Below are 72,089 nucleotides of genomic sequence, written 5' to 3' on the forward strand. Positions count from 1 at the left end.
GAGAGAGAGAGAGAGAGAGAGAGAGAGAATATTTTAATTTTTTTTTTCATTTTTCGGTGGACACAACATCTTTATTTTTTATGTTATGTGGTGCTGAGGATTGAACCCAGCGCCCTGTGCATGCCAGGGGAGCACATTACCACTTGAGCCACATCCCCAGCTCCAACACATATAATTTTTAAATCAAGAAATTCATTATGAAAGTGATAGAATTCTTCCAATGAAGAACAATCTCTAGTCTTAGATAATTATGGTGTAGCATGATACAACTTTTTACCCACCATCTTCCTGTTATCGTAAAAGTTGGATCACATAGGTATAATTATTTGTATTTATTTTGGTAAGAGACACCAATCAACATTTGTAAAGACTTATAGAGAAAGAATGAAAGAACAAAAAATTAAAAGAAAGAAAAGAAGAAACATTCTCAATTGACAAGTCACTGGTGAGGATATTTATCCATGAGTACAATTTAAAAACATTGAAACAAAATGCTTGGCATACAGGTTCTGTATTCGTTGGCTACTTCTCCACTTCTCTTTACTTCCAATGTCCTTTTTGCATTTACAAAAGATTTTTCACTTGCACCTTAAAAAATAGAGCAGTGGGGTGGGGCAGGTGTGGCAGGGATGGAGACATTCTGGTAAAGACATTTGCTCTGAAGAAAAGATTTATCATCAAATTCTGTTCAGTTAATCTCTCTGAACCCCAATAATATTTATTTCACAAAGGCAATATAAGTTTGGTACATTAAATATAGTATTTATCAGTTAGCCTTGGACTGAGCTATTTTGTAAGGCAGACAGCATTAAACTCTTAGGAGCTTAGAGAAATGGTATTCAGGGATCCGAATAGTCTTGGCTGACCTCAGGTAGAATAGGCTGGACTCTAGGGTTTAGGTCAATTCAGACACAAACAATCTAAAAGAGCCATAGCTACCTGGAAATGTGCTTCTCACGACAAAAAGAAATTCCAAGTACACAAATGGAAACTTCCCTGTCCCCAAAGGAATTAGTTTGATAGACAATCCATCCCTTCTTCCCACATTCTATAATGCAAAGCAAGTTACAAGGCTGAGCCCTGCCCCTTGCGAAGTCAATGGCAAGATAAAGAAGATTTGTAGGCAAATAATTCAATCTATGAATTATTTCATTAATGCTTTAAAGCTACTTCCTTAAAAAACATATTTTACCCATAAATTCTAGCAAGTACATGTTACACCTAATTGTGCTTATTATGTGTTTAGATTGCTAAAATATTTATTCTAGGGCTGGGATATAGCTCAGTTGGTAGAGTGCTTGCCTTGCATGCACAAAGCCCTGGGTTCAATCCCCTGTATCACCAATAAATAAATAAATAAATAAATATTTATTTATTTTCAATAAAATAATTTCTATTTTTAAAATTCCTAATATCTGGATCCACTGTATAATATAAAATTCCAATGAAAGCCTGGATTTTCTTAGGTCTAAAAAACATTGTTTTAATCTCTAGCAATTAGAGAAATGCGTATTGCAACTATACTGAGGTTCCATCTCACTCCAGTCAGAATGATAATTATTAAGAATACAAGTAACTATAAATATTGGCAAAAATGTGTCGAAAAGAGTACACTCATATATACTGGTGGGACTTCAAATTGGTGCAACCACTCTGGAAAGCAGTATGGAGATTCCTCAGAAAACTTTGAATGGATACACCATTTGACACACTTATCCCACTCTTTGGCATATACCCAAAAGACTTTTAAAATCAGTGTAATATAGTAATGGGCTACGTCAATGTTCATAGCAGCTCAAGGAACAATAGCTAAGCTATGGAACCAACCTAGGTGCCCTTCAACAGATGAATGGATAACGAAAATGTATTATCTATACACAATGGAATACTCATAAAAAGAATTACTTTTTTACTCAACCATAAAAAGAATGACTTTTGTTGGTAAATGGATGGAACTGGAGACTATCATGATGGTTAAAATAAGCCAGTTCCACAAAATCAAAGGATAAATATTTTCTCTGATATGTGGATGCTAACACACAATAAAAGATGGGGGAGGGAAGGGGAATAAAAAGAAAGGAAGGGGGATAGGATTAGGAAAGAAAATAGAATGAATGAGACATAACTTTCCTATCTTTATATATGAATACACAACCATTGAAACTCCGCATCATGTACAACCACAAGAATGAAATCCTAATTAGAATAAGTTATACTCCATGTATGTATACTATGCCAAAATACACTCTACTGCCAAGTATATCTGAAAAGAACAAATAAAAATAAATAAATAAATAAATACAAAATTTAAAAAGTGAATAAAAACCCATAGTTTTACAGTTAACTTAGGCTTTCATTGAGTGTTTTCAGGTTTATATAGATTTTAGAGTATAGGTAGAATACTTCTAAATAGTTAGGTTTCTTGGGAGAAATCAGATTGTAGATGCAAAGAAAAGGAAAAGAAAGAGAGATACGTGCAGCAATTAAGAGAGATGTTATAATTTGGGGAAGAATTTGGGCAAACAGCACAAAGTTAGGAATATTTAAGAGGCAGAGAAATAGTGAGAATGGGTATCCAAATAAAGGGTACAACATGAAGTAAGATGAAAGCAGAAGTAAAGGGCACGTTCTGCAAACTACACAGCTGCAGAGCATTGAGTTAAAAACCATTTCAGATTCATGTGTGAAAGCGTGTTTAAGCATATTTTCTATTTATTCATGTGCTTATTACCAGTTTATAAAATCATTAGTTACCAAAGCTTTTATTTTGTAGTTATTTCATTCTTTTAGAACCAAAGAATTTCTAAAGTCTGTGTTAATTCTTGGGCTTTTCCTCAGGAGGATAGTTAGAGGTAACATTGCAAATATAAAGTTGTCCATTTTCTTCCACATTTTCCGTGTTTTCCCTGCAACCTATCTAGTTAAAATTAAATTTTCTTAATCTCTCCCCTGCTATCTATTAAAGAATGAGTTTAAGGTTCAAGTACCACATGAACATGCACACATACAATTTTTAATTGGAGAGGATATATATTTGCTAGACACTAGGAATTCTCTTTCACTTTTGTTAAATATCATTCTTTAAAATCATCACTAAAAGTGAGCTGCAGGGGTTTTCTTCCAACTATTTCTTCATAGGCTAACTAATGACAGTTGAGAAAGCTTTCATCTTCCTTATATTGGGATTAAAAGCCCGTCTGACATTAATTCTGCACATGAAAGGGTGAGTACTTTTCCTTTTACAATGTCTGCCTTTCAGCTGCCCTTCTTGGTAAACCTGACAGGCAACCTCTAACCCAAGCACATTGTCAAGTCCTTCTGTGGGTCCAGAAAGAAAAGTGATCATCAAAAGATAGAGCCGCTGCTAGATTTCTCTTGCCACCTTGATCCTATTTTAGAAACACTCCTTAAATTTTAAAAGGTTTTATTATTACCAATTGTTTATGGTATTTGGATTGGGAGAAATTAAAATATAGTTCTTTTACTTTTTTTTAAAAAAGTTTTTAGTTGTAGATGGACACATGTATTTATTTTTATCTAGTGCTGAGGATTCAACCCAGAGCCTCACACATGCCAGGCAAGTGCTCTACCACTGAGCTACAACCATGGCCCCTAAACATACAGTTCTTTAACCTGGACGGAGAATTTCTTATCATTGAATAGCTCTTTTCAGTTTTCTATCTATGGCTTTTGTTATGACTTAAAATCTGCAGAAATTAACACTAAGCAAATGGCAGATCTTCATATCAGCCATGAAGAGATGTGTGGCAATACTAGCTATCAGCTGATAAAAGATACATTAAAAAAATCAATGAAATAGAGCATCATTCTGAAATATAATTTGATTCTTCTGTCAATAGGAAACATTTTCTTATGAATGGTTAGGAAGAACATATAGAAAAAAAGATTTAGGAAAAAAAGACTATTCCTTTCTCTCTCTCTTTTTAGAGAAGTATGTATATTTTTTATTTTTTATTGATTTTTTAAAAAATAAATGACAGTGAAATGCATCACAATTCATATTACACATAATATAAGCACAATTTTTTCATATATCTGGTTGTATATAAAGTATGTTCACACCAAAATTCCTGTCTTTATACATGTAATTTGGTTAATGATGTTCATCACATTCTACCATCATTGCTAACCCTCTGCCCCCTCCCTTTCCCTTTCACCCCTCTGCCTTATCTAGAGTTCATCTATTCCTCCCTGCTCCCCCTCCCTACCCCACTATGAGTCAGTCACCTTATATCAGAGGAAGCATTTGGCATTTGTTTTTTTTGGGGGGAGGGGGGATTGGCTAACTTCACTTAGCATTATCTTCTCCAATTCCATCTATTTACCTGAAAATGCCATGATTTTATTCTTGTTTATTGCTAAGTAATATTCCATTGCGTATATATGCCATGTTTTTTTAATCCATTCATCAACTGAAAGGCATTTAGGTTGGTTCAACTCAAAGTGGACCAAGGACCTAGGAATTAAACCAGAGATTCTGCATCTAATAGAAGATAAAGTAGGCCCTAATCTTCATTACATCAGATTAGGCCCCAACTTCCTTAATAAGAGTCCTATAGCACAAGAATTAAAATCAAGAATCAATAAATGGGATGAATTCAAACTAAAACACTTCTTCTCAGCAAAAGAAACAATCTGTGAGGTAAATATAGAGCCTACATCTTGGGAGCAATTTTTTACTCCTCACATGTCAGATAGAGCACTAATCTCTAAGATATATAAAGAACTCAAAAAGCTAAACACCCAAAAAAAAAAAAAAACAAAAAACAAAAAAAAAACAATCAATATATGGGCCAAGGACCTGAACAGACGCTTCACGGAACAGGATATACAATCAATCAACAAATATATGAAAAATGTTCATCATCTCTAGCAATTAGAAAAATGCAAATCAAAACTACTCTAAGGACTTCACCTCACTCTAGTCAGAATGGTAGCTATTATGAAGACAAACAACAATAAGTGATGCCGAGGATGTGGGGAAATGATAGACTCATACACTGCTGGTGGAATGGCAAATTGGTGCAGCCAATATGGAAAGCAGTAAGGAGATTCCTTGGAAAATTGGGAATGGAACCACCATTTGACCCAGCTTTCTCTCTCCTCGGTCTATACCCAAAGGACTTAAAAACATATATTTTAACCCAAATAAATGGCTTAGGCCAGTACTCCTTAAATTGCTTAACTACTGAAAAGGGGCTAATGGTAGTGGATCTGGAGACATTGTAGACAGTATTTATTTTGCACGTAGGTTTTACTTTTTAAAATAAACTGAATTGCCTGTCTTCACTAGTGCACATTTATGATATTAATATGTACTTCAGCATGGGATGTTTTCTTCAAATGAAATAGCTCTAGGTGACCACCATCTCCAGCCAGTGTGCTTTGTTCATTTTGTAGATTCTAGTTCTCCTGCCCATCCAGACATACATGCACTTTTCTGATAAATATGCAGTATTCAAAAAATCCAGATTTGTGCATTTAACATACATTGTAAGCAATACAAAGGTCATATGAACATGATATCTTCTTTCAAGGAGCTTTTAGCATTGTTGGAGGAATACAAACGTGAAGATCTGTCATTCACAATACAAAATGTGATCAGATTTAGAGAAAAATGAAATAACAGAAAAAGATTGGCTGCAACAGTAAAATCTTTGAGGAGGAGGATGCTTTGAATGTGGGTAAGTCAGGAAAGCATGAATCAAAAAGACTTTCAGCACTGGAAACAGTATCAAGAAAAGGCTCAGAAAAACATAGAAAATACTGATTTTTATTTTCTATTTCCAGTGCATAGAGGGGTGCATGACTGGTAGAAGATAACTTCAATAATATTTAACACAATATTTATATTTATTTAATATTTAAAATAATATTTAACATAATCTCTGCATTTCATGATTGAAAACCAGCCAAACTGCAAAAAAGATAATAAAATATTTTTTTGAAATCTAAAAATAAGTTCTTCTCTACACACTAAGAAATAGGTTGAGTTTCCAGCTTGTAGCATCAATGTAGGTCTCAGCACTCATATTTTTTTTAAAATAATTCAATTGATGAAGCATCATTATATCTCTAATTGCAAATACTAATGATTTTTTTCTATCTTTGAATTCTCAAATTTGACTTTAAGCAGAAAAATAATTCATGAAGAGTTTTACAATGATGATGGCAAGTAATGTAGACTTTTTAATGTAATCATTGTAATCTTAAATATTCTTTGGTTACATTATAACACAAAAAAATCATTACAAATGGATTAAAGACTTGACTTATAATGTAAAATAATAGAATTAGAAGATAAAAATGTGTACTTTTTTTCATTACTTTTGGATAGGCAAATGCTTCTCTGACAGATCTGACACAGCACTAACTATAAAGAGAAAGCTTAATAAATTGAAGTTTCCTGAAATTTGGATAGATATTCTATTAAGAGACAGAGTAAAAGGCAAAAAATGGAGAGGAATAATAATAAAGTACATGTACCCAACACTTGCAAAAATTTCCTACAAGTCAATAAGAAAAAGCTATACAACTCACTTTATTTACTCAAGTTCTAAATAAGCCTATTTTAGCATCCAGCTGTTTTCTTCCTAACTATATAGCCAATATTAAAAAGCATAAATGTGTGTGCCAAAAGACACAATATAACAATGGTCGTAGAAACATTGTGTTTAATTATGTTTAACAACCTTAATATTCAACAACATAATGAATAAATAACTTGTGGTACGGTCATCAAACAAAAATAATAAATTACTGTTATATAAGACAAAATGGATATATCTTACAAATATATTGAATGAAAAACTCTAAACACAAAAGTTATACAATGGAATCATCTGCTCTATTGTGTGTGTGTGTGTGTGTGTGTGTGTGTGTGTGTGTGTGTGTATGTGGGTGTACACATAATACTGGGGATTGAACCTAGGATCTTGTACATTCCAGACAGGTACTCTATTAACTGAGCTACATCCCTGGTCACAGAATTACTTGCTCTGTGATTTCACTTATATAAAGATTTAAAGTAAGCAAAACTGGTTTTCAAAAATAAGATTATAAGTTATCTTTGGAGAGGAAGGAGGCATGAAGGAGGGTTCTGGAGAGATGGTTATGTTCTCTACCTGTAACTGAGTGGTCTTTATACAGGTGTGTTAAATTTGGAAAATTTCATTAACTGCATACTTAAGATTTTTTTCACTTTACTGCATGTGTGCAACATTTCAATAATGAGCTTTTAATAATCAATCATGCATTTGCAATTAAAATAGAAAGCCTTTGTGTGTTAAAATTTTGTCATGTAATATAAATAGAACATTCTAAAATATTGCATATTATATACATTCATATATCTTAAAATGACTGCTTTTAATAGGAATTAAAACTGTGTCCTACAATATGCAGAATTGAAAACTGTTTTGGTTGTGAGAATAAATTCATTACACATGACCAAAAATTTTAAAGATTTGTTAAGAATCATGTGTATAGCCAGTTACTTCTATTCAAAAGTTTAATTCTTAAAACTACACAACACTTTGATTAAAGCCCATTGACTTTATAAAATAGCAAATACAAAGTCTCTCTTTAGTTTTGATTGTAGTAATACTTTTTCATTATTGAGTACTTTCTACTTATGTTATTGTTTTAAGTGCTTCCACGTATTAACTCATCCTAATTCACAAAGTGACAATGTGAGATGGCTATTTCCCTTTAAAAGTGAAGAATCTAAGGCTTACAGAGGTCAAGTATCATACTCAAGACCCCATGAATTTAAGTAGCTTAGTTTACATTCTATGTCTTAATATATTGTGCTACACTGCTACCTCCTCCCAAACTAACTACCATGAGGATTTTATTCTCCCTGTAGAGATGGACTTACCAACTATGTAGTGAGAGAAAAGTCTTGATGTTATAAAACTATATACAATGAATGAAATGTTTAAAAATGATTATATGCTCATTTTTGTAAGTGCAGAAATTAGAAAACACACATAGGAAAAAACACATATTTAAAAATAACATCTAACTGTGCACATAACAGCATGAAGAAAATATGACGTTGATAGAGGAAGAAATCATCTCTGTAGAAATGTATTCTGCTAGAATGCTTTATGCTGCAAGTAACTGAATTCTGAAATCAACATGCTTCAGATGTTCATTAGCTCTTACAGCAAGAACATGGAGGGAAGGTATACCGATGATGGATTAATGTCATAGAGATTCAGGCTACATCTGCTTTCATGTTTGAGTGGGGTGATATGTCTCTGCCTTCAGGTTATCTCTCTTCTTGGTATACTGCATCTTTAAATTTCACAAACTTATATATAAGCATCTAAAGAGATACTTTCTCTTTTTGCATTTCTTTTTATTTATTTATTTATTTGTTTATTTATTATTTATTTTTTAGTTAGGTACATATGACAGCAGAATGCATTTTGACTCATTGTATACACACAATTGCAGGACAACTTTTCATTTCTCTAATTGTACATGATGTAGCACCTACGGTACTAATGAACATCTCATTCCACCATCTTTCCTGCCCCTATACTTCCTCCCCTCCCCTTCCTCCCCTTTGCCCAAAGTTCCTCCGTTTTTCCCATGCCCCACCCCACTCCCTGCCATTATGGATCAGTATCTACTTATGAGAGAGAACATTCAGCCTTTGGTTTGGGGGGATTAGTTTACTTCACTTAGCATGATATTTTTCAACTTCAACCATCTACCTGCATATGCCATAATTTTATTCTCTTTTAATGCTGAGTAATATTCCATTGTATGTATATGTGTGATATATATATATATATATATATATATATATATATATATATATATATATATATATCACAGTTTCTTTAGCCATTCATCTATTTGACCCAGTTATCCTACTCCTACTCCTAGGTCTATACCCAAAGGACTTAGAATCAGCATACTATAGTAATGCAGCCACATCAATGTTTATAGCAGCTCAATTCACAATAGCTAAACTGTGGAAGCAACCTAGATGCGCTTCAATAGATGAATGGATAAAGAAACTCCATTTCTTTTTATCAGAAAAGAAAACTCTTGCCAACACTTCTCCTTACTTCCAAATAGATGTCTTCCTTCCTTTCAGTAACCAGGGTTGTATGATCTGTTCATGGAGAATTAGTTGCTAGTAGCCAGGATAGATGCCTGGCTTTGGCTAATCAACATGCACCTGAGGATGTCAGCTTGATGGTGTATAAAAATGTGGACACCCTGAGTATATTTGAGGCTGTGGGCTTGGCAGGAATAAAGGGATAGAAAGCTGGTTATTGATCAGACAACCAACAATATTTACCGCAAAAAAAGAAGTAATGCTAAAAGTAGCTGGTCTTTACATGTAGTAGTTTAGCCACAGACCAGACAGCCATTTTGACATGAATTGGGTGTGGAGAAGAGACTTTATTCTGTCTACACAGATTCCTCAACAATGAGTAAAATGTGCACAGTGTTCCCTTTGAGTACTTGACAACATTGTATTTGACTTTTCTTTCTTTTTTCTTTTTCTTTTTTGGTAAGTTTACTACAAAATAATACATAACAGTTTGATTGTCCATATGACAATTGTCCATATGACAATTCTACATCATATATTTATGTAAAAAGGAAATGACAGAATTGCAGACAAATATAAATTGAATTTCTGAAATAGAAAATATTAATTTGTGTTTTACTCAGTTTACTATGTCCTAAAAATATCCACCATTTAAGCATTCTTATAAACTGTGTAAAATAACCCAAAATTATTAAACACATAAATTATGTGTTTATCAAAACAAAAATTTGAAACTATGTCAAATAACTATATAATTGGGAGCACATTTATTTTCCTTAAGGAATTAATTTTGTACTAAGGCAAACCACTGTTATGCATCAACTGTCATAGAAAATTTATCATAGCTAAGTTAATTTTTTTAAAAAAAATATTTAATTGATGATTTTTCTTTTCAAAATAACGTCAAGAAAAACAAGATTTATCACTGAAATGTTAATGTTTAACATGGGAATTATATAAAATCATTCTTTTATATTAAAATATGACCTGTATTACCCCAATTGAAAGCCAATGAAAACATTGAGTTAAAAGTGTCTTTTTTTTTCTCTTGCCTGGAGAAAGTTTGGAATTAAAATCTTAAACCTAAATTTTATTTTCTTTAATGTAAGCATTTTTTGAGTCAGATTTGTCCATTGTGTGGAAAGGTTTAAAACTGAAATTTTCAAGGATTATGCTGCATTTAACTTAATTTCCGTATTATCTTAATTTCCTTTTTCCCAATTTGAGTTTTCTTTGAAAGTACTTCAAGTAATATTATTACATTTAATGCTTTTTACTCAATACTTGTTTTATTTCAATGCCATGTAAAAGTTGCAGTATAGAAACAGGTTCTTTTACTGCTGTAACAAATGATTGCTTTTACAAATGATTTTTTTTTTAAACCATGGACTTTGGGGATCTTCCATCAGTTTGTAGGAGGATATCAAGTTTTCTGAACCTAGTGCATGAGAACTAAAAATAATCATTTGAAAAGTATGCATTTAACAGTCCTTTTGTCCTTAAGTTGCTATAAAATTGTGAAATTATACCTATGGAAGATCTATGTGCACCAGAACCTGACACCTTTCTCACCCTTCAGATAAATGATGCTTCCTCTTTCTTCCTGTGAGAAGAAGCAAAGTCTCATGAGGCTTAAAGCTGAGCTTTTCAAATTTAATTTAAAAAGAAGTGTAGTTGGATGGTGAAGACAGGCAGCCATTGAGGTATGAGTTACTAGAATGTTTTACTTTAATCATATGCTGGATACTCCAGTATTTAGACATTGAGATTATAACTCAATACAAAACGGAAGCAACCGTAAGTGAATTAGAGCTAGAGAGGCAGTTCACTAATAGAGTGCTTGCCTAGTATATGCAAGGCTCTAGATTTTATCTGCAGTACCACCCCTCTTTCCAAAAGTAATGGGATGGTGTATTAAGAATTGTAATGCAAAAATAAATAAATAAATAAATTTAAAAGAATAAAAGTTACAAACTGTTTTTGCACTTAAAAACAAACAAACAAACAAACAAACAAAAATCGTGCCTGTAGAAATCACTGTATTCAGCAGGGTGAGCCTCTAACATTATGGATTGTAACCTATTAATGTTCTTACTCTAAATTACAACATAGACAACAGGGAGACTCTCTTTCATTTTCTATTCTAGGACTGGAGTTTGAATTTGTGTCAACCTAGTACTGTTTAAATTAACTGCTGGTACCCTTTATATTAACTCCATAATTATATACATTAATAGGAAGAAAAAAAAATTCTGCGGTCACCTTGGGAAGACAGTGCTGCATATATGATGGGTGAATTGTGGCTCTCAGTTGTCAGGCAACCTTCACCACCCATAACTCCATCATTTTATGAAACCCATTCTCCATCTGGACCTCATAAAGACTTAATGGAGCCAAAAAGAATAACTTCTCTATTCTAGATACTAGCTCCTGAAACAGATGCTGACCCCTGCAGAAAATGGAAAAAAAAAAAAAAAAAAAAAAGTCTTCCTTTCCCCATCCCTCCCCCAGTTCTCCTTTGTGTCTCCATTTAAGGTGTGGATTACCCCCCACGTCTACCCGCTGTTCTCAGGCAGGGCAGCTACGTTTCTGTAAAGGCTATGGAAGCATTTTAGAATCTCATCAGAAAGGAACTAAGAAGAAGATCTTTGAAAGTGAGGAGTCCAAAAGGGCGAGAGGAATTGGGGGACCTCCTCTCACACACACCTCCCAGGATTCAGTCCGTTCCCCTCCTTGGTCTCTGAGGTCCAAAGCTCGCCCACAAAGGCTGGGCGCCCTGGCTTCTCCGCGCCAGGAGAAGCGGGGCGGGCCGCTGCAGCGCTGTAGCGGGCTTTGGGCCAGGGCCGGGTGAGGTGGAGGTGGGGTGGGCGAGGAGGAGCGCCCACGTCACGTGCGCGCGCAGGGACCGCAATAAATGCCCGCGAGCTCGAGGGAGCGGCGGAAGCGCTTGGCGCCTGGCTCTGCGCGCCCAGACTGCACCCGGCAGGAGCGCGAGGTCGCTGTGAGCCCTGCTGGTGTCCCCGCCCCTTGCTCCTGCAGATAACGCTTAGAGACGCTTGGGCGCCCACCGTGGCAAGCTAAAGAAGCAGCTCTCTTTCCGCCCCAAAGCTCTTGCTGTAACTTGGAGCGCTTTGCCTGCTACTTCTTCCAGGTTTGAAAGGAACCGAGGAGTCAGAGGCTCGCGTCCCCCTGTAGTCAGCGCCCTCCTTGCTCAGGGACTCGCTGTGTCCGGGTCTCTCCCGAACAGGGTTGTGTGTTTGCAGTGGAGTGTGAAGACTGGAGGCGGCTGCAGAGGCCGGCCGTCCTGCTGGGCTCAGCTCCTGTAGGAAACTTCACACTGGAGAGGTAAGGGCGTTTCTAAAACGCATCATTCACTGGGTCACACTGCTACCTTTTCCTAGCTCCCCTTTTCTTTTTAACTCTAAGTAAGAATAATAAAAAGCCAACTTGTTAAGAATGGTCTAGCATGGAGGATAGGTGGGCTACTGAGAAAGCAGTGGCTGTGGAGATGAGCGGGATCTTGTTTTTTGTAAGTGACTTTGTTGGTTTCACCACCTCCCCAGGCGCGTGCTCTCCATTGGGTTAAGTGTGCGCCTTTAGTATAAGGGAGGACAATCTCTGAAGTTGCTGGCTTTCTTGGATGAGGTACAGGTTAGGCACATACCTTCCAAGAAAGAGTGATCGAGTTCTTGACCTGTGTGTGGATAAGAGACTTTCCCCAGTGACCCTAACCATTCATTGGGTCCTCTCTGTGTGCCCACGGATACAAGTATGAATTGCATTTTATACTTCTTTAAAACATTCACCCTCAATTTCAGAAATGTAATGGACATTATGAATGCCTCTTAACAAGAAATGAGACACTGGAATCAAATAATGCCTTAATTTAAAAACAAAAAATACCTTACAAGTCACCAAAGAGGAACACGGAACCTCCAGATGGAAATAAACATTCTAGATAGATAACACCTTTTTCAGGGGCTATGTAATGTGTAGAAGTTTAAAGTCTTGTATTTAAGAAAAAAATTTTTTTTCAAGCTTAGACTCTCCTGAACTACTTTTCTCATTCGTTTTTGACCTCGTGGTTATCTTGGAAAATATAATTCTCTATTTTATGGAAATGGTGCACTGTTTAAAATAAATGGATTGGAGATAATTAAGAAAGTAAATAACTCATTTCAGAAAATGCAAGTTTTATATATTCAAACTGGCACATACCCTTTGTAACTACTGTTTTGCTTTTGTTATTAGAGTATTAATAATATCTACTGGTACGTTCATCTTAATCACGGTGACATGTCGTTATAGCCAAAAGGAGTGGAAGAGCCTGTCTTGGAGATTTTCCCGGGGAAATCCTGAGGTCATTCATTATGAAGTGTACCGTGCAAGAGTGGCTGAGAGTAACCACAGTGCTATTCATGGCTAGAGCAATTCCAGCCATGGTGGTTCCTAACGCCACTTTATTGGAGAAACTGTTGGAAAAATACATGGATGAGGATGGTGAGTGGTGGACGGCCAAGCAAAGAGGCAAAAGGGCCATCACAGACAATGACATGCAAAGTATCTTGGACCTTCATAATAAATTACGAAGTCAGGTGTACCCAACAGCTTCAAATATGGAGTATATGGTAAGGATGTTTTTCAAGTGGTAAATACAAAAGAAATGTTTATTGATGCTTTCAGCCATCATGGTTAGATTTCTTCATACTTTTCTTTAATCTTTTACCATTGTCCTGTATGAAATAAAAAAAAGCTTTTGTTCAAGGATATCTTCCTCTGCACATTCTTTATTAGTGTTCCTCTTATTTCTAAGAGCTCTTTGAATTTCAGAGAATTAAGTACCTTCAAATGCAACTACAGTGCTCCAAATTCTACTCTTACCTGAAAGTCTCTATACTGCTGGACAGCAGGGGCACTGTCTTTTAAGTGACTTAATAGAGTAATGACATTATAATATCTGATAGAACCTTATGAATGGTGGTTGTGGAAAGTTCCAAGATAATGAATCTGAAGAAGCTTTCTGGATTCCATATATATATATATTTTTTTTTCTAGTGGGCCTTTGACATTGTAAAGGGCATATTTCTGTGGTTGCTTTATATGTTACAGTGCTTCAGCAATGACTTTCCCCTTCCCTGGATTCATTTTTTGTGAACATTCAAGTATGAAAATAAGGCTGGGCAAAGTATTAAATAAAAATATCCACCTTATCCTTGATAACCTTATATTTACTCAGCATCAATTAACAAGTTTGGGAAACTAAATTACTTCTGTATGAGTATACTCTCCATATTTAGAAAACATCAAATATTCATGATATTACTTCCATGAATTAGCTATGCACTAGCAAAGCCTGATAGTAAATAGCAGTTGGTGACACCAAAGATTCTTTAAGGAACATTAGAAATAATGTTTCTCCTTTCCATACATTGCAGGGTGTGGTTATTTTTAATGCATTCTGGTTTTTCCTTTTTTCTACATTTACATTAGTTGTCTTGGGTATTCTTCATTTAGATAACTTTCAAGAAATATAGAAGTCTAAGTTTCCATTACCCATTAGAAAATATTGCATTATATTGTTTTGATTTTTACTGGGCAAAATATTTTACCCCAAAGAAGGTAGGTAGTACTCAAGAGAAATTGAGAATTGGGGACCAGGCTGTGTGGATTTAAATTTTGGCACTGACCCCCAATAGTTGTGTGATGTGGGGCAGTTTCTCTCTACTTCATTTCCTTATGTATAATGCATGTACTAATTTTAGACGGTTGTTGTGAGGATTAAATGAGATAGATAACCTGTGCAATGTTTAGCTCATTAGCTAGTGAAAGACAGCATGACTTCTTCATCTACCAACCTTCAAACAGGCTCCCAATTAGGGAGCCTTTCCAAGTAGGCCACTGTATGCTTATTCCATGTGGCTAGGTATTCAGTAGCTTTTTCTTTAAAATAAAAGAAGACCTTGGGAGTTCAAACCCACAAAAGGAAATCTGAAAATATTTGTGTGTGATTTAAGAAATTTATGGAAATCATGAAAGAACAGTTCTGTGATTCCCTTTCATGTCTGACTTCCAAAAAAAATAACTGTCTATTGTATGATGTCTGGTCTGGGATGTTTATATGAGTTTCTTTTTAGTTTCATTGGTTTCATTCTGTCCTTGAAATGTAGATTCAGAAACCAGCCAGGGTTTATGTTGTGTTGCCCTTAGATACTATTAGCACTGGAACTGTGTCTTGGCCTTTAACCAGGCTTCAGAGGAGTTCAGTGCTTCACTGTAATACTGGAATACAGGATTTTTAGAATACACATTCAAGGGGAAGTTTAAAAAATATTACTTGTTGGAAATACTGTTGGTTTATGTATTTTATGATAGTGTAAGTACAGATATAGATCAATCTTGTAAAATACAATTGATTCAAATTGTTATTTTCTGAGAAAATACTATTAAAAATTGTCCAAAGAGCTGTTTTGATAAAATCTGCCATGTCCTATGATAGATGCCACCACTTTTGGCCATGTATACCATGTATGTCATTTCTTATTCCATGTTTGAATAACCAGTTACCTTATTTACAATTAGTGCTTATTTTAGTGCCAGGGTAGCCAAGCCACATCCACACTTATTAGCATCACATCCCCACCCTACTCTTATCCTCATTTAACTTGGAGGGTTAAACATTGACTCTGGAAAGCTGCATCTTCCCTTGCAAAACTTACAGGTTGATCGAGAAGAAGGAATAGAAATACCTGAAACTTTTCTAGTAAGTCAGAATACAACATCCTTTGTTTATGGACAATACCAGGGCAGCACAGAGTGGTGGAATGTTCTAACTGTGAGTTAGAATGATGAGCTGTTTGGTGTTTCATGAAGGTGGTCAGCATCATGAATTCTATAAGAGATTGGAGGGCATATGTCAATGAGAAGAAGAGGATCAGACACATGCAGGTGGCAAGGATTGTCAGGCTGATTATTAGGAACTAGAAGCACATTGAGCTGATGAAATCACACACATGTGGCAGAGTCAGGAAGGGGAGAAGTGAGTTATTGATGACAGGAACCAGTAATCCTGAAGAGAGATTTTCTATATTTAATGTAGGGCACATTGAGAAATGGAATCCTTTTAGTCATCAAAGGAAACTCTTGCTGAAGACGCAATGGGTTTTAAAGGAAAAAATACTGGCTTTGGAACTAAATAGGGTCATATTTTTTCTCTGCTGATTGCTGGTATTAACTCTGATGGTTGGCAGCCATTATGGATATTGTTTCTTTCATTAGTAAAATCCGTGAAAAAATATAAAGCCCACAGATTGCCGTGAGAGGACACATTGGAGTCTCTTGAACAGGTTTGCTTTCTTCAAGCTTTTCTGTCCATGAGCTGTGTGACCGCATCGTTTGGCTTGTACATTCCTATGTCCTTGTTTCCTGCTCATCCTTAAAATTTGTTTCCCAGGATTTTGCTTTTTGTCCTTCTTCCTTCTACGGTGACTTTTCTCCCTGACTTTAAATACCCTCTGATATTCATGGCTTCGTGTTCCATCTCTCCATCTGAGTTCTCTCTTTGTGCACATCTTTCTCATACTTCTTCCTGTCCCTTGCATGATCTCTGTGTGATATTCTTCCACAGAGATTTCAAGCTAAGGATGTCTGAAAAGGAAATTAACTACCTTTTCCTTCACTCTCATTTGCCCACCTGCATTCCTTCCTGACATCTTTCTCAGTGAATGTCACTGATGTCTGTCTGCTCAGTCCCAAGAAATAAATGAACCAGCAAGTAATTGGACCCCTCCTCAAGTCCTGCCACCCCTTTCCACACACAAACATGAATACCAACTACTTGCCTAGTTCAGTAGAGTTTGTCTCAGGAATATTTCTGAATTTGTCTCAGAATCTCTTCTATTTTATCCTCTTGTATTTCATTTGCTCATTGCCTCACATCTACATGGGTAGTAGAGTTTTCCACCTGCCTAGCATACCAATCTGTTCTTAATTTACTTCTGACTTAATCCACCCTCCTCCCTTTTAGGAAAACTGACATTTTCCTTAAACAAATATGTGCTTGTCACTCACCTATACTCTTGTCTCCTCCTAGCAAACTCCTATTTATCCCTAAAGACTAAGTTGAAACATTCTTTCCTATGATGTTTTCTTTGGTGTATTGATTTCCTTACCCTGCTCCTAAAGCACTTCATTGTAGCCTGTTAATAGTATTTAAGTTTCATTGCAATAAAATATTTGCCTCTCTGTTTTCCTTTCCTAGAACATTAGGGATCATACCTTATTTATCTTTAGCATCCAATGCTTGGTGCATAGAAGAGGTATTCAGTAAGTGTTAATTGAATACTCAGTAAATACGTGTTGAATGAAGGGATGGATAAAAGAACAAGTAAGATTATATGTGGGATAGCTAAGGAGGTCAGGTAATAAGAATTAAAATTATTATTAAATAATTAAAGTTCTGGAAGAAAGAATATTAACAACACCAGAGACACTGAATGGAAAATAGAAACAACTTGAGAAGAAGGCATAAATACTTCAGATAATTCAGAACCCCTCAAAATTTGTTTTTTTCAGATACTCAGGGGATGCTAAAAATTATCAAGTGTCCTGGAACTTAAATAGCAAAAAGTAGTAATGGGTATTTGCATCTTGTTAACACATTTTTTAACATGTGTTCTCTTAAAACATTATATAGATCAACTAAAATCTAAAATCATTTACTATTGTACAAAGTGCAGCTATGTCTAGAATGTGCCTTAGCAATCAAGCGCTTGACCTAAAAACGACACACTGCCCAATTATATAAACCATTTCCCGCTATTACTACTGTTTCCATGTCTTCCTGAGACCTGTTGGCAGCCATCTGGGAGAGTTGATGGCTGGATGTGTTTACTCTCATCTCAAATGTGGGTGAGGATATGGGCAGAAGCTTGGCAGGACTGTATTCCAAATGTGAACAAAATACCACTGAAGGCCTCTCCTTTTGCTAAGCAACCGGAGGCTGTGAACCCAGTGGTACTTTCAATGTGCAGTGTGTGATGAGGCAAACAGTGGCTTGGTTCCAGTGTGTCCCTTGCATTCTTTCTAAGGCCATGCTTAAAATTGGAAATTGGGTTTTTTCCTTATGTGTTTCATAGCACATAATTCCAGAAACTTAACATGGGGCAGCCTTGTGTTTTGAACAGGGTAATGCTAATCTGGGATGTACAAATTATGTGCAAAAATCTCTAGCTGTGGGTTGCTGTTTGCTATCATAAATCTCTTATTTGCCCTCAGCAACATATATCTAAAATAAATGCAGATGAACACGTGATGGCTTTAGACTCATTGACCCATAACTCAGTGTTTACACATTTCTTACTCTAAAATAGTATCCTCAGTTTATCACAATGAAAGTTTCATTGTAATTCTTGATTCCTAATGCAATAGTTTTCTGTGAATAGTGCTTCTCCGGATATTTTCAAAATTTAAATATTTTTAACTTTATGCAGTACCTACATGCACTTAAAGGTACATGAAATCTCCTTTATGTTTCATAGAATATTATTATTTAAAGTAACTAAAATTTCTTTATTCTAAATTTAAAATAGCTTTTTTTTTTTTTTAATACCGGGGATTGAACTCAGAGGCACTTGATCACTGAGCCACATTCCCAGACCTATTTTGTATTTTATTTAGAGATGGGTCTGAGTTGCTCAGTACCTTGCTTTTTTGCTGAGGCTGGCTTTGAACTCACCATCCTCCTGTCTCAGCCTCCTAAGCCACGGGATTACAGACATGCACCACCATATCCAGATGAAATAGCTTCTTTGATTTTCCCAAAGTGTTATTTCACTTCAGTAATGCTTAAAATAATAATAATAATTAAAATAATCATAATAATAATTATGTCTAAAGCAAATAATATTTTGATTTAAGTATCTTCATTTACAAGATTTTAAAGTTTATGAAAATTGTATTTAAAAAAATGCATTGACACCTTAAAATTTTTTTCTTTTGGAAATTGCTATTGCTTGTAGAAATAAAGTGACCTTATAGCCCAGTTCTACTGAACTTTATAATAACTGTAGAGGAACTCCCTGGAGTTCTGGGAGTTACTAAATGTAAGCAACTGAAGTAGGGCTTTAGACAGGCAAGACATGGCATGGAGTTACAATGAAATAATCAGAGTTAGAAGAATACCACAAAATTCTGCAATTTTAATAATTTAATTCTTTTGTTCAATATATGTTGGTGTTTACCATGCACTGTTTGAGGCCCAGCACTGAACTCAGCAAGCGTTCTTCCTAGCAAGGAATAGATGTGAAGCCCCTGAGTGTCCAGACCTGGCAATGTGGCTGATAAAGCTGGGGAAGTGTAGAAAATGAGGTTGAAGAACTAGTTAGCAAGGAAAAATACAGGTCATTATAGAGATTCTCCCTTTTAGTGATTAAAAAAAAATTTTTTTGAGATTTGAATAGAGGAGGAGCTTATCTTATACTTACTCAGGACTGTTTGGATTTGTTGAAAATCATATTTAAGTGGTGAACAGAGGGGCAATGATGGGAAGAGAGACACAGTGACTGCAGTAATCACAGTGACGGTGGCTAGGAATGTGGTGGCAGCTGTGAAGGTGTTGAAAAGCAGCAAGAGTGTGAATGTAAACCTTTTTGTAATCATAACATTGATCCTGAAAAATTCAAGGAAGCCTTGTTGCCAGATTATACAATTGACTTTGCTGCTAGTAGGCTGGGATTTTCTGCATCTAGTACAAGATCTAAATCTCTGTATGCCTAGGCTTCAGGCTTTTGAAAACTGAGGGCATTATCCATTCTGGTTTAAATATTAATGGAGAAGTTTCTGGATCTGTCAACTTGCAGGGTCTTCCAGAGTGGTTACAGAGATTCCATATCACCAGTTACTTGATACTCATGTTATCACCACAATCCTAAAAGTTTAAGGTGGTAGAACTTACCTTGCCTTTTAACTTCCTTGAAAAAAGAAGTCTGCTGTTTTCCTAATTTATCTCCTCCCCAATCCCTAAACCCGGCCATTTACCCTGTTCCCTGCATAATAGAAGATGAGAACATTAGCATGAGATTCAGAACAGGACAGTGTATTGCTAATGCTCTGCTAACTGTAATTTTTCAACTTAGTTTTAAAAAGGAAATTCAAGAGGGAACAGATCTCAAATTTACAGGCAGTCATATGAAAATGCAATTTCCTTGCATTTTTTGTTATCTTTACTGAAGTCCTTTATGAAAGATTGAAAATATTTATTTGTAGCTATATATAATCACGGTTAAGAGTGATAGTTCAGGATCATTCATTCTTTGTTATCATTCAGGTTGTATTCTCTTAGATATTCCTTTTAGGAATTCATACAACCAAATAATTGGACATGATTTAAGCATCTGTTGACTAGTTCTGTTGAATAGTAGGGGAGGGTTTCTCTGAGTTGCTGGCTTTTGAAATGAGAACTGAATTACAAGGAGTCAGCTAAGCAGAGATACACAGACTATTATTCTAGGCAGAAGAAACATACCGAACACAAAGTCTTTAAGTAATCTTTTGGAGCTTCATAAAGAAGGTCAATGTGACTGAATATTCTTCAGTAACAGGGGAAGTGAAGATGAACTAGATACACAAGCATGGGCCAGAGAACTTTTGGGTCTGGTTGGATTGTATTCCTAGTATGGTAAGCCACTGGACAGTTTCTTTTAAGGAACTGATGTAGCCTTATTGCCAGTGTCAATCTCTGTCAGCCTTTCACTGAGTTAGGAATCCATCACTATATTCTAGGGAAAAGATAGTGGTGACTTGGGCCAGGATGAGACTGATAAAGATGGAGAGAGGTATGTGCTTTCAGTGAATGTTTGGTAATAATATTGTTGACTAGTTTTGTAAACAGGTATAAGAAAGAATACAGAATGTTCTGAGTTTTTTTTTGTGTGTGTGTGTGTGTGTGTGTGCGCGCGCGCGCTAAGGATTGAACCCAGGGCCTTATGTATACAAGGCAAGCATTTTGCCAATTGAGTTATACCCCCAGCTCCTGTTCTGAGGTTTTAAAAGCCCCTTGGTGAATAGTTGAAGCATTTGATGAGACAGGAGGAGAAACAGCAGGAGAAGGTGAAGGTGAAATCAGGAGTTTCATTTTGGCTAAGTTTAGTTTGAGGTTCTGAGCCATCCTCAGTTGCATTTTAAGGTCAGTGAAGAGATGAAAATAATTTAGATAAGAGTGTGGGGATCATATAGATATTGCTAGGAGCTATCCGAACTCAACTTGCTGAGTAACATCATTTTAGCAGAAGACTTATTTATAGGGGTCGACACCTTAGATTGAGCCCAGAGGCATGGTACTATGAAAAGATCCAGCAGAAAGGAGAAGCCAACAAAGAAATTGAGAACAAGTGGCTGGCAAGCTTGGAGGGAAAGACAGAATAAGTTGGTGTCACAAAGCCAGGAGAGGAAAGATTGACAAAGGAGAGGTCACTTTTTTCAGTATTGGTGAAAAAGCTGTAAGTTATGAAGATAAGTTAATTTTGTCAATATGGAGGCTGTTGGTAACCTTCTTACGGGATTTCAGGGGTGAAGTGTGCCCAAAAGCCCTGGTGAGAAGTAAGAAGAGATTAGAGGATATGCAAATGAAGTAACTTACCTACTCAAGATACCATTGCTGTGAAGGAAATTGGAGAAATGGGAGACTATAGCTATAGAGGCATATGAAAAGCTTTGTTTTGATTTTTTGTGAACGTATTTATAGGTCAGTGGAAACAAACAAGTTGAGAAAGGCCTTGGTGTGGGAGAGAGAAAATAGAACTACAAGTCAGTTCATTTATTCAAACAGCAAAGGCTGAGGCTGTTGACACAGAAGTAGGTCATTTGGTGTGTTTGATAAAGAAAAGGAAATTTTTATATGAATGCTTTTATTACTTCCAGTGAACTATGAAGCAAAATCATCAGCTGGGATTGAGTGGGAGGGAAAGAAGGGGGTTTAAAGATAGGACTATTATCACTATTATGAAATAGTGATTCTGGAGATTCTGAGTAAGGGAACTTATGGAGTCAGACGTATGGGAGGTGTTGAGATACTTCAAGTTCACTTTTCTCTCATTACTTTTAAGTTCAGAAGTCTATTAGGTATGGGAGAAGTTTACTAGTATGTCATGATGTTACTAAAAAAAAAATCAGAGATGGTAAATAATGGTGCCTTCTCTATTTTGCCATTGTTCAGATCACTCTGTCCAGCCACTGCCCGTAGTGTCACGGCTTGACTAGGCAAGAAAGAGATAATTTAAGTCATCATAGGAGGGGATCCATTTTAAAATATCTGGATATCAGACAATAAAGATCAGGATACACAGACCAGATAGTATATTTGAGGTTTACATTGAAAGCTGAATGCTAAATATAGATATTTGTATAGGAACTCTAAAAAATACAATTAGGTACCATTGACCCAACTACGTAACTTGCATTCATGGGTTACTAACTGGCCAAAGATAGGAATCTAACACTGTGATCTTGTGAATCTTACTGGTTTTCTTTAGTCTATACTGATTAATAGAATCAATAAGGTATTACTATGTCAACTACCTACATGTAGCTTATTGGGGGAAAGACAACAGATAGCCTCTATTAGTGGCTCATCAACTTCAAAGGCAAAATATGAAAACCAACACAGTCTCTTTTGCATAAAGCAGTTCATGCTTTATATTTTACACATTTAACCAACACATATTTTGAAATCAGTTACCAGGATATTAAGGGTAGAAAGTATTTTTCATTAAAAAACCAATGAGATATGGTTTGTGGGGTAGAAATAGGGGTACTTTATTCCATTTCCCTCAAATTTTAATGTGCATAGACTTCCCTGGGTTCTTGTTAAAATGCAGATATTGACCTAGTAGATCTAGGGGTGGATCTAATATCCTACATTCCTAACAAGGTTCCAGGTGATTATGGTAACTGCTGGGATCCCCATATGAAGTAGAAGGAAAGCTTGAAGCAAGGTTTAAAAGCAGACATGAATAGCTGACTCCAGAATTCAGTTTCTTTAATTTTCCCTCTCAATGATTTCTTTCTCCTTCTCTCTTTTTATAAGATAGCAAGTGTAACAACTGATGCAGGAGAAGAGAAGCCCCTTTCCACCCTCCTAAGTATTTAGACTTCAGAAATGTAGAGGCTTGGACAGCATGTCCAATATGTCGGCCTACTGTTGAGCTCCATTTGAGGAGTAGGAAATGCAACATCAAAATTAGGCAATGACCCTGCTCTACTGGATAGTGAAAGTGCTGCCAGTGACAGGAGACATTTCAAAGGCATATGAGTGAGAAGGAAGGAAGGCGAATTTCAGAGAGGGAAGGTCTCACTACTAGGTGAGACCTGCCATGAACATGGAGTTATTATTATGAGCTCTCCCTTTTATGTTGATGGTGTTGCAAATCCAGCATTAAAGAGCAGTCACCCAAAGACTGACATGATAATGCATTGGGGTGGCTCTTGAATGAAGATGGAGTAAGGACATCAGATCTTGTCTGTGAAGAAAAGACCAAGAGGTCTCTTATGCTGAGATTTTTATGAACAAAGTGAGTAAAACCAAAACAATAAAAAGCAGTGCTATTACATGGGAACACCTCTGTACTGATTCTGTTTGCCTTGGGGTTTTTATGCTGATCAAGCTCATTCATCCCACCAGATTCTTTCTCTTTAAGGGATTTCTACTTTTCCTCATAATCAGCTTTTGAATAAACCTTCCCTCCAGAGTCAGATGTTGCCTCCACCCCAGTTCTGGTTTCCATAACCTCCTAGACATGCCTCTGCCTCTTCTCTATATGTCCCCCCTCCCCCCTGTCCTTGCATTCCTTTGTGGTTAGAGACTGTGCTGTAGTAATCTTTGTAATCCCCAGCTGAGCAGCTCACAGGTGCTCTAAACTCAGTATTATGCTAGTTGGAAGGAGAAACACTGTGATGAATGAATACAAAGATGACTAGATTTTTCAACAATTTAAAGTGGACTGAATGCAAAGGATTAGATTCTGTTTTGACAAGTTAGTTCCGTTAGAAAATTGCAAAGGCATTCTTCCCAGCGAAGTAGAGAGCTTATGTTTTACTTAATTTTCCATTTTTAAGTGCAGCAGTTTTTTGATTAGAGGGAAAAACTTCTTTAGTAAGCATACGGGTTTTTAAATTCTCATGGATTTTGTGATTTTTCAGAGCTGCAATGGGTCACTGATATCTCTGTCATGTGATGTGGGGTGGTCAGAACCTCTCTGAAGGCAGGGAGGGGAACCTTCCTGAAGATAGAATGATCACAATGCCAGGGCTTTCCACTGAGAACTGTCTTCAAAATATAAATCACCATGTGGTAAGAAGAAAACATTAGTATCTTTTAAACTGCATAAGCATAACAAATTCAGAACGAAGGAGTGGCCAGGGGAGGTATATTAGAAGAGGTATATTTTGAAATGGTATTTGAAAGAGGTTATAGTGATCATGTAGCAGGGTCTGTAGTAGAGAGCATTTGGATGGTGAGAACTTTATCTGTAGTTACTGGTAGGGAAATCTGAGTGTAGCTTTGAAGGGGAGAGTGTGAGAGATGTGATCTGTGTGAACTGATCTGGGCCTCTATTTTGTAGATATTCAAAGGGATATTTTCCCAAATAATGGAGAACCTTGTTCTATTGAGTGATACTCATGGCAGACTTGAGCAACAGCATATCACTATTAATTTTTTCTCTGCTTACCTGTAAAGAAAGATTTCATTGGGAGTAGTTTAGCAGCATTTAGTTTGGTTTCTGTAAATCAATACAAATTATTTCAAAACTTTGGGTTTCTTCATATTTTAAAAATATTTGTCTTAGCATATATAGATACATATGCATGTATATATACAAACATGTATTTCTGTGTATGTGTGTGTATAGATAGATAGATAGATAGATAGTATTGGTATCACCTAAACTCTTTTATTTAGTTTTTCTGTAGAGCACATGTTGTTGTATCATTTATTTCCTGAAGTTAGAAGCTTTAGAAGAAATGTAATCTTGGGAATTTAATGTTAGCAAGGTCTCCAATTATTTGACTATTAAGAGATTCAAAGCAATGCTAGGAATAACTTACTCTAAATTTTAATTCATATTCTGTGATTATTCTTTCATTTGAACTTTAGATGGTAGTGATTATCCTGTGTTTAGATCATTTAAAACTTTGGATTTAGGGAGCTGAAGGCATAGCTTACAGCAGAGTACTTGCCTGGCATGCAAGAGGCCCCGAGTTTGATCCCCAACACTGATGAAAAAAAATGGGTTTGAAATTCATCATTGGTCATGTGAATATCAACAAGGTTCCAAATGGAAATTAAAAGTTTATATTAATTAAAGCAGATTCTTAGAGTCTTGTGATTCTTAGAGTAATAGGAAGAAGAAAACATTTATTAAGATCTGGTATGTGTCAAATAATATGTTAGACAGTTTGCTGATAAAATTTTGAGATCCTTTTATACTCAGATATTTCTTTCTCAGGAAACAAATGATACATTAATATGCGCTCTACAGAAAAAGAATAATAAAGAGAGGTCTATAGGCAGAGTGTGGTCTGGGTTAAGGTGAGAGATGTACAGGAGATGGTTGGATGTCCAGCCTTGAATGGTGGAGCCACAACCTAGTGGGACTGAAACCTGGAACTGGACTGTGTGAGAGAACACCATCACCATGGACAGGCAGAGCGGAGAGGACTCAGAAGGCATAATCAGTACTTAAATTGCCCTGATTTGTCATCCGTGTCTTCCATTGGCCAAAACCAACCAGAAGCCAGAGAGCCTGAGGGGACTCTAGGTAGTTGAGCCTTTTGAAACATAGTACATGACATCGGGGGCTGAGATGGCTGTATGGGGACAAATGAAGAATAACATAAAGTTTATTTCTCAGGTTTTCAGAAAAAGACTTTGGAAAGCTGTATGTGCATATTTACCATCATGATAGTCATTGTTTTAAATGTCAGGAAGAGGATGCTGTAGGCATATTCCCCAGTAAAGTGAAGAATCTGATAGAAATGCTATTGTTATTAAAATAACTTTCAGCTTGGCAGTCAAGAAAACAGAAGACCATAGAGTTTGCATGGCTTTCTCTGGAAGCATAGCAACCTATCATTCCTGAGGCAAGAATCATTGATAATAACACAGAATTCTCAATACAGTGAGAGAGGTAAAATGAATAGTGTTATACTGGAGTTTCAAAATATGTAACATGCATTTAATGTTTCTTATATTAGTCATTGATTTAAGTGGGAAATTTGATGTTAAATTGTAGTGTCTGTTTCTATCTGTCCACCAACTTTTTATTTTGCAAAATTTTCATGTTAATGTTTGTTTTTAAAGTAGGCATCTCTAAGTGCAGTAAATTAAAGCAAGTTTTAATTAGTTTCAAACCCTGTTACTATTATTTTGATATTAAAATATAAAATATATGAAATATTAAAAACTAAATACTGAGGTCTCCTCAGATCTTGAGAGCTTAGTCCTGAAGAGTAAACGACTCTTCTCTTTGCGTGATAATGAACAGAGTAATGGCATTACTGTAGCCTTTATCAGAAAGTCTGTAAAAAGTTATGACATTTACAGAAAAATTCAACTTCAACTGATAGGGACTTACCCTTATGTAACTGACGTCCTTCCACCTAAATTTAAATCATCGTGTATGTCTGAGGCTGGGAACTTAGGTTCTTGTATATCTGACCTAAGTTATTGCCCAGTCTCAGGCATAGGTGCCAGGGAAAAAAGTATAAGGCACAAATTTTGAGTGAAAATTCTGGTTTGGTAAGACTCAAAGCAATAGAGAGAATTAGGAGAATATGTAGTGTGGTAGACAGCTTTTCCTTCATGTGATAAATATTTGAGAAAATCAACTGACAGGAGGAAAATTTTATATTGGCTCATGGTTTCAGAGGATTCAGGCCATTGTGTGCTGACTCCAGTGCAAAAACATCATGGTGGAAGGAAAACTGTTCAGCTAGCTCATGGTGGCCATGAAGCAGAGAGCAAGAGAGTGAAAGAGACAGATAGACAGTGATAGGAGAAAAAGAGAGTGTGTGAGAGGGCGTGGGAAAAGGGGACATGAGACATGATATACCCTTCCAGGACATGGCCACACTGACCTACTTCCTCCTACTAGGCTTCACTTTCTATACAGTTTTCACCACCTCCCAATAAAACCCTCAAATTATGCATCTGTCAATGAATTAACCCACTGGTGAGATGAGAGCCTTCACAATCCTGTCCTATTTCCAGACATCCACTTTTGAATGTTGCTTCATGGGGACCATGCCTATAAAACATGAGCCTTGGGGGACACTCGAGATCTAAACCACAGCACATACAAGCCATAACATATAGTAATAGGTAACTTATATGTTTCAAAAAGATTCAAAGGAGGGTGAGATAAAGGGAGTTTTGTGGTTGCAGTTGGTTCCAAGAGAAGGGACTTTCCAAGAGGAGAAAGGATAAGGCTTAAGTAGTTAAGGAAGAGAGGATAGAGAGAACAGTCCTGTTGAAGATAACCTGTGGTTATCTCTGGTGTGACCAAGAAATATGAATGGACAGGTGTTAGAACCTTACTACTGAAAGCATGGCTTCTCAGCACGGTCCTGGCACCAGGTTAGACTTAGTATTTCTCTCCTGACCAACTGAGTCAGAATCTATATTTTGATAGAATTCCCTAGTGGTTTCTAAGCATGGTTATCTAAGGCTGGGAACTCAGGTTCTTGTACATCTGACCTAAGCTATTGCTCAGTCCCAGGCCAAATGTGAGACTAGAAATAATCAATAAGTGTTTATTTGTGATCTATTCTAAGCCAAATTTTATATTAGAAGCCATAGTAAAAGTTTATTAGAGCAGCTGTAAAGGGCCCATGTTGAGAATGGTTGGGTCACAAGGGCCTCAATGGTGCAATGAGATGAGGTGAATTAATAGAGATTCTGGAAAAAATGTAATGTAAGTGTTGTTTCAAATTAATGGCTCTATTGCACCATGAGGACAGTCTGCCCTATATTATTCATCTGTTATAATATTAAATATAGTACCTGTGGACCCAGTGGTGTGTGCCTATAATCCAAGTGGCTCAGGATGCTGAGGCAGGATGGTGAGTTCAAAGCCAGCCTCAGCAAAAGCGAGGCACTAAGCAACTCAGTGAGACGCTGTCTCTAAATAAAATACAAAATAGGGCTGGGGATGTGGCTCAGTGGTTGAGGCCCCTGAGTTCAATCCCCTGTAAACTCTCTCCTCCCCCCAGAAAAAAAAATATGTATATGTATATTACTAGTATAATATTAAAACAAGGGTGTTTAATTGGAATTCAGATTTCCATATCAGAAATTAATTAATTTTAGGCATCTCTCTCATGGGTTACATACTTTTCTTTTAGTGATGTGGCTTTGTTTTAGAGTCAATTTTAAAGGAACCTTGCCTGGCCTGCCTCACAGTCTCTGTAGTTTCCTGGAGACCTCAGTGTGTGCATGGCCTTGAGGTGATCCTGCTCTCTTAGAAGCTGGCAGTGCCTCTGTGCTGGTGACTTAAGTGCTTCCTTTGAAACCTGAGCCTTGTGCATTTTCCCCACAACTATAAAGTCTTTTCAGGACAGGTGAAACAGAGCAGTTGAATACCTGCAGTAACCTCAAATGGCCAGGGGCACATTGCGGCTCTTTTCCATAGTGCTTTTTAATACCAGGTGACTTGCTAACTAAAATATCAGATGCCTTTTCAGCACAGAATTATTTATTTATTTATTTCACTGATGTCTGTTTGGAAGAAAAGAAAGTTGCTTTGAAGACTTAGAATGAAGAGTTGTATTTGGAATTTGAATTCGATGACTTTTAAACTGTCTGATGTTGCTTCCATAGAATAATGAATTGTTGGGATATCTGGGTGATCCAGTTAAAGAAAGGATCACATGGATAACACATTTCATCACATTATTTTTATTGAAGTTTCTGATTTAAATAAGAAAAAACAAGTGATTTGAGGAGGTATTTAATTTTTGAAGTAAGATGATTAAATTAAGAACCTGTCTTTTAGAAGTGGTGAGATAGCAAGTATAATCTTGTAAGGGTGTTATTATAAAAGATAACATATATTAGATAATATATAAAACATATTAAACATATAACATATAAAAGATAATAATATATTATATATATATATATATATATATTTAAATTACTTTGATTTTCATAAGTTGAAACAAAAATCACTGTGTTCCTGTTAACTTTCAGAAAAATTACACAAAGAGGACTGTGTCTTATTTCCAATATATTACCATTGTGTTTTCAGAACAAGGCTAAAGAGAGGCCTGGTTTTAACTTCTTGATTAAAATATCTTCTTATTCCCTTAATTGGAAATTCGTACCTTTTGTTACATATATCTATTTTGAACAGTGTTAATACAAGTGGCTCAGAAACAATTGAGCTCTGCTTTAATAATTACTCATAATTAGAACATCTGAAGCCTACTTGGTTATGTGATCTTGGAAGTCACAAAACTGCTTTTGCCCCTTAGTTAAGAGAATCTCTTTATTGTCAGCAGAAGTATTATTTCACTGTTATTATGTTCTTATGGGTGCTGCAAAGTACTATAGGGCATCTCCAAGGGAACGTAAGTCCAAATAATAGCATTTAAAGCTAAAAGGAAGGAAAAAGATATTTTCCATTTCTCTGATGTTACAGATAAGAAAAACAGAAACCAAACTTGACATAATCAAAGGATAGAGATGAAAAGGTACAATTTTAATAGTATTTAATTTATGGGGTATTTAATTACCTATGGTTGAGTAGTTTTTACCTTGGTCTCAACCTACACAAGAAAATGGGAGGAAAGTGTGTTACTCATGCCCTTGAGGTATTTGTCCAGAACACACAGCCCTCAGGAAGGGACATTTTAGCCTCACAGAAAGCTGCTCTTATTGGTTCTGACCGTATGCTCAGAAACGGGGTGGGTAGTATTGGAGATACAGGAGTGGTTTTCCAAATTAAGCATGTCATGGGTCCCCAAAGCAGGATGTTTGCGAAATTAATTAGTTTTCCTCAAATTGAAGTATTTCCACGCCTTCCATAATCATTTTTTGATTTTTATTATTTGTTAATTTTTCCTATATTGTATTGGTGTATTATAATTATACATATGTGCCAGTGTTAGAACCATGTAATCTGGTCAATATCACTCTACTATATTGAGTATATATCATTCTGCTATATTGAATATATCCCTGTTTTCCTCCCTTTCTTTCCCTACTTGGCCTCTTTTTCTATTCTACTAGTCTCCTTTCTACTTTTATGAGATCAAAGACTTATCTTTTCCCCCTTTTCCTTTCTAGCTTTCACATATGAGAGAAAAACACATCACCCTTGACGTGGAATTCATTTTTCAGAGTTTAGTCCAAATGCTCAAACAGCTTTAGAAAATAGTTTTATCATGTTACTTGAAATTTTCAGTGGTGGGAAGGCAAGGCCAGAGCATCCAACATAGATCCAGACGTCCAGCATTACTGCTTTTTTAATGCCACTGTGCTTATGTTCGATTATTATTTTGCTAGAAAGCAATGCATATTTTAAAAGTCCACATTAAGTTGTAAATTATGTCATGGGCTTGTGTTTGTCATTTAATTAGGTTACCTAATAGGATGATACTTAAGAACCAATTATGATTTTTTTTCACATTTATCTTGGAATTACATTAATGATATATCACTTTTGTGAAAACATAACAAATTTAATCTTATATATTTTTATGCTATTTACAGTTTTTCAATTATCAATTATAACATATTCTGTATGAAGTGGATGTTTAACTTTTATGTGGAATATGCTCTGTCTTCCACTTTAGTTTTAATACTGTGTTAGCTTTACTTTACTGAAACAAAATACTTGAGGCAATTAATAAAGGCAAACGGTTTATTTAGCTCACAGTTTTTGAGGCTCAAATTTAGGATTAGGTTACCCCATTGCTTTGGGCCTTTGGCGAGGGCAGCCCATAGCAATGGTGGGAGCACATCATGAAACAGGCAGTCACATATCAAGCAGAGAAGAAAAGAAGATGAGTAGAGCCCACAGTCCTATGAGGGTATGACCCCCAATGACTTAAGAACCTCTCACAAGGCCCTATCTCCTAAAAGTTTCACAGCCCCTCTTAACAGAGCTGCTCTGGGCACCAAGTCGTCATATATGTATTTTTGGAGGACAACTACTCATATTCAAATCATAGCAACTACCAATTGCAAAGACTTAGTCCTGAGATAATGCTCATCTCCAAACAGTTCCTAGTGACTAATCAACATTCATCTTAAACTCTTGTATGACATAGTGCAATAAAAAAATTGAAGCTATGAAGAGTGAATTCCCAAAACATCAATTTCCAAATTATATAAATCTGAAAATAGCTATAAATTTACTATGCTCAAGAAGATATAATTGAAAATACTTAAAACTGTTAAAGAGAAAACTTCTCCATACTTAAGAGAGAGAAAACACTAAATTTCTAAGGAGTCTTTTTGCCTAATATACAGTGATATAACTTACTGGTAAGCTTGTAGTATTACCTCTACTAAAGCCATCTTCTTGAATGATTTCCAACTACTATTGAATACTCTATTTGAGCAAGATAGCAGATATTCTGGTGGGAATATGAACTGCTCATATTCATTCATATTTCACAAAGGATAGTGGTCACAGTTTAATGTTAGTCCAGATAACTATGAATTTCTACTTTCTACAAATATAATATTTTAATACAAAAGTCATTATGTATTCAAAGTCTTTTGTTAAGATTTAAATTTATGCACACACATACTTGGAATAAGTAAGCCACCATATTGGACTGGCTTAAAAATGTTGAGCTGGGAGTGTAGCTCAGTGGTAGAGCACTTGCCTAGAGTATGTAAACTCTAGGTTCAATCCCCAATACTACAGAAACAAAAACCAGGAAAAAATACTAATGAAATGAAGAATATCAATAGTATTCTCAATGTTTATTTATTTTTTCTTTTTTTTTAAGAATCTTTTTTTTATTGACTATTTAAAGCATTGGGGGATAGTAGGGAATGTTTATTTTATTAATAAAATTTCATTGAAGACATTACTATGTTCTAAGAAGGAACAACATATAAATGTTGCTGGAAAACAAAGGTGTTTTCATTTCTATATACCTCGGGATCTATTCTATTAAATGGTAATTTTAGTGTAGTTTAACTTGAATGCTGGGTGAATAGTTCAGAGAGGGAAAGAAACAAAACCAAAGCCCCTTATGCCATCTTGATTTAATTTTCAAACCTGAATTTAAATAGCAATTCTTAGAGACCAACCTTCATTTTAAACAGAATGGGTACAATGAATTATTGATAGTCTTAAAACCTGAAATAACATGTTGTAGAATGAAAATATACACATACCATACTGTCACCATGTCATGACAGTATTTCTTCCAGAAGTGTTATATTTCCAGTACCTTGTGTTCTAATAATCTTTTTGATTTGTATTATTGAATCTGACATAAATACCTATTTTTGATTACATTCTTTAATTAATTTCTTTTAAATTGTCACTAATTAATATTTATTAAATATTGATAAAGGACTGAATTTTGCTGTATGCCCTCTCTGCCTCAGCCCTTATGTTAAAATAATAATGACCTTATTGGTGATATTATAGTTTATTCAATGTATTTTCCTCCTATTTTCAGTGGGCTAACCAAAAATTGAAGTTGCAACTTAGAAGCAACTTACACATTGTGTATACACAATAAATGAATTTAGTCCTCAAAGTTGTCTTTCTGAGTAACCAAATTTCAGCTGACATATTTTACAAATAAAAAAAATTAGCCTAAAGCATGTGAATGAAATATTTTAGATTTGATTTTAAATTCTATATAGTATATATAAACAAACTATCAAAATTTACAAATTTATTAATTTGAAGCTAGTTGTATATCTTCTCTAAAAAGGGTCTATCTTCAATTTTATCCAAAAAAAAAAATGACATCTAAGATTCTAGAACCATGTGAAACAAGAGCAAAATGACCTCAAATGACGGTCTTAAGGACTCTAATGCAGGTTATCTGGTGGTGCTCCTTTGGGGTCCTACATGTTTCCATGATCTGGATCACCATCACCTGAGGGCTTGGATAGAGCTCACAAAGCTGGATGAAATTCATATGGAAAAATAAAAGACCCAGAATAGCAAAAGCAAGTCTAAGTAGGAAGTGGGAATCAGGCGGTATAGCAATACCAGATTTCAAACTATACTACAGAGCAATAGTAACAAAAACAGCATGGTAATGGTACCAAAACAGGCGGGTGGACCAATGGTACAGAATAGAGGACACAGAGACCAACCACAAAATTACAACTTTCTTATATTTGATAAAGGGGCTAAAGGCATGCAATGGAGGAAGGATAGCATCTTCAACAAATGGTGCTGGGAAAACTGGAAATCCATATACAACAAAATGAAACTGAATCCCTTTTTCTCGCCATGCACAAAAGTTAACTCAAAATGGATCAAAGAGCTTGATATGAAATCAGAGACTCTGCATCTGATAGAAGAAAAAGTTGGCTCCGATCTACATATTGCGGGGTCGGGCTCCAAATTCCTTAATGGAGCAAGCTGTTCTTGATCTCCATCTCTGTGTTGTCTCTCCACATTGTCTTTCCAGCTATCTCTTTGCTGTGGCCCAACTTTTAAATTATTGGCTCAGGTATTCAAGATGTTTCTTAAAATTGAAAATAAATATAAACCAAAAGCAGATCGAAGCTCTGTTTCCTAACCTAGCCTTAGAAGTCTTACAACCTCATTCTGTTTATTAGAAGTCACTATGCAGCTCAGACTGAAGGAGAGAGGGGTGAATTCATCTATACCTTGTGTGGGGAGAGCATTTTAAAACATCACTAGGCATTTTTTCCCTAGCCATCTGTATCTGTGTGTGATCTTCCTCCAATTCCTGTCTGTTCCTGACAGGCGGTTGCTGGACTGGACACCTTAGGATAATTGTAGTTTTGTAGTATGACTTAACAAGATGCAAGTCCCTGATTTCCAGCATTATGGACAATTTGTCCCTTAAGGACAAGCTATTTCTTAGTTCTACTTGGAAACATGAGAGGTGATTATTTCTTCAACATTCTAGAAACAAAAGGAAAATCAGCATTTTGCCCATTTTCTGGGACTTTAGCTGAATTCCTTAGTTTTAACCTAAATTTTGTTTAGACAGATAACTATAGCAACTTGCATTATATTTTCATATAATAGATAAAATATGTAATTATAAAGTTAAGTCAAACAAATTAATTAGTAGTTACAAGTTAATGAATAGTATGCCCATATTAGCAAAGAGTACATGTCTGATAGATATTTATTTGCAGCATGCATTTCTCATATTTGTCATAAAACTGGTTATCTTGAATATTTGACATTAATTAACAGTAAAATTTAAGTTTTTATGAAAGTCTTATAGCTCCTAAGATTTTAGTTGCATGTAAACATGAGTACATGTCCCTGTGTATTTTTCTAGTTAATAGAAGTGTGCAATGATAGGAATATACTTATTCTAACTTTGATTATATTTTACTTTGTAACTTTGAAAACATGATTTTCTTTATGTTTTCATAACATAAAGAGAGGAATTATTATCTAGGGGAAATTATATGAATGAATTATGAGACTGTTCCTCACACTGGTGTGTGTGTGTGTGTGTGTGTGTGTGTGTGTGTGTGTCTGTCTGTCTGTCTGTCTCCATGGTTTCTTTCATTTTTTAAAATCAAAGTAACAAATTCTCCCCACACCCTGACATCCTCCCTTCTTCAACTTCTACCTCACCTCTCTTCCTTCTGTGCAAAGCATTAATTCACCCATACTTGCTTTTCTCCACTTTCTTTCCACTTAACTTATTAAGATTTCTCCCCATCACTGATCTGAAATTGCTCTTAATCCTGAATGGGTACTTAGAAAACCTCATATTTCTCAACCTTTATATGTCACTGGGCCTCATTGCCCATTCTTGATTCCTTAAATCTCTTGTTCTGTCATTCCTGTAATCTAGTCCTTTTTAGATTCTCTCAATTTTCTGATCATTTTTCTGACACAATGTACAATCTTAATTGTTCTTCCTCCCTTTTGATTTTGGTAACCCTATAATTTTTTTAAATTATGCTTATCATTCTACATCTTTTTTCCTGAATAAATTAATCTTTGGGTGAATAACTGCATAATTCTTCACATAGAACTCCAGAACTCCAATTATGTATTTCTGTGCTCTACTTGGCAGATATATAGTCCTTGTACTGCCTGCTGAGATTCTGCCAGGGAAATCCACAGACACATACTTCTATTTCTCTTTCCCATTTTCCTTTCTCATAACATGTCAGTCTTCACCTTTTCTTTTTCTTTACCACTTACTTTCAGTATCCCATCAACTTTGAGGAATTTAGATTCCTAAATGTCATTTCAGTTCATCTACTCTCTGAAATCTCCTTGCTAGTCCTTTAGTTGTGCTCATGTTCTCTTCCCTGAACTCTTTCCCTGTCTTCATAACACTGAAGTGGTAGTGCCAAGATCAAACCCCTTTCTACCTGACTTAGTGCCTTTACTATCATGTTTAGCACACTGCCTATTTTTCAAATTAATACCAAGTTGAATTCTAAACCCAGAGCTTGAAAAGTTATTTCTGTAATCATTTTATAATTTTAATAATTTTCTTATAGATTATTTTAAAATGAATTGTTTGTCATTTAATTTAATGTATAAAAATCATATCTATTTTATAGGAATCAAATTTATTATTCATTCATGTTTTCAACCAGCATTTATTGACAGACTCAGAAAATGCATGAGGTAAACTGCCTTGTGACAACTTTATGTCTCAGGAAAATGATCAGACATGCAATTAGACATTAATACTATAGTGTCATAGGTGCTAAATAAAGAGTCTTTGAGAGCTTCAATTTCTAAAAGAATTGAAAAGGTATCACGGAGACTGTGTTATGTAAGGTAGGATAGGAAAAAATGAGTAGGGGTGCATATGACCAATAACTGAAGTTTAAGGCAAAGGAAACAATACCAGCAAGGAATAGCATGTCATCATAAGGAACAAAGACCATGGGTTTTATGTGTATGGGAATTTATTGGGTGTGTTTAAGCAGAAAAATATATTTGTGATCACTCTAGTAGCTCTCAACATTTGTAAGACAAATTGGCTGGAGGAAATACATAGTCAAGGAGATTAATTAGACGACTAATACAAAAGTCTAGATAAGAAAATCAAGATGATAAGACCAAGATGTTGACTTTGTAGAGAAGGAAGAAATCCTAAGGACTGAATAACGAATGCTATAAGCCTAAGAAATGTCCATACTCTCTATATGCACACTGTATTCTTGTAACTTTATTTTATTTCTGTTTTGAATTGTAGACATGGGATGTGGAGCTGGAAAGATCTGCAGAATCCTGGGCTGAAACTTGTTTGTGGGAGCACGGACCTGCAAGCCTGCTGCCATCCATCGGACAAAACTTGGGAGCACATTGGGGAAGGTAGCTTAAAAATGTGAATTTTTGTTTTCAAAAACATAAGTGCTAGAAATGAAATACTTATTAATTTATCATTGCAGACTTTCAAGGCCTTGATGCTTAAAAGAATAAAATATCATAAAATAAATAAAAAAATGAAATATCATACCAGAATTGTCAGCAGGTTTTTAGGCTTGTTTTAAATAATTGATACAATATAATGGACATAAGTGCTTAAAATGTGCAACTTACACAGAACTATCTTTCTACCAAGTTTTATATATCTATTTTGCCATATTTTGTTTTGAAATTTTTCCAACTTTACTTATTCTTTGTGGTTATTTGCTTCTAATAGGTATAGACCCCCAACGTTTCATGTGCAAGCATGGTATGATGAAGTGAGAGACTTTAGCTACCCATATGAACATGAATGTAACCCGTATTGTCCATTCAGATGTTCTGGCCCTGTATGTACTCATTATACGCAGGTATGTTTGGGGTATGTTTCCTCTCCATTTTTTTCAAATTTAATTAAGCAACAGGAGGAGAACAAAGTTTACTGAGTATGTGTCTTTAATATGTTATTTGAAATGGTTATTGTTTTAAAAACTCACATCATTACTGATTACATGAAACAGCCTTATAAATTTCTTTAAATAATAAAACTAATTATCACAAAAAGTCCAAAAGACTTAAAAAGACATTATTTCCATGATTTTTCATATGAAACATCTTTTAATATGGCCTTAATAAATGCATATGGGGAGCAGTTTACTATCTTTAATGTCAAAGTTTTACTCTAAAGTATAAAACTTTAGTTTTATTTACCAGTAACAATTCATTTTATAGGTTTATAGAATTTATGTATATTTTTTATATTTTATGTTCATATTTGGTATTGAATGTGTTCTAAACTTCTAAATAAAATAATAGGCAGATTTGACTAGACAAAACTCACCACTGATTTCAGTTTCTAGAATTCCTACAACCTATTATCAGTGAGACTAATAATCTACCAGTGAGAAGAAACCTATATGTCTTTGCCATGTGATAAGATTTAAGATCAACTTGGAACTTCCTAATTACCAGTGGCACAATGAAAAGATCCTGTCGTATGAGAAATCTCAACACTTCATTTTTTTTCTGAGTGCTTTCTGTTTAAGATCTAAAATTCAGTTCATAGACATGTTAATATGGCAGACAGGTTTGTGAAGATATTAAATTTTGAATTATTTAGTAAGTTTATATTTCATAAATGCCGACATTTTATTCAAGAAAGAATTATTAACCTTTAGATTCCTTTTAAAAGTTTAATTCAGCAGAAACCAAAGTCTTGGGGAAAATACACTTTTTGATATTGTCTCATTTCATGTTGGTTGATAAATATTGGTTTCTCCAGTTCAATTTCTATTCATTTTTCTCCTGGATATGTCATCTTAGTTCATCTTAGCCTGCTTTTTCTGAATCTTTCTTTTCTCTAATGTAGGTGGTGTGGGCAACCAGTAACAGAATAGGCTGTGCCATTAATTTGTGCCATAACATGAACATCTGGGGGCAGATATGGCCCAAAGCTGTCTACTTGGTGTGCAATTATTCCCCAAAGTGAGTAGACAAAACATTACCTTTAGATGTAAATTTTTCTAAGAACATGAAAAATAATTTATATTTGTGATTTTTTTCTCATTTTCAGTATATATTGAGTAAATCACATTGTTTTAATTCACTTTACCTAATATAACAGTGATTATAGTTGCATAGGTCATAAAATAAGTTCTTAAAGTATTTATGAAAATTAAAAATATGATCTTTGTGAAGACAGGAATCATATATTTATGTCTTCAGTTTCACTCATTGAACTATTCTGTTCCATAGATGTTTAGAATTTTGATTAGAGAAAATGTATTTTTATCTTTATAAAGACCATTTGAACATACTCTAAAAAATTCCACAACCATTCTTAGGGACAAATTTAAATTTGTGAGCTATTTTGATTAAAGCATATGGGATATAGGTGAATATTCCATTATAATATTTAGTTTTCAGTAAAAAAAATTAAATTTTTAACAGTAATATAGTAAATTACTTTGATAATTTTCAGAAGAATGAGGTAGAAATCTGTATTTAAACCTAGTAAACAAAAGGACTGCTTACCAAAATATATACATTTAACACATCAAGATCATTACTTGGAAGATTCATATAGGGTGATATGTTGCAATGTCTTATAAATCATGCTGTTAGACTACCTCTTAATGGAGTGTATCATCTCTTTAAGGGGAAACTGGTGGGGCCATGCCCCTTACAAACATGGACGACCCTGTTCTGCTTGCCCACCTAGTTTTGGAGGGGGCTGTAGAGAAAATCTGTGCTACAAAGGTAAGTGCTATTTTTTTGTAATATTCACTTTGATTTATATTTTAATTCAGTCTGCATTAATTTGTACTAAAAAATAAAAAAAAAAGTAGGGCTAGGAGTATAGCTCAGGGTAGAATCATTACATAGCATGCATGAGGCTCTGGGTTCACTCCACAGCACCACACACATTAAAATAATAATAATAATTAATTTAAAAATGTACTTAATTACACAAAAGTACACTTAGTTTCCATAGCTATTTTTGGATATATTGTTGACTAGAGTGTTTCCATAACTGCTTTAATTTTTTAAGGTTTTGACAATTTAAGTTTATTTTTAGTGAATTTAAAGTTTTTGCAAAACTCTCCATGTACCTTATATACAATGAATCACATTGATTCTACACTTTTCACTGTAGGCTGTACAATTCTTTATGACAAAATATCCCAAAACATATATAATGATACTATAAAACTGTTATAATATTAATGCATTTGTTGTACTACGAAACTATTATAATATTAGTACACTCAAATGCGTTTGAAATCTTAAAAAGTAAATATAAATATGGTGTCACATTTATAGTGCACAGAGAAAAATTATATTTAACAGAGCTTTGTGAAAGTCATGCTTTTGAGGATCCAAGGGGATGCTTTTTATTGCCTTGTACATTCTTCTTAATGATGATTGGTTGAAATGTCTTGCTTTCTCTTGATGAATGAATGCTCATTTGCTATAATGAGCAGTCAAGAAGTGCCCATCTATGTCAGATTATTTTTAAATTCCCAGAAGCATTTGCACCATCTTTTCATTGTGAGTGTGTGTGGGAGGGGCGGGGGTTGTTGGTTTGTTTGGTTTAGTTTTTGTTTTTTATACTCTACCCATGAACCTGCTATGTCTCTGCCCTTTACCAAGGATCATTTTTTCTTAAAGTTGGCTTTCCTCTGCCTTCAGACTTCATTTTTCCTAGGTTTTGAGTTCTGGATCACACATGAAAATAATATACTGCTCTATAATGTGCCACTGATAAGCCCTTGATATAGGACAGTCTGAGAAAAAAAATATATTTAAAGCTTGAAACTATCTCCCATTGTCACGATGAAATTTTTGAACACTGAATTCCTTCTTAAAAAATGTTTTCCATGGAAATGGATATTGTAGTAAATAACAAGGGCACATCAATCCTTCTTTAGGCACATCAATCCTTCTTGTGGGAGAATTCTAAATGTGATCCTGCTGAAAATTCTAAAAATATGATTTCATTTGGGAAAGCAAAACTTACATTTCCTAATACCTGGCATTATTAAATCACTATGCATATTTTCTGATGTTATTATGAAAACCAAACACTGATAACATACTGAAATACAAGCAGAGTTTAGAAATGACTCCACTGAATATTAGCCAGATACTCACACAGATGAATCAAGGGCTCAAAGTCCTGTATGCGTATTTCATTTACTTCAGTGCAGTACATAATATTATGACTTTAAGATAAAATCTGTGCCCAAAAAGTACTGATTTTTCTAGTTTTAAATACTAAACATTGTATACAGGCATTTCATTATTTACTAACTTTTGCTCACGTAAACTGGGATTAATTTTTTTCAAATATCTCTTTCTTTCTGACAGAAGGGTCAGATAGCTATTATCCTCCTCGAGAAGAGGAAACCAATGAAATTGAGCGACAGCAGGCACAAGTTCATGATACCCACGTCCAGACAAGATCGGATGACAGCAACAGAAATGAGGTCATCAGCACACAGCAAATGTGTAAGACCTCTGCATCACTATAAGAATTTAAAATTTGTCCTAGATGGCCAGGCCATGTAGATTTTGTTAATTTGGTTCATTTGGGAATGAACCCAAACTTGTCATTGTATTATACATAACAAATGTAGCAGCTTTTACATTATCTAGATGATTTTGGTGATTTCTTATTTTCCTTTTAGCCCAGATTGTTTCTTGTGAAGTAAGATTACGAGACCAGTGCAAAGGGACAACCTGTAATAGGTAATACTTACTATCATTCTCAAAATCAACTGACAATATATAAGAAATCTTTTTATTTCAAACTGGTGTACAGAGAAGCTAAATTTTGTTTCCATTACTTTCATTTAGGTATGAATGTCCTGCTGGCTGTTTGGATAGTAAAGCTAAAGTCATTGGCAGTGTACATTATGAAATGGTAGGTATCAAAAATGTTAATTTTATGGAAACAGAATCCTTCCCTATAATTTTTAAGATTTGCATGTGGGATATAGCAACTGATATTAAGTATATTTTTCTTAGACATATTTATTTAATTTAAAGTCATCTCAGTAGCAAGTAGTTTTATCTTAGGCAGAGATTGAATATTTTAACATCGTGGTGTCTCCTCTTTTTTCCTTCAAGCAATCCAGCATCTGCAGAGCTGCGATTCATTATGGCATCATAGACAACGAGGGTGGCTGGGTTGACATCACCAGACAAGGGAGAAAACACTATTTCATCAAGTCCAATAGAAACGGTGTCCAAACAATAGGGTAAGTACCCAGGTGACTTTAAATTGCAAAAATGAACTAAAACATTTTTTTAGGGCAAAGTGTAGAAGCATTTAATTCATGAAGAGAGAAGTTGGTAATTTTCAAGATGTGTTTTAGCTACTTAATGTCCATAGATTAGAAGAAGGAAAAGGATCTGAATTCAAAGTTGAAACCTTTTTGCTTATAAAGGGCATGATCTGAATTTTCAAGAGTTTCATTAAGAATGTGTAAATTTACAGTTTAATGTAAAGCAATGAATTTTTTAGCTATGGCAAGTGATACCCCAGGGAAGACTGATTAATTTGCATATTCTTTCTGCTCTGTTTAAGGAAAATGGTTTATTTTATGCAACAGCAATTTTTTTAATGAATTAAATCAGATTACTTGGTAAAGAGCATTTAGCTAAGTCTATAATATACTATATTGTCTTCCATTGTCAGTCTAAATACAATTCAATACCATAAGAAGCACTGATTACTGTTTTCAATGTTTCTCATGTTATACACACTAAGTACTTTATTCTAAAACACTACAGTTTTGTTCATTTTTCTATAGGAAATAGAAATAATCTTTTGACATATTTTTGTGTAGTGTCTTTTGAACCTCAGAAGAATTGTTGAGCCTCAGAAGAATGTTTTTCTTAGCAAATGTAATTTCCTTTCTTTGTAACTATACAATTTAATCTAATCAAGCTCCATAGTAGGGTTAAGCTGGAATTCATAGTTATAGAAAATAAATTATTAAAATTTGTGGAATGAACTTTAATGTATACAGTTTTTTTCAGAGGCTTGATCTGTAGGTTTTAGCTACTTGCAAAACTCTCTTTAGTAAAATATATTTGTAGAAATATTTATTAGCTAATTCATTCAGCAAAATTTTATAAATTACATCAATAAATAATTGCTAGTTATTATCTTTATTAAGCCAAGCTCTGCATATTGTATTAAAGAACATTTATATTTTCTCTTAAGTTTAAGTTTTGCTTGTCTATTGTAGAAATTCTCTTGAAATATTAAGTGTACTACATTTGATAGGTTATATATACTTTGTGACTCAAATAATGTTATTGGGAGGGATGTCACATTGCAGATGATAAATATTAAATATTAAATTTTAAACTGAAATAAAAGATTGTTAAGATTTGCACCTTCAATCCTGAGCTAACATGTTCAGAGGGTGAACACATCATATCCATGCTAAAAATGCCATCACATGGCTGGGTGTGGTGGTGCACCTGTAATCCCAGCAACTTGGGAGGCTGAGGCAGGAAGATCTTGAGTTCAAAGCCAGCCTCATCAAAAGTGAGGAGCTAAGCAACTCAGTGAGACCCTGTTTCTAAATAAAATACAAAATAGGGCTGGGGATGTGACTCAGTGGTTGAGTGGCCTTGAGTTCAATCCACAGTACCAAATATATATTTTCACACACACCCACAGACATATACACACATACCATCACAAAAATCTTTACCTTCTGCAACAGGTATTTATCTCAAAATCTGTACATGCATAAGCAATTAAAATTTTGACATACAATGGTGTACCTAACTTTATATTCCTATTTTTAATAATTCATATAATGAGGAGAGATTCATTCATGTGCTATAGACACTTCACTAGATATATAAATAAAAAATGATTAATGCATACTCCTTTAAGGGACATATTATTTGTAGTCTTTATACAACATTGTCTTGTGTTTATCTCTGTGGATTCCATGGAAACTGGGAATTGGTATTTGAGAATTTTAATTTTGATATGAAACCAATGTGTAGATAGTATGTACATTGTTTGTGTTATTATCTATTTTTGAGATTAATAATGAAAAGAAACCACCCTCTAATGTTAAGAAGTGAAGGTAGTATGGATTTAGCCTAGGTGATGTATTCTTATATCTCTACTTACATAGGTATACTTATATCTCTACTTACATTTTAATGAAAAAGATTTTAAAAATACAGTGTGCATGGATCTGAAAGGCCCTAGCAGTTACACTTATGATGATGCCTAAAAGCAAATGATTGATATTACTGTCTTTTTATCTTTAGCAAATATCAGTCTGCTAATTCCTTCACAGTCTCTAAAGTAACAGGTGAGACTTTTTTTTTAAATCTCATTTCCTTATTACTGTGTGTTGGGTTTTCACTTCTAACAGAGTCACTTATTGTTTTGTGCTTTTATTCTTCAGTTCAGGCTGTGACTTGTGAAACTACTGTGGAACAGCTCTGTCCATTTCATAAGCCTGCTTCACATTGCCCAAGGTAATGTTTTCTAAATTTTCTTATGTGTGTATGTATATGTGCATATGTATGTGTGTGTTTGTGTGTGTGTGTGTGTGTGTGTGTGTGTGTGTGTATGGCTTTAGTCTGTTTTTACATGAAATTCTATGTCTCCAGGATTCAAATTATAGTGGAATTTATTGACTATAAAAAAAGATCATATACATATGATCTTGAACTGCTAAGCAGTAAAAAGTGATAGGACTTCACAAACTTCACACACTCCTGGCCCTCCTAGTATGTCTTCTCCAAATTCCAGAGTACTTACTGCTATTCTTTAGCGACAAGGATGGTGCATGTGATTTGTATGTTCATATTTGCTACAAAAGAGTTCTTTATCAGTCTGCTTGGGCTACTATAATAAAATGCCATAGACCAGATGGTATAAACAACAAAAATGTTTTCCTCACAGTTCTAGAGGTTTGGGATGTCCAAAATCAAGTTGCCGTATGATTTGGTTACTTATTGGGACTCTTCCTAGCTGTCAGGCAGCACCATGTATTTTGTGTCCTCACATGGTGGCTGGAGAAAGGGCTTACTCCCTTGTATCTCTTCTTAGAAGGTCACTAATCCTTATATTTGGTAAGGGGCCCTCCTTTATGTCATCTTATAACCTTAATTCCCTTCATAAGGGTCCTATCACAAAGTCACAATGGGGTTTGGACTTCAACATATGGATTTTGAGATACGAAAACATTCTTTCTATAAAATGTCCCTCCATAGACACTGAAATGATGTAGTGTTAGCATTGCTATTCAGTTTCTAAATTCGATTAGTCTAATTGCAACTCATAAGTCAAAAGGCCTATGTCTGCTTTTCTTTTTGTTTTTAATATGTTCTTAAAAATTATAATGAAATTTATCTACTATAAAATAATGAAGAAAAAGTCTTCACTTTTCTGAACCAAGCTAAGATGAACACTATTAGAGGAACAGCACATCTACAAGCCATCATCAACACAGAAGAAAAGTAAACTATGTGCCTACACATACTGTCTTAATCATAGACATGCTACTTCCCAAACTCATAATGAGATTTAGAGAAATAATGGTAGTTTGATGACAGAGGTTGAGGTAGGACGATCATGAGTTCAAATTTAGCCTCAGCAAAAGTGAGGCACTAAGCAACTCAGTGAGACTCTATCTCTAAATAAAATACAAAATAGGGCTGGGGAATGTGGCTCAGTGGTCAAGCATTCCTGAGTTCAATTCCTGCTAACCCCCCCTCCCCCCCGCCAAAAAAAAAATTAAGGAATCTAATTATATGGCAAAATTTATTTACTTAGGAAAACCCTTTTAAAACTGAAGTAATATCTCAGTTAAAGAATGAGCTTGTTGTTGACAAAGTAACAGAAGACTATGTTGTTGATACAGGAAAGCAAATACTTCATCTGTCAGAAGGAAGATTCTCAATTATTGATGTGATTTAAGGTATCAATTCTTTCGCACAGGAATATCTAACCTGTTTCCTTTTGAACACCAAATCCTTTTATTTCTACTCTAATGCAAGAATACTGTTGTAATGTTTTTGGTCAGCTAACTTGGTGCATACTGATTTGAGACTTCTGGATTCTTCAGCATATGTGTTTTATTGAGGTCAGCAGATTACAAAATGGATGGAATACTTTGAGGATCCCTTACTGTATGAAATTCTTTGTATACTTTTTCACCATCTGACCACAAATGAACTATATGTTAAACATTTTTTTATATTTTTATTTTTTGGGGTACTGGAGGTTGAACTCAGGGGCACTTGACCACTGAGCCACATCCCCAACCTTATTTTATATTTTATTTAGAGACGGGGTCCTACTGAGTTGCTTAGCACCTCAATTTTGCTGAGGATGGCTTTGAACTTATGATCCTCCTGCGTTAACCTCCCAATCCAGTGAGATTATAGGCATGTGCTACTTGTTACCTGGCTATGTTAAAAATTTGTTATAATAATATAATCTTCTGTTTCTAGAGCTTCACCAGTTATGCTATTACAAAGCTTACTGATTTGATTAAGTCATTATGTAATTTTAGAAAATTTTGCAGGATTTTTTTCAGAGTAGTCCTGTACTTACAGATTATATGTTTATAGGGAGAAGTAGAGATATATTGATAGGTGAAGTTGATGAATTTTAGCATCAAAATTACACATTTATAAATATTTATTATTCACCATATTCCAGTATTATGCTAGGGCCCATGCAGCTAAATGAGTAGGAATAAATAATAAGCATAATCTCCATGAAGCATAGACTATCAAGCCTTTCTTTAGTAAATACTCAACAAATGGTAATTCTGTCTCTCTCACAGTATGTATATCAATATTTTTCCCATAGAGAAAAATCATTCAAGTAAAATATTAATTAATGAGTTTCCTACTTCTTGTCTTATTCCAGGAAGGGAAGCATCCAAAAAAGGAAAATGATCTAAATTTTTAAATTTTAATTTTATTATGTTTTCACCAAATAATAAAACCATAGAGTTAATAATTTATACATGATTTTTACCTTATGTAGTTTGGAAAGTACCTCCTTATACACTTTTTAACTTTTTATTTTATCGAATAGTGAAACCAAGATTATCTTTCCTCATGTAAAATTTTTAATAGCTCATAAATTAGGTCATAATTGTATCACTGATATAATAGTTTATAACTTTTAGGGAACTATATGATTGATGTATCTGCCTTAGAGTTCTATTTCATTTAAGGGTATATCCTGGAGAACAATGGCAAGGATAATATAAATAAAGTAGCTAATGAAGGATATGAAGGACTGCTTGCATAGTCATGTCCTTGGGAGGTTTCATAGCTACAGAATAACCTAAAATAAACTATAGAATTTGTGTGTGTGTGTGCGTATGCACGCGTGTGCGCACGCTCATTTATATTACTAGAAATCTTATCCTGCTTTACATTTATCTATAAATAATTAGGTCTTTAAAGTTATTGAATACTTAAGATGTAAAAGTGTCATTAAAATGTGTTAGCATTTTAATTCAAGGCTTACAGGCAAAATATAGATAATGGAATGTTTACTAGACCACTGCCTACCTTCTCTGTAGAAGGTAACAAGATGTTAAAAATAGATATAGGATATAAGCAAAAAAGTTTCCCTGACTTTTCTGCTTTTACCTGAACTTAACTAAGTAGATATGAACTCACCTCAAAGCTATTGACCTTGGCCTTCTGTAAACCAAGTCTTAAATATGAGTAAGGTAGAGTTCACACAGCATGACTTTAAGGGCATAGCAGGTAGTTTTACAACCAGTGGGAGGGCAGTGAATGTCCAATAGTTCCCAAATATAGTCAGCTCATTTTCCAGTCTACGGGACACCCTTCGTTCTTTAAAACCCCAGACACTGTATTTTTTGTGGGGGAAATGGGGCTACCAGCTTTGAGCTCAGGGGCACTCCACCACTGAGCCACATCCCCAGCTCTATTTTGTATTTTATTTAGAGACAGGGTCTCACTGAGTTGCTTAGGGCCTCTATAAGTTACTGAGTCTGGCTCAGCCCTACAGCTACTGGGATTGCAGGCATGTGCCATTGTGCCCTGCAACACTGTCTTTTATAACAGTCAATTTTTAAATTCAAAGTTATAAAACGCTCAGATTTATTTATTTATTATTGTTTAAATAGTTCTGGTTTAGATATTGAAATATGAAATATGTACAGTCTGAAGTATACAGTGTTATGCATATTTTAGAAATAAGAACTAGAGCTATTTTTAAAAGCTATCCTGAGGAAGAGCTGCTTAATTGGTTAAGGTAGTTTCAATGAAAATTTTGAAAATCATTGATACCACCATCCACCAGTGATTTTCATGTAGTTGTTATATTGAGAATCTCATTTAATATGTAAAACTTAATTGTAGTTTTCCAATGTTGGTTTATATTTCCTTTTAGTGCATGAATATGTGTTGGCACACATGCTTGCATGTGTGTGCATGTGTGTACACGAGATAGGGGGAGAGAATAAACTAAGAAGAGAAATTGATCTTTAAAAATGTGCTATATGACAGTTTCTTGAACTCTAGGAGTAGATTTGAAAATATTTTTGATTAAACACTGATAATTGAACTTTATATTTAAATAAAGTTTTGGGAAATTTGTTTTACATGAACTAATCCAGTCAGATAACAGGCAATAGGATATCTGGAGAAAGAACTTTTTATGCAAAGAAGAATATGATTATGTCCCAATGTCCCAAGGCAGAATCACATTGTGTTTAAGAAATATCATGTCAAACCATCATGACTGGGGCAGAGTGAGGAAGGAAAAGAGGAGTGTTTAGCTCAGAAAGTTAATGCTGTACTGAATATGCAGGGCTTATTGGACATTCTAAGCATCTTGTCATTTCTTTGAATGAAATGGAAAGCCCCTGGAGTATTTGAAGCAGAGAAATGATGTGTTTGGACTTGTACATATGGATATAGATTGGAGAGAACCAGTAATGAACAAGATCATCCCTGGAGAGCCTGTTGCAGTCAATTTGACAGTAGATGATAGAATCCAGAGTCACTGAGCTTGAGATGCTTAGGGATTCTCTGATCTTAGATATAGCTTAAGGTGTAGCCAATAGAAATGGCTGGGTTGAATGTAAGGTGTGAGATAAAGAAAGGGACCATGGGTAGAATAAAGATTTTGGCTGAGACTCCTATAATAATGAAAATACCATGTATTGTGATGGGAATCCTACAAAGAAATAGATTTGGGGAGTAGAGATTAGGAATTTTTATTCATACAAAATAAGTTTGAGATATTTATTAGACCTCAAACTAACAGGAGGGTTGAATAAATGGCAGGAGATATATATATAGAGAGAGAGCCTTGCTTTTGCTGAGGCTGGCATTGAACTTGACTCAGCCTCCTGAGCCTCTGGGATTATAGGCATGTGCCACCTCACCCAACTATAATTTTTGAATAAAAGAAGTCCCAACTGCAGATACAAATTTGGAAATCAGGTGTTTGTAAATGATAATTAAAGCCATGAATTGAATATAAGACAAAATATGTAAACAGAAAAGGAACTATGAGATGTTATGACAGTGACTCAGATTTTCCTAGTTGTCTGTTGACTACATTTTTGTACAGACACAATGAGTAGCAGATTCTCCACTGCATAGAGGTGCTTTTGATGTTTTCTTCTGCTTTGAATCCCCAAGTTAAATGTCTTCCTGACTAAATTTAAGATCTCACATTTGTGCTGAAACTTAGATGTGGATAAAATAAACAGAAGCAATTGTGCCGATTGCCTGCTTGTACAATTGACCTACTTCAGGAGAGAAAACAATAATAGGGTTTACAATGTTGAGTTTGGTTCTGTGTATGAATGCCTATGTTCTTATTAATAAGAATGACTGAAGTAAACCACTTACATTACATGGGGTTTTTTTCAGAGTATATTGTCCTCGTAACTGTATGCAGGCAAATCCACATTATGCTCGTGTAATTGGATCTCGAATTTACTCTGATGTAAGTATCTTAATTAATACAGATCTCAATATTCATGCTTATATAGAAATATATACATGTATTTAAATGTATATATGTGCCTTTATATAGAGAATAAGAAAAGTTTATTTACCCAGAGACTTACTCTTGGAACAGTTACTCAATAATATCACTGAAAAATGAATATATTCATGTGCAAATATGAGTGTAAAATAGTTTATTTTGCATAAGTTGTTATTTATATCTTTCCAATATGTCTTTTCACCACAGTTTTTGTTATTGCATTATAGTTATACATAATGATTGGATTTGTTGTTACATATTCCTACATACACACAATATGACAGTATGATTTGGCCCGTATCACTCCCTAGCATATATCTTTTTCATGTATTTTATATCAGGCACTTAAAGGAATAACCTTGGAGGCATTATTGGGAAGGAAAATGCATTTTTATTTTTTCTTCCTTTTAATTCATTCACATCTGAAGTATAAATTGGATGATTATGAATTTGCTAAACATATAGAATTTGCTAAATGCATAGAAAGTATTCTAGTGGTTACATGACTATATGTTTGACAAAGTCACTGAACTGTATGCCTTTTTAGAAAAGGTTGAATTGGTCAATTTTACTCTATGTAAATTATTCCTTAATAAACTTAGTAGAAAAATTTAAAAAGATCTATTTGAGAAGTAGCTTAGAATACAAATCAGATCATTCCCTAAAGTACAAAAGGAAACTAATTGCATGTATGCTGTAAGTAGATGACTTAAGAGGGTTGAACAATGAATATTAACCATGATGGTTTCCTTATGGATAAATGTACTTTGAGCAAGGTTTAAAGTGTTGGTTGGTAGAGGAGATTATGGAACATTCTGGGTGGTTTGCATGATAACTACAAATACATGGATTAAATGTGTTGCTTGTAGCCATACCTTGAAAATTGGAGCTAAGGAAGGCCACAGCCAAATTAGTCTGAAAGAGAGAGAGGAATCTGCTCTGGGAATGTACAGGTGAAGACGCTGAAAGTCATGCTGATGAGTTTAGATTTCATGATGTAGACATTTAGAAACCATCACAGATTTCTAACCCAAAGAGTTACAAAAACAAATTTAAGAGTCTTCTTGTCTTGATTTTTTAGTTTGCTCTAATTAGTTATACATGATAGTAGAATGCATTTTGACACATTGTACACAAATGGAGCACAACTTTTCATTCTTCTGGCTGTACGGAGTATAGGGTCACACCAATAGTGTAGTTATGCATGTGTACAGGGTAATAGTATCCATCTCATTCTACTGTCTTTTGCATTGCCAACCCCCCCCCTCACTCCCCTCTACAGAATCCAAAGTAAGAATGTACTTATTCAGTAGAATACTACAAGAATCTGATTGTGTAAAGAAGCCTGAAATATGCATATTACCACCTTGTCTCTTTTGAAACATTCATTTGAGTCCAAGGTTTTCCCAAATTCAGCTTTGAAATTATTCTCCCATTCTAAGCTTTACAAGCTTTAGATTTACAATTTGCATTATTACTGTCAGCAGCTTAAATGTCCTACAGATACCTGGAATTTGCTAGCCCTCACATTTGTGTTTATATTCTTATCTCTTTGAAATACACCCTTTTTGAAATTTTTCTGTCAAAATCATGGCTGTTTCTTATATTCCAAATTATTGCTACTTTCTCTGTGAGGTACCTTGCTGGCCCTCCTAATTCAAGCATGAATTCATCCTGCTTTCATCTCCTATTGTGTTGCCTTTACCACTTTACCTATTTTGTTAGGTATCCTGTTGGTTACGCTGTCTGTCTTATTAGTTTGTGAGTTCCTCAAGGGCAGCAGCTGTGCTGTCCATTATTTCTTCATCACTTCTTCGATATCTGCCAAGTTATGCTTGTTCCTGCTCTGACAGAACCTAGAGCACACAGTGGCATCAGACACTAAGCAAATATCTTACACATAAATATTTGCTGAAAACAACTAATGAATGTGTAGGAATGTGTCTATCTGGACTCTTCAGAGACTTCCAGAAGCATTGTTTCTTCCAATTTTCCCATTAAGCATCAGAACTTTTAATTTTAGTCATGCCTGTAAAAAAGTCTTTCAGAATAGTCCATTCAATTCTATACCTTGAAGCCACCATTTTCTAGAATTAGAGTTTGTTAGATCTTGTATCCTGAGATAATTTTATCTTCCTATCTCAGTGAAGTAGGTAGATAATATGTATCATTATTTGGTTCTTTAGGGAGTAAGTTGGCAATATAAAAATTACAGTCACATGGGGAGTGCAGAGTCAGATTAAACCAATAATTTCCAGGGTTCCCAGCTCCTACAATATATATAATCCCTTTAAATAAGGTTGATATGGAAAGATGAGCATGAGTCAACCCAATTGCCTCCCTCTGGCTTTCTCTTTCTCTCCGCCCTCTCCTACTTTACACTGTAGAGTTAGAATGTGCACATTTTACTGCCTTGAATTTTTATTTGTAGTTTATTACAGATTGTTAATTTCACATTCATTACAAAATTCCACTATATGCATGGAGAAAATTCTTATTTCTTTCAAATAATATATTCTTACAAAGTATGGATATGGATAAAATAAATAAAACTTCTGACTTTTGAACTCAGCTGGAATGCCTGCTGACTGCAGAGCTGTAAGCGAAACAATAGTCTCAAAACATAGTAAAAGTGTTTGGATTTAGTGAATGTTATCATCTAAGCACTTTTGTTGCCTTGGGGGAAAAAATGCTGATATTACCCTTTTAACAGAAGAGCAAAAATATGTGTACAGAACTGTTTCTATTTCCATGTGTTATGAACTGTATTTGGATACGATTATGAATTCAGTGTGGGCCTTTCATATGGTCAATAAAATGCCTCCTTAGAGTCTGGACACAAGGTTTTAGATGTGTGGTATTTTTGTGAGATAGGAAAAGCCTGAGAAGGATTAAACAGCCTGGCTGCAGGCTCTTTGAGCTAATAAATACTGACTGATGGCACAGAGTTCAGAGCACAGCAAGAAAGCAAGGTCACGTAAGATATACACGCTTATGTGAACTTTAAAAAAGCATATTCAATCACCCACATGTGCAGAGAGATAAGAACAGAACATGCCAATGAGACTGGGAAAGACCCATGGGGATTTGAGGTGGGTGGCTCTATACTGAAACAGTTCAGGCATTTCCTGTTATGGGATTTCCTTAGGCTGCACTCAGCTATCGACAAATTTTGGTAGAACATTTGGCTTAAAGCCAATAGTAAAATCTAGGAAAGATTGTGATAGGCCAAAAGAAATTATTTGACTTTTAGGATTCAATTAAAAATTTTGAAAGTATTAGACTTGAAACAGTAATTTTCTCCTTCATAGAAATTGTATTAAATTCAGATTATGTAACTGGTACATTGTAAACAAAGCCGTTTTTCTAATACTCATGTCAGGTCCTTCAAACCAGAGTAATAAAACCGTTGCAAATCTAAGTAGAAGCTATAATTTTTCTTTTTTGTCACAAATATTTTTATTAGTGCTTTATAATTACACATAAAGGTGGAATTCATTGCTACATATTTGTAAATGCACACAATATAACAGTGTAATCTGTAATCTGGTCACTTTGTGTTATTCTGTAGGGCAAAACATTTCTGCATAGAATTGTATTATGTAATAGGAAAAAATCCCCATTTAATATATGCCCATATTTTGGCAAATGGACCATAGAGATATATAGAACTAAGGTTATATGGAAGTCAAAAGGGAACATGAATGAGGCACAGATAATCCAACCTATGAACATTTTAGCAGACTGATTTCAGTATGCATCAGCAAAGGGTAAAATTTAATAATGACAAATAGGACCCTGAGGAGATAAAAGGACCTAATTTGCTTTTTTATTGCTTTGACTATAAAAGCCTGTTTTTTGTACAGCACTAGTGTTTGTAGATTAGATGGTGGAAGGGTGTTACCATGGCAGCCACCCTCAAGATCTTCCTTCATACTTTCTCAGGATTGGCTTTGACTTTGTGCCTTTTGAAACATTCCTTTATATGCCAAACATTGTCCAGGAACTCCTAAATGGCTGCATAGACAGATGTCAGAAGTAGAAGAATAGGCTGGGCAAGTTCCGCAGTACTTTCCTAATAGTGGCACGTTTTTCTCCTTGCTTCCTCAGCTGTCCAGTATCTGCAGAGCAGCAGTACATGCTGGAGTGGTTCGAAATCATGGTGGTTATGTTGATGTTATGCCTGTGGACAAAAGGAAGACTTACACGGCTTCTTTTCAGAATGGAATCTTCTCAGAAAGGTAAAAACAAGCATGTGTGTATGTGTATGTGCAGTGTGTGCAATTGTTTTCATGTACCTACCTTGTGATGTACGGTTGCTTCACAGCAAACCCACTTGCACATGATTTCATTAGGCAACCCAGCTTGGGTGTTTCCTTTACATACTTGTGTAACAACTGGTTTTCCAGGGGTGGGAGAATCTGCAGTACCAGAGGTGCCTGTCTCCTGCAGGCTTATAAAAATCAACATGAAAATCGGATTACAAGTCAGAACCACTCTTTTGTTAATTGCTCTTATAATTAGGAAATTTCTTTCATCCTCTTTTGGATTTTCTAGATTAGATTTTATACTTAATTCTTTCTCGATGAACAAGGCACTGAATATTTCTCTAATCCAGTTATCTGACAAAGTATTTGACAAAAACAATGAGTCTGATTTTCCCTAGAACCAAATTCTCTTTTGCACTGGAACTTGGATGCCTTGTATGTTGTAAACGAACTCTTTCAGGTCCTCTCATGGTATTTAGCTCATTAGTGTTATATATACTTGGGGATTTGAGAAAAATTCATGTGGCTCACCTTATCAAGTGTTAATAAATAATAAGATAAATGAACCCTCAATGATTTTTTGAAATTATTGGTACTTTGGAAGCAATGTTATGTCCCACTTATTTGTATAGACACAGAATAAAATCCCTAACTTTTAGATGTTTCCTGGGATTTCCAAAATTACCAATGGAGGATTCGTATATCAACTAGTTACTCTAAAGAACACCACAGGTTATGCCATGCAGGATATCTAGATTGTCTTTCACATAACCTTCCGGGTATCAGCCTCATAAAAAGACAAATCTGCATTTAGTATCTATAGTCAGATGAGATCATATCAAGAGGCCATTATTGAGAGGGGGATTTCTCAATAACTTGCCTCCTGGCCTTGAGAATCAGATGTGATATGCAAAGTGAATTCTTGAGTTTATAGAATCTGATATTTCCATTATAAGCTAACCTGAGTGATATGATTCCATTCACTGCTTATATTTCTTAAATTCATCTTGAAGCTATAAAATGACATTCTAACAAAATTGAGAATAATAATTTTGGAGTATCTGATATGAATATTCCAGACACTAGGCACTACCATACTCTAAGTATTTTCTCTCAACTTCACCAAAAGCCCCATAATGTCTATTCAGTTCTGTAAACTCTGATGTATATACATGTTAACTGATGTTCCAAGTTGGTTAAATAATTGACGTGCCCAAGGTCACATAACTTAATAATCCCTGAACTCAGACTCCACACTAAGGCTATGGGCTCAGAGATGAACCTTGAACTTGACCATTTGCTTGTGTGAAAAACTTGGTGCATGTGTGTCCATCCATATATTTTGTGTGTGTATGCACATTTGTGATTTCTGCATTATTTTTCTCACTTTAAAATTCTCTTCCGGGGCTGGGGATGTGGCTCAAGCAGTAGTGCGCTCGCCTGGCATGCGGGCGGCCCGGGTTAGATCCTCAGCACCACATACAAACAAAGATGTGCCCGCCAAAAACTAAAAAATAAATATTAAAAAAAATTTTTTAAAAAACTCCTAAAATTCTTCCTTTTATTACATATATATAAAGAAATACATGAAAGCACTTACACTTTATCTCTTTCTTAGCATTCATTGTATTGATCATTTATTGCCTTTAAAATCTTTTAAAATTATTAAGCCAATAGAACTATGTAAAAAAGCAAAAACTTCAAAAGCTTCTAGTTGAAAGATGAAATAATGATTAATGGTCTTATCAATATGTTTTAATTTCTAGAAATTTAAGCAAAATGTAGTTTAATCATTGACGCCAAATAAAAAATAAACAATTTAATAAAGAGTAGAATTTATGGTTCTCATTACTTTTAACTCTGTTTTAAAAGTACCTCCAAAATGACACTGCATGCTTTGTGGTATGTGTGTGTGTGTGTGTGTGTGTGTGTGTGTGTGTTCCCATTTTGGTGAAGAAATTTTTGAATCTTTTCAGACTTCACCATTAAATTTTCCTGCTAATATTTTCCTTGAGAATGTGGATGTTACGAAGAATTAATCCATGCAATAGCAATATAATTTAAATTCTGTCAGAAATGATACTGACCTAGTACTCTACAATATTGCTTAAGTATCAGACATCTTTTTGACTTGGAGTTAACTTTTGTCTATAAAAATCAATTGTAAACTGAGTCTCCGCATTACCTCAAGAAAGTGGAGTGATGAGTGCCTAGCTCTGTTTTATTAGAATCAAAGGAAATAAAATATGAAAACTTGATACAGACTTTGTGACATTTTCTAGAGACTACTATTACTCCTATTGCACATCTTCGGTTTCTTTAATGAACTTTCAGTCTAGCGTACAACCAAAATTTAAAGAATTATGTCATCCTCACTCACACATTCCAATAGCTACAAATTATAGTGGCCTTAGAAAGTTAACCGTCTGGATTCATATAACTGTCATGAGACAGCATGATTTATTAGAAGGATTATGTTTAGAGATGACATCAATATTTTTTTTAATTTCTGCAGTTTACAGAATCCTCCAGGAGGAAAGGCATTCAGAGTATTTGCTGTTGTGTGAAATGGAACACTTGGAAGGGGATCATAAAGATTATTCCAAATGTCATATTTCTGAAGTTTGTATAAAACTGTAACATTACTGTACAGAAGATAGCAGCTATTTTCAGCCCCCCAAAAGTGCCAACTGCATAAAAATTGATAGACAAAATCTATAAAATAAAACATGGGACATTAGCTTTGAAAAAAGTAATGAATATGTAATGGTTTTAGAAATCCTGTGTTAAATATTGCTATATTTTCTTAGCAGTTATTTCTACAGTTAATTACATAGTCATGATTGTTCTACATTATATATGTTATATTATATGGTGCTTTGTATATGCCACTAATAAAACAAATCTCAACATTGAATGTGAATGGTCCTCAGAAAATTATTTGGTGCATTTAAAAATAATCAACTCTAAAATGAAAAGAAATCTTTTTATCACATTTTCCTCAGCTATTGTTACCTGCACTAAATCTCAAGTTTGTTTTCCATTGAATACCTGAACAGTTTTTTTTTCTTTTGTTAAGTTTAGGAATATAGAATAGTAAATCATGTTATTACACTTGCTATTTTGTATAAAATAATTCTTTAATATTCAGATGAATCTATTAAAATGTTTGGTTTCTTGGGAATGGCTTTAATAGTAAATGGAATAAGGTAAAAGTAGTGGTATGAAAACATTTCTAGTGATCATGTCATAAATATAGGTTAAGCATGGGTAGCTATAGCTTCCTGTGCAATGTTTAAATTGAGGTCACAACATTGTCTTTTATATCCTGGCAAATACTCCTGCAGGCCAGGAAGTATAATAGCAAAACATTTAACAAAGATGAACTAATGTATTGCATCATCATTGCTACTGATCTTCATAGTGGCAAATGGCCTTATGTATAAATGTTGTCATATTATGGTACCAATAGTGGTGATATATTTGTTTCTATGAAAGATGTTTTGTGCTTTGAGACTAAAAAATCTGTAAAATGTTACTTTTGGTATTTTTTCTGCTGGTGAATTTGTGCATTTCCTATAAACATATTAAAATTAATAATGTTTCAAAGTATTGTTTTCAGTTCTGTTTGTATGGTGCATGCTTTGATTTAGAAGTAGTATTGCAATTAATGAGCACAATTGGTAGAAGTTGTCTAAATTTGAGTTATTAACTATTTTAGTTAGTTTTTGCCTCACTGTGACCAAAATACCTGACAACAACAACTTAGAGGAGGAAAAGTTTATTTGGGACTCACAGTTGCAGAGGTCTCATTTCATAGAGTTCTCTGTTGCTCTGGGCCCAAGGTGAGGCAGCACATCATGGGGGAAGGGCCCAGTGGAGGAAAGCTGCTCTGCTCATGGCTCATTCTGGAAGCAAAAAATGAAGGGGAGGGGAAGATGTGCCCTTCCAGTGACCCACCTCCTCCAGACACATTCTTGCCTGTGTACAGTTGCCACCTATTCAGTCCATTCAAACTAGGATGAACTGATTAGGTCACACTCCCATAATCTAATCATTTGACCTCTGAATACTTTTTTCTGCATTAACAGAAGGTTTTTTTTGGGAAAACTCATATCCAAACCATAACTTTGGTATTAGTATAAATAAGCATAATAATAGAAGGTTGCAAAGTCAGTGTAATTATTTAGGTATATTTAAAATGTGGAGGAGAAAACACTTTTTTTTTTTTTTTTGGTATCAGTGATTGAACCCAGAGACATTTAACCATTGAGCCACATCCTTAGTTCTTTTTTATATTTTTATTTACTTAGAGACAGGGTCTTACTGAGTTGCTTAAGGCCTCACTAAGTTGTTGAGATTGGCTTTGAACTCGCAGTCCTCCTGGCTCTCAGCCTCCCTAGCTACAGGTGTGCACCACCAGGACTGGCTACAGTCATGTCATTTTAGAAGTATAATCACAAGAAAAAAAATTGAATAAAATGAGAGAAATGTATTCTTAAAGTAGAAGAAAAGAGCTCAAAAGATATGCAGTGACTGAAATTATGAAAGATTTGGCAAGACAATAAATACTTAAAGAATTTTTAGAGAATAATTGAGCAGTGTTTAGGTGCAGATAAATGGGAGATCATTTATATGTAGGGGTCAAGGATAGCAAGCAAGCTGGATAATAAAAAAGAAAAAAAGAGAATCATATGACCACAGAAAGGCAAATTTGTGAATGAGCCAAAATTTCTTATTGGAGAATCAACAGGCAGATGGCTGGTTCAAAATATAGATAGCCAAAAGTTCATGATTTAGACATTAAAAATTCAAAACTTAAAGCAGATTTTGTGGGAGCACTTTTTCTAAAACATACATGCTTTACCACCTTTTAAAATAGTGTGTTATGAATTTATTCTTCTGTTTCTCACTTGTTATCCCACAGTAGGGACTTCCCATCAATTTTGTTAGTTACACAGTTTCTTGAATTTGTCCCTAGTTAGAGCTCCATCATGCACTGTCACTCACTGGAGCCCCTTTGTTAGGTCCCTCTCATTTCCTTTCAGTGCATGTTTATTTTTTCATTGCAATCTTTCCCTTTCCTGAGTTTCCATTGTTTAAGAAAACTAAACTCCATTGTAAAAGCATTTAAGAACTTACATGGTCACATTTATATTGTCTGTCTTCTACACAAGGCTATGGACTTGGGTGGGTTATTAAACTTTCTATTCTTCTGTTACCACACCTGAAAAATGGACATATAACCTCTCAGAGAGAGTGCTCTCAGAATCAATTGTGACATTATGTGTAATGTACTAAGAAGAACTTTACACAAATAATATATGGTCAGTGTTCATTTTTATCATTTTTGTTATTATTTACCTTGAAAAACTATGTACCTAGCATACTATACTATTCATCCTTTGACACTTCAGTAAGTGTGAAATCTTCTAGGAATTTTTCTTTAATTCTTTTGGTAATAATTCAATGCTCCCAATATCATGCCTTTTTAATTTGACCCTATTAATTATTAAATTAGCTTGTGTTATATCTAGTTCTTTAAACTTGACAGTAAGTCTTTGAGAGTGATAATATTCTTATCTCTCTCTACCTGAGAGTACAATTAGCTGAATGAGTTTGCACTTATTGCACTCTGCAATTACCGAGTCTATATTGTTGAATGAATATTACAACGATTCCTAATTTGATTGTGTATTACATAAGTGAATTTTTTTTTGCATATTATCATAGTAGACGGTCAACACTAATGTAAAGTATTATAGCTCATGGAGATGATAGACATTCTTTATGTGGATTTAAAACAGGTCAATACTTATAGAATAGTATCAGCATCATTATTTTAGCTTTCAATTTTTAACAGAACACATGTTAATTACATTAGTGTCTTCATCTATTAAAATAATTCCTAAATGTCAAGCAAATGAGAAAAATACAAAAATAAATTTATCTCCTAATCCATTAGTTAATTTTCATATTAGTGTCTACTTTCCATTCAATATTATATTTTGAAATCTCCTTAGTATTTAAAAAATGTTTTTAAAAGAAATTTCAACTCTTCTAAATAATATGATGAACTAAGCAAAGAAACATGCTATCATTTTCACAAACATACCAAACTTCAGATCTGGAGTTTATTTATTTCACAAAGAATTACATTGTTTAAGTTGATTTAAAAAGAAAAACAAACAAACTTGTATGAGGTGATATCTTCACCCTGGCACCATAACATTCAGGAGAAATGTTATTTATAGTTGAATGAAATAATCTGATTGTCTTTCATTCATTTGTTGGAATTAAGGCTAAATAATATCAGTTTGAGATTAAAAAGGCAGGCACTCTCCTTAGAACTGCTATTACCACTTTGCAATTAAACATTCTTTATTTCTTCTTATCCTCCAATTCTTATGTATGTTGCACAAAATAATCAGTGTAGAAAACAATGCTAATAACTAAACATCCTTGCACTAGACCATTAAGTTTTGGAAACTAATATTTCCATGATTGCTAAAAACTATTTTCTAATTAAAACCATAATTGTTGTCAATTATGTTTATGACTATGTTCATGAATATGAAAAGCAGAAGGCTCACACAAGATTAACTGAAAAGCTCAATTTAAAAAGACACATGCACAGAAAATGTATTAGAAATCCAGGATTTATATTTAAAAGGCATGAACTGATTTAAAATATCAGGTTGCTAATAACAATCAGGTTGCTAAAATCCAAAATTATTGAGTCCTGAGGGTTAAACATAAAAAGAATTTTTTTAAAGCTATGTGAAAACAGCATGCCTAGGAACAATATAAGGAAAACAAAAACAAAACAAAAAAAATACAAATAGCCTCTCCTGAAGCTTTCTGCTTTTGGGCATCATTCATTCAAGAAAAATATTGAATTTCTACAATGTGCTGTGGACTGTTGATCAATGTAGATATGCATGCCTGTAAGCAAAAATGTCTTCAGGAAACCAGAATCTGGTGAGGAAGACATATTAATTAGACATATTAATTATAATCACACCAACAAGAAGGAAGGAAGGAAATACCATATTGCAGGAACATTACAGGAACAGCAGCAACAACAACAACAACAACAACAACAACAACAAAGGTCAGTATGTTTTGAAGACATAGAACAAATGATGTGCTATATGAGTCAGGACCAAAGTGGGGGAACAGAGAAGCCTGGATAGAACCTCTCTAGGATTAAAATGCACTATTGGAGCTCAAAGAGATGCCTAGATTGAATAAGTAATATGAAGTGACAGGTATCAATACACTCAAAAGGCACTCAGGTATTCAGAGTTTGAGCACAGAAGGAAAAGTAATGAATACATTCTATAAAGAAATCAATCTTAGAGTTCTCTATCACTTTACAATAAAGTGCTTTAATACTCTGGGAACCTAAAGGGTTTGATTCTTAAGTAATTATAACGTCTGTCAGCCGTGGGTTGCGGATGATTTTATGAGCAGGGAGAAGCGATGACATGTATTGAGCACCAACTATGTGTTAGAGAAACCACTATACACTTAATGTTGATTTTTAAACTCAAGAGACAAGATTGTATTTCCATTCTTAAATGTTAGAATGCAGATTCTCAAAGGTTAAGCAAAATTGTGTCTCCAGTTTGAGAAAAGTAATTCATATCTCCATTCTCTAAGCGCAATGTCATCTCTCCTCTATTGGATCACCCCCACAAGATTTTTCTGCTGGGACTGTGAATGAACTCAAGAGTTCCTCCCATGCCAGGGTTAGAAATATAGAACATTTTATAATCCTTGGCTATTCCAGGAATTTGCTAGATGTAGGAAGGTCTGTAGAAGAGGAATAGAGATAATAGCTTTCTTTACAAGTGGACTATAACAAAGATAAAAAGAATATTGGTTCAGAAACATCAAAGAAAGCTGAAGTTTGTGTTCCACAGATTTTGAATCATTGGGCTACTTTCCCCAGGAAACAGACTGATTACCCCTCCCCCAGTTCATAAAAGGGAAAATAAAGAGAAACACAAATGTGCTCGTAAAAGCAAGAATGTCCTGAAGATGGATGGCAGCTGGAATTATACTGGTGATTAATTCAGAGCACAAGGAGACTGGGCTCAGCACCCACAGCAGACAAGACTGACACTGAGGTGAGGGGTTAGTTTGTGACTCTATGCTAGAGTCACAAACTAAAGTGACCACAGAATCTACTTTCTAACATCCAGTTGCTGGCAGCTGGACTTCATTCTTTACTCTCTAACCCTACCCTGCCCACATAACAGCAAAAGAGGCCAACTAACCAACATGTCACCAGGTGCACAAGGGAGTTTTAGGTCAGGCCACCACTGATAACAAGAGATTCCTATGTTCATGAATCAATTTCTTCAAAGATTAACATAAAAGCTAAAAGGGTCATCAGAGAAAGGCACAGATAAATGAGCATAATGTCAAATGACATCAGAGGAAACCAGTGTTTTAGGTAAAAATTCCTCTAACAGTATTATTAATATCCTCAAAGGGGAGGTTAGAGGACAGTACACAAATAAACAAGAACAGGCTAGTATATAAAAATATCAGAGGACAAAAACAATATCAGACTTTGAAAAGCAGAGGAGGAAAGACTCAGCTATTTTACTCTAAGGACTGAGAATGAAGACAAGCTTATACATCGTGATGGGGACTAAAAGTCAGAATCTTAAGGGTAGCTGTGGAAGTTGGAATAGAAAAATTTCTACTTCAAGATAAAAATATGCAATATAAATAGTCATCCAAGCACATTGATACTACCAGTAATCATGTAAAATTAAGGGTAAGGCATGATATAGCATTGAATTTCTAGTGAGAAATGTATTTTTGTAACAGTTTTGTCTTTTTCTAATCAGATAATGCCATATTATTGAGACATTTTATCAAACTTCCCCAGTATAGTTTGTTTACATATAATGCTGGAATGATAAATTCCTCACAATATTGATATGAGAAATTAAAGAACATAGATGAAATTGCCTGGCACTTGCTGAACACTAATTAAATGATATTACATACACACACACATACACATATAGGGGGACAGAAGGAGATTGTATTCTCAGAGGTTACATGGATTTTCTTTCAGAATTATTTTATGAAATATATTCAATTATTTTAAATCAAATTTATTAAGGTACAATTTAGACACAAATAATGTGTGCTACATTTTGATGGGTTGTATTGGTTTCCTAGGGCTACTAGAACAAAGCACCACGGATGGAATGGCTTAAACAGTAGACATTTACCGTCTCATGGTTCTGGAGTCTAGACTTCTAAGACCAAGGTGTTGGTAGGGCATGCTCCCTCTGATTGCATGTGTGATCTGTCTCATGCCTCTCTCCTGTCTTCTGCTGGGTTGCAGGCAAGTTTGTGCATTCCTTGGCTTGTAACTTAACCTGTATTTTCACAGAGGATTCTCCTTGTGTGTGGGTCTGTTCAAAATTTCTTTTTTATAAGGATATCAATCATATTGGATTAGAGACCTACCTTACTCCAATGGGACCTCATCTTAACTAGTTAATCTGTGAGGTCACATTCTGAAGTACTGGTAATTAGGACTTACACAGATTAATTTTGGCAAACACAATTTAAACCGTTACCTGAGTGATGACAAATGTATACATTCATATATACAACCATTATAATCAAGATAAACGTTTCCACAAACTCCCCCAAATTCCTTGACACTTGGTCCCTGTCAATCCCCAAATACCCTCAGATTCAGCAATGACTGTTATCCTTTTTTCCACTACTGATTAAATTTATCGTATAAATTTAGTGATATGATATATACTATCTTGTGCTGTTATCTTTTGTTTTGCATGTTTCTGTGATTTATTTATGCAGTTACATTTATAAGTAATTTTCTCCTCTTTTTCAATGCCTTGTATTTATTTCATTGTATAAATATACAACAAATTGCCTATTCACTCACCCTATTTACAGGCATTAAAATCATTCTAAATTTTGACTAATATGAATAAAGGTGCATGAATCTACATGTCCAAGTCTTCAAATATATCTTCATTTTTTTTAAATTTTTTGATAGCAGGGATTGAACTCAGGGGCACTCAACCACTGAGCCACATCCCCATCCCTATTTTTTTATATTTTATTTAGAGACAGGGCCTCACTGAGTTGTTTAGCACCTCGCTTTTTGCTGAGGCTGGCTTTGAACTCGTGATCCTTCTGCCTCAGCCTCCAGAGCCACTGGGATTACAGGCATGCGCCACTGTGCCTGGCCATATATCTTCATTTCTTTGGAGTAAATAAGTAGAATTTCTGAGTAATATGGTAAATGTATGACTAAATTAAAACATTTTTCTGAATTAGTTTTCAAAGTGGTTGTGACATTTGACATTTCCACAGTGAGGAAACTTTCAGTTGATCCACATGTTTGGTAAACTTGGTATTTTTCACCTGTTAATATTACATTTTCTACATGTGTGTAATGACATCTTGTTCTGGTTTTATTTTGTGTTTATTTGATGATTGGAGTGTTAAGCTTCTTTTCATGTGCCATTTGTACACTTTGCTTAAGTATTTGTTCACATTTTTTGCCCATTTCCCAATTAGGTTGGTTGTCTTTTTATTATTGAGTTATAATAATAAAAATAAATATAATATCTTTAATAGAAGCCCTGTGTCTAATACATATAGTTCAAATATTTACTTCCAGTTAGTGCAAAAATTTTAAATTCTGATAAAAACCAATATGTCATTTTTTTTTGTTCTGTAGTTTATGCTTCTTGTGTCATCTTTAAGAATTCTTTGCTTACATAAGATTACAAGTATTTTCTCCAATGGTCTCTTCTAGTTTTGATACCAGGGATTGATCAAATTCTATGATCTTATTGATTTAATTTTTGTGGATATGTGAGGTAAGAGTGAAAACTTTATTTATTTGTTTGTTTATTTATTTATTTATTTACTTACTTATTTATGTTTTCATATAAATATCCAGTTTTCCGAGTACCATTTGTTGAAAAGACTGTCCTTTCCCATTGAATTACCATGATATTCGTGTTTAAAAAAGTCTGGAAACATGACTCCAGAACTATGTGATAAACATTTAATATGAGTCACATATATCATCTTAAAATTTCTAATAGTTACATTAATAAAATGAAAAAAGATCAAGTTCATTTAAATAATGTTTTATTAAATCCAGTGTATATGAAATATTATTATTCCAACTTATAATCTCTATAAAATATTTGGTAATAATTTTATTCTAAAGACTAGCTTATTTGTCACTCCAGGATTTTTATGATTGTTCTTGGAACAGATTTTCATCCATCCAGTTACTTATCTTTGAGACCTAATTTTCATGCATTTTATATTGCATAATATTTAGTGTACTATTCTCTTACTTTGGGCAAATACATATAGTCATTTAGCAAATAACACAATTACAGAACTGTTTTATGAACCCTCAAATTTGTCTGATGCTCCATTGATGAAGTCAGACCTGTCTCCCACTATCAGTTCCTGAAATCACTGTCACTATTGTTCTGCCTTTTCCAGAATTTCATATAAGTAGAACCAATGTAATTTTTTGATTCTGGCTAATTTCACTTAGCATAACCAATATAAGAGTCTTCCATATTGAGCCATTCTTCCATGGCTCATTAAGTTTTTCTGCTGAGCAGTATTCTATTATGTGGCTGTACTGCAGTGTATTTACTCATCACCAGCTGAAGGACATTAAATTGTTTTCACATTTTGGTAATTATAAATAAAGCTTTATAGGGATTGCCTTGAAAATTACATTGTATATCTGACCATTTTTAAATATTGCAAAGAGTTTTCCAAAGTGTCTGTACCATTTTGAATTTCCTCCAGCAACGTCTGAGATTTACTTATCATCCTCACCAGCATGTGTTGGTATTAGCCATTCAAATAGGTGTACAGTGAGAATGTATATTACTATAGACTTACCTTCAATCTCTCTACTTAATATATTTAATATGGTTTTCCTATAGGTGCATAAAATAGGGCATTTTCTTTTTAAATTAAGTCTGACAATTTCTTTAGTTTAATTAGATATTTAGGTCATATATATTAAATATATATATATATTTTTTGTTTATTATATATGTACATATTAATATGGTCAGGTTTCAACCTGCCAGCTTTGATTTTATTTTACTTGCAATCTTATTTTACTTCTTCTTTGTCTTCTTTTGGGTTAGTTGAATATTTTTAATATTCCATTTTATCTCCATTGCTCACTCCTTTTCAAGTTCTCTTTGTTTTAATTTTTTTAGTGGTTTCTCTAGTGTTTACAATATGCATCTTTAAAATTATCACAGTTATTCTACAAAGTATTATTCTACTTAAATATAAAACACAGTAAAGTACTACTATTTTTCCTTTCACATTTTTATACTATTTGTCACATAAATTTAACTCTAACTTATTGTAAATTTCATAATACACAATTATGTTTGTTTTAAATTGTCAAGCATATTTTGATATTTTTAAGAAGTTTTTACTGGTGTATTAGAATTATACATAATAGTGGACTATATTCATACATGTACATAATACATCACTATATTCATACATGTACATAATAATTTGCTGAGTCTTCTTCCCATTACTCTCCAGCTCCCTCCCATCATCATTTCCCTATTCACTTGCTCTACTCTACTAATCTCCCTGTATTACTGTTGTTATTTTAATTAGTACATTAATATGATATATATATATATATATATACACACACACACACACATATACACATGTGTACACAGATGTGATTCATTGTGGTATATTTGTACATTGACATAGCATATAATATCTTTATATTCACTCACAAATTTATTTTTATAAGTATTCTTCAAAAGTTTTAATTTGCTTTTTTTAGAAATATTTTCTCTGGGCATGGAATTGTAGGTTCACAGTGGTTTGCTTGCAGCAGTTTTAAGGATGACATTTCATTGTCTTCTGAGTTATGTGTTTTGTGAGGAAACGTCTATAGATGCATTCATCTCTAAATCATGGTTTAAATTATGGTTCTTCCTCTTTTGGGGGAGGAGAGTACTGGGGATTGAACCTAGGTCACTTAATTGAGCCACATGTCCAGCCCTTTTTATTTTTTAATTTTGAGATAGGGTCATTCTAAGTTGCTTAGGGCCTCGATAAGTTGCTGAGTCTGGCTTTGAACTTGTGATCCTCCTGCCTCCACCTCAGGAGCCTCTGTGGTTACAGGAGTGGGCCACTGCACCAGCTGGTTCTTCCTTGGCAGCTATTAAGACTGTCTTTTTATTACTCTCTAGAAAGAGTTTAGCCTCATACTTGAGGCCATCCCAAGGCTCTGTTAACTGTTTCAAACGATGAAAAAGGAATTTTCACTGTCCCTGATCAGAGCTCTGGAAGTAGTTCCCTCTTTTCTGCCCCAGTTTCTTGGAATATTTTTAAAATTTGTTCTTTGTAGTTATACATGACAGTACAATGTATTTTGTCAAATATACACACATAGAGTATAACTCATTATATTTAGGATCCCACTCTTGTGATTGTACATGATGTGGAGTTACCCTGGTTGTTTATTCAAATCCAAGGCTAGAAAAGTTATGTCTTATTAATTCTACTGTTTATATTCCCTCCCTGCCCCTTCCCTTTGTTTTCCTTTGTCTAATCCAATGGATTTATATTATTTTCCTTCCCAACCTCCTTTATTTTGGGTTAGCATCCACAAATCAGAGAGAATATTTGGCCTTTGTTTTTTGGGGGGATTTCCTTATTTCACTTAGCATGATATTCTCTCCAGTTGCATTTGTTCATTTAATGGTAAATGCCATTATTTCATTCTTCTTCATAGCATGTTTCTGGATAGGCAGAATTAATATGGTCAAAATGGTCACACTACCAAAGCACTATAGAGATTTAATGCAATTCCTATAAAGATGACAATGATATTCTTCACAGAAATTTTTAAAATGCCATCATGAAATTCTTTTGGTAAAATAAGAGACCCAGAGTAGCAAAAACAATCATTAGCAGGAAAAGTGATGCAGGAGGCATCATGCATGATACCAGACTTAAATCATACTACAGTTGTATAGTAACAAAAAGAGCATGGTATTGATACCAAAACAGACATGGAGATCAATGGAACAAAATAGAAGACACAAAAACATACCCACATAAATAAAGTCTCTCATCCTAGACAAAGGCACCATAAACATACATTGGAATACAGATACAACAGATGGTGCTGGGAAAACAGGAAATCCATATGCAATAGGATGAAATTGGACCCTTTACCTCTCACCCTGCATGAAACACAACTCTAAGTGGATCAAATACCTAGGAATTAGACCAGAGGCCCTGTACTTACTAGAAGAAAAAGTAGGCCCAACTCTCCAACATGTCAGCTTAGGAACTGACTTCCCTAATATGACTCCTAAAGCACAAAAAATAAAACCAAGGATCAATAAATTGGAGTTTTATATTATGCATGAGTAGCTTTGTATTCAGCAAAAAACTCAATGTGACCCCATGCACATTTCTTGACCTCATTCTGTGTATCGCTCCCTCTTTTCCAGAAGTCTCATCTACAATATCCAGAAGTGCCTCCTTTGAACTTTATTTTTTTAAATTTCTTTTTAGGAAAAACATTTTTATTATTTGAAGCATAAAAAATAGTAAATAAAACTTAGTATGACATTTAATTTCTTTTTAAAAAAATATTCTGGATATTAGCTTTTATTTAATTTTTTTAGTTTTATTGATTTTATTTTTTTAAATACATGACAGCGGAATGCATTACAATTCTTATATACATATAGAGTACAATTTTTCATATCTTTGTATATAGAGTATGTTTCCTTTGAACTTTATACTGTCTGCTCAGCTCAGACAATCTTGCTCTGGTACTCTGCTTGGGAACTTACTCCTTGAGCCCAGATGGAATATTCCTCAGGGCACAGAGCCAAGGTGATCATGGGGATCACCTTGCTGGCTTTCTTTCCTGTGGGCACTACAAGTGTTATCTGATGAAGTCTGAAATGAGTGTACTCATGTAGTTTTTCCATCATTTTACACACTTCAGTTGAAAAGGGAAATCTGGCCCAGTCATTCCACCATGGTGAGAAGCAGAAATCCTCAGTTAGTTTTAAAGAAATATAATCTAAGAGAATTCTATCTTCCATTACTTTTTACTTGAATTAGCTTAAAATATTTAAATAACAGCAGCCACTTTATCTCTAAAAAGTAACATGATTTGCAAAGTGTTTTGGTTTTGTTAGATACCTCACTTCATACAAATGTTAGTGGCTTCTCACAGACATCACTAGTTTATCAATCCTAGACTTTGATTAGAAAGCAGGAATGATATTGGAGGCTTTCGGAAGCTTGGAAGAACACAGAAATTGTACTCAACATGACAATTTTATCTCTAAACAATCAGAAATCTCATCTTACAAATAAGTTGAAGGCATAAACTGAGAACTTCAAATGTTTTAAAATATTATAATTCTGAAATGGATAAAGTGGAAAAGGCAAAACTAAAAAGGGCTAAAATATACTAGATGGGAGTATTTTGAGAGTCCAGACTTTGGACTTATTTCTTTGACATGTTTTTGAAATTTGTAATGTTATTATTTCCTCATAGCACATTGTCTTGAATCTTCAGTATTATCGATACAAAATTAATGTCTTATCTAAGTAATGCTAATGTTTTACATACCTTGTATAAATGTATCCAATTTTAGGTTTAGTATTGTTTTTTTCTTAATAAATAGTTTCAGAATGAATCAACTTATGATCTAATACCTAAGATAATAATAGAGCAATTTAATATATCACACAGGAGTTGAGTTACTTTTGCCAGCAGAAATTTTGTTGTGAATTGAAAAATATCTTCCAAATAATAGATTCTCTACCTGCCACAAAAGCCTTCCTTTTGCAAGAATGCCTTCCCACATGAATAGAAATAGTAATACACAGCAAATATTCTTTAAAATCAAGCCTAATTCAAGTTTTTATGAGCCCTTAGTAACAATATTATGTCTATAGCTGTGCACTGTGTTGTACCATTATAATCCCAGTAACTCAGGAAGTTGAGGCAGGAGGATCACAAGTTCAAGGCCAACATTGGCATCTTAATGAGACCCTGTCTCAAAATTAAAAGGGATTAGGATGTATACTCATTGGTTGAGGGTCCCGGGTTCAATCTATAGTTTGTGTGTATATGTTTGTATGTAATAATATCCTTAAAAATATTCATAATTATCTTTGTATGAGAAGCATAGATCAAGACAGATAGTTTATCTGAACTCTGGAGTCTGAAAATGAGTTATGATCCAAACAAATTTCTAGCAACTTCTAGAAAAAAAGAATTTCTTGATATCTTGATTTTCTAGGGAAGGACTAAAGTTATGTCTCCACTAGATTGCTAGTGTAAAAAGGAGAACAAGTACTGCCTGAGTGGTGCTATTTTCGAAGCTACCACTCAGCCCACAATGACATCCCACCCTAAGTTCTTGCCCAAAGTTTCTGCTAATGGTTGGACATATCAGTGTAGCTACCTACTGCACATCTTTGCATAAATGTACTGAAGTAAAAGTACTGCCTCTGAAAGTCAAGTCCAACATATTATTCTCTTCACTAACAAATCTGGTTTTTTGTCTGTATTCTGTTTATAACTGAATGGTAGAAACTTCCATCAGTCATAAACTTGAGTTACTTCTGAATCGATCTTCTATTTATAATGCTTGGTCCATCACAAAATCACATTGATTCTGTAATTCACATCTCCCCCCATCACTGGCGCTTTCTCACTTCAAGTCCTTAGACGGTCTTGTTTGGTATATATCGACAGCCCACCTAATGGACCTACCCATCATTCGTACCCCTTCAAATTCATGTTTTACAATATCATAGGAGTTATTTTTTTTACTTTTTTAAAAAAACATATCTCATGTATCTTGTGTGATTTCCATGCCAAATATCTATTAATGGCATTCTACTATCTATAAGACAAAATCCACATTACTTATAAAGATAAACAAGACATTTGCTTACTTAAACCCAGAATCTCTCTCTCATCTTATCCCCTTATCAAACTTGTACTATTTCTGTTCTTGGAACTCTGTGCCCACTAAACAGAGCATAGTTTCTTTCTACTTTGTGCTTTGCAATGCTTTTTACTTTGACTGTTATACAGATTTTCTTTTTCGGTTTTCTATTCCTAAATTGCCCTTCGAGACTCCACATAGAACTTCCACTCTGCCTATATTAGTGAAGCCTATGGCAGACCAAAATACTTACCAAGAATTAAAATAGCCACATAAAGTGTTTTAAAATCATAGATTTTGTATAAAGACATTTGAGAACTGTGAAAGCAGTCAGGACTCAAAGGGCTAGGTCCCAGAGGAGAAGGAAAATCACTGAAGTAAGCTTGACTTTGTACTTGCTCATCATTCCCACAAGGCACTCGCCAATTTTGGTGTTGGATACAAAACTGGAATGTTAGGTAGAGGGTGGCTGTTGAGAGACAGAGAAACCAGAAAAGCCTTAGAAAAACTCAAGGAATTGGGGAAAGATAATTTCAAGTGCAGAGATGCTAAGTCAGCCAGAACCCGAGGAGGAGCTATGTTTCAAAAGAAGAGAGACCCTAAGTAGTTAGCTCTGAATTATTTTCACCCCTTAAGGTCAGGGAATTTGCTGATTGTATTCTGAGAAGCAAGATGCTAAGAAACCAAGCACAGGCTCTAAAAAGAAATGGAAAATTTTTGTTAGTATCACAGTGATAGAGAGATAATTAAAAATTAGTGTCAGGGTCTGCCAAAAATTATGCCCTAAGGAAAATCTGAGACCCCTGAATGCTTCCATCTGGGAGTGGTGATAAGCAGAGATAAAGGAAGCCTGAGACAAACTGTAAGCAATCCTTAAGTCAGAGCAGCCTCAGACTGGCTTGAGGTGATCTGCTTTTCTGCTGCTCACCACAGAATATGACCAAAGAAGGGAAATAACAATCCAGAGCCTCTGCAATTTCAATACAAAATGCCCAACACTCAATAAAAAATGACCAGGCATAACAAGAAACAGAACAAACGGGAAAGAGAGACACATAATAAGACACAGATGTGTCTGTGACCCAATTAATGGAATAATAAGACACAGACTTAAAATAACCGATTAATATGTTAAAAACATAGATTAAAAGAAAGAATTTCACCAGAGCACTGGAATCTATATATAAAAAAAAGAAACTAAATGAGTGTCCTTTAACTATAATGTAATAATTGAAATTAAGATTTGGTAAATGGGTTTAGAAGCAGATGGACCCCATGATGGTACAGTAGATGGCCGCCCTCTGTCCTAAATATCAGAATGACTGAGTACTTTAGTGGCAGTAGTAACCAGAACTATCCATACCATTTCCCTTTTCCATGTCAAAGTGACTTAATCCATACAAAGTAAGCCCACACTTGTTGAGTAGATTCAGAATATCTTGAGATGGAGACCTTGAATCAGGCAGTTACCAAGAATAAAAACTGAATATGACATAT

The 72,089-nt window shown here is 34.5% G+C and overlaps 1 protein-coding gene across 1 annotated transcript; it reads left to right on the forward strand.

Annotated features, from left to right (window-relative positions):
• Positions 1 to 11,974: 11,974 nt before the first annotated feature.
• Positions 11,975 to 57,112, forward strand: CRISPLD1 (cysteine rich secretory protein LCCL domain containing 1). Its single transcript, XM_081266268.1, has 15 exons — positions 11,975 to 12,445; positions 13,409 to 13,728; positions 36,521 to 36,639; positions 36,971 to 37,103; positions 38,102 to 38,217; positions 38,891 to 38,991; positions 40,603 to 40,743; positions 40,923 to 40,983; positions 41,092 to 41,158; positions 41,365 to 41,495; positions 43,543 to 43,586; positions 43,683 to 43,755; positions 49,165 to 49,240; positions 53,393 to 53,523; positions 56,066 to 57,112. The coding sequence occupies exons 2-15, from the start codon at positions 13,471 to 13,473 to the stop codon at positions 56,115 to 56,117; spliced, it is 1,503 nt and encodes a 500-aa protein (XP_081122394.1). The 5' UTR covers positions 11,975 to 12,445; positions 13,409 to 13,470; the 3' UTR covers positions 56,118 to 57,112.
• The last annotated feature ends 14,977 nt before the right edge of the window (positions 57,113 to 72,089 follow it).

This window comes from Spermophilus citellus, assembly GCF_964194105.1.
Source record: "Spermophilus citellus genome assembly, chromosome: 14".
Classification (NCBI taxonomy): Eukaryota; Metazoa; Chordata; class Mammalia; order Rodentia; family Sciuridae; genus Spermophilus; species Spermophilus citellus.

Bases quoted from the DNA above. Each gene is read 5' to 3' on its own strand.
- CRISPLD1 (XM_081266268.1), top strand. From the start codon at position 13,471: ATGAAGTGTACCGTGCAAGAGTGGCTGAGAGTAACCACAGTGCTATTC. The intron at 13,729-36,520 runs GTAAGGATGTTT...TTTGAATTGTAG, and splicing joins CTTCAAATATGGAGTATATG to ACATGGGATGTGGAGCTGGA. The intron at 43,756-49,164 runs GTAATGTTTTCT...GGTTTTTTTCAG, and splicing joins CCTGCTTCACATTGCCCAAG to AGTATATTGTCCTCGTAACT.